The 60,948-nt window shown below is 37.3% G+C and overlaps 2 protein-coding genes across 2 annotated transcripts; one reads left to right on the plus strand and one right to left on the minus strand.

The window, feature by feature from the left end:
• The first annotated feature begins 10,649 nt into the window (after positions 1-10,649).
• Positions 10,650-27,538, plus strand: tbx4 (T-box transcription factor 4). Its single transcript, XM_084419507.1, has 9 exons — positions 10,650-11,052; positions 14,119-14,264; positions 14,502-14,596; positions 19,249-19,368; positions 20,749-20,896; positions 24,881-25,033; positions 25,133-25,221; positions 25,299-25,534; positions 26,075-27,538. The coding sequence occupies exons 2-9, from the start codon at positions 14,121-14,123 to the stop codon at positions 26,710-26,712; spliced, it is 1,623 nt and encodes a 540-aa protein (XP_084275633.1). The 5' UTR covers positions 10,650-11,052; positions 14,119-14,120; the 3' UTR covers positions 26,713-27,538.
• Positions 27,539-28,944: 1,406 nt separating this feature from the next.
• LOC311297023 (uncharacterized protein) lies at positions 28,945-60,673 on the minus strand. Its single transcript, XM_084419087.1, has 4 exons — positions 60,207-60,673; positions 60,036-60,127; positions 59,898-59,955; positions 28,945-29,020 (listed from the first exon to the last, which is right to left on the minus strand). The coding sequence occupies exons 1-4, from the start codon at positions 60,571-60,573 to the stop codon at positions 28,995-28,997; spliced, it is 543 nt and encodes a 180-aa protein (XP_084275213.1). The 5' UTR covers positions 60,574-60,673; the 3' UTR covers positions 28,945-28,994.
• Positions 60,674-60,948: the final 275 nt, after the last annotated feature.

Below are 60,948 nucleotides of genomic sequence, written 5' to 3' on the forward strand. Positions count from 1 at the left end.
TAATTCTCACACACCTCCTTGTTGAAGCTTTCAAGCTTGAGTGAAGCTGTCAGAATCTGTGTAGATCCTGAGGAGGAGGAGTCTCATTCTCACACAAGTTGTGCATTCAGAAAGGCTGATGGTGAGTTTCTCTGGTCTTATGTATTTGTTTTGTTCAATTTCAAAGGCATTCTGTTAACACACAACAACAACAACAACAAAAATCACTTTTTGGTCAATCAGAATATAAATCTGAACCAGTGATCCGTCGCCACCTTCTGGACATATTAATGAAAGGAAGCGATTGGTAATATTATGTCTATATATGTTCTTGGTGAGTGCTTTCTTACAAAGCAATTTATAATAAAGTGTAGGCCTACAGATTTCAGTGGCAATTCACCAGAATACAACACAAATATGTGCACTGCAAGTAAACACATCACAGGTAGGCTAATATTCAAAAAAAGCAGAACGAAAATACTTTTAGTGAAGGAAAGCAGACAGGTGTCAATTATTGTGCATGTGAAAGTGTATTTATATTATAAACCCAATACTGATTCATCATATCTAACTTATATCAAAATGCAATATTTAAACTCTCTTTTTTTGTTTTGTTGCATAAATACATTTTCATGCAAGCAAAGTATAGTTTATCATCCAGTGAAATATAACCGCAAAATGCCCTGTGTATCCAGTGGACTGTCACCCTGTAAATAGAAAATAAAATAAAAAGCTCACTTTTCTGCAGTACATAACACAACCACTAGGTGTCACAATATCCTTCTAACCATTTCCTTCATTTCTGTGCAAATCAAACAAATCTGCCTCAAAATCATTTTCTGATGACAACATTTACCAAGCCTAACCTCAAACTATTTTAAATACTGAGAAAAGCACTCAAAAGTCATGCCTACAATGCATGGTATACAATCTCAGTTTGTGATTGCTTAAAAGAAAGACTCACATTAGTGAGTGAACCAGCTGAGAAGAATTCAAACATCACAATTGATATTTTAGAAGCAATACAACATCAAATCTATCTTCTCAAACTCTTCACCACAACATACAAATCTAAACAAGTGATAAATACAGACTGCACTCAAACGGTTGTGATTACACTGTAAATCTACTTTAATTTTCTGTTGAATCAGCCAGTGTTGCTCCAGGTAACAGAAAGAGAGAAATGAATATCACCTCGAAGTCACCAGAGCGGCTCAGGCAACAGGCGTCTCTAAAATCCCACTACAATAGATGAAGTTAAAGAGGGATTTGTGTGCCTGACCCGTACTCGTCTACTCGCGAGCTCAGATCCTGAGATGAACACAAGAGATTAGTAAAGACTAACAGTTGATCATGATGAACGAAGCGTCAGGCCAAGGAGGGTCTGAGACTAAACTAGTCAGCCCTTCTCAAAACATGCAATTCTCTCACACTTAAGAGGGTATACAGCCTCAAGTTCCTGGCTAATTTATGGCCTGTTTTATTAGCTTGCTATATATTGTGATTCGATGAATAAAAAAATCTTTAATCAATACCGCTATACCACAAACATTAAAAAATTTTTTTTTAATTATGACTTTTTTTGTTGCATTTAAGTGATAATGACTCTGACTTGTGCCAGGTTCATTAGTGCTGAAGCAAATCCGGAGGTCAGTGTTAAGGGTCATCTTAGGGGTCTCTGGGTATTTTAGAATAATATCCTCTGATATGACTGTTTGTAAGCGATATTATGAACCAAAAGGATAAACTATGCCAACATGCCCTGACAGGATTCATCCAGAGAAGCATTCCACTAAAACATAGAGCAGTAACTATATTAGAATGCATTACAATAAATGTTACAATAGAAGGTACCTCAGGTGAATATGAGTAATTATTTAAGATTAATAATCATTATTACTACGAACTTTACTTAATTAAGTTGTCATGTTGGCTAAAACACAACAGGACATACTGGACTAAGAACATTAGCAGTAGATTACAGGCCGTAAAAATACGTCCATGTTATTGTTAATTTTATGAAACAATAATTAATTTGGTTGCACTTTATTTCGATGGTCCACTTTAGACACTTTATAAGTTATAACATATGTTTTTACATTGCTTAAACTCATCAAAATAAGTTAAGCAACTGTCACATTTTTTATACGTTATACAAGATTCAACTCATTTTTTAAGTCAGTTTAATGCAATTTAAGTTGAAATTATTGAAACATCCAAGTTGGTTGTACTTAAAAATTTAAGGCAGCAACATTTTTTTTTTTACAGTGTAAATATAAGTAACTTTTGCAACTACATGTCAACTAATTTTTTTAATAGAGTTATGGTTAGGTGTTAGGGTTCGGGTTTTAGAATAAGTTGACGTAGTTGTATGGTGACAGTCAGTAGAATGTCTCTTGGGGATCATCAAAAGAAAGTGTTAGCAGATAATAAGACTACTAATACTGAGAGTAAGTTGACATGTTGCAAAGTTATATAGTTAGTAGAATGTCTAAAGTTGGACCATCGAAATAAAGTGTTACCGTTAAATCTTCTTTTACATTTTTTTTTCTTTTTTCTTTTAGATTTAAGGATGTCTTGCATAGAAAATGTAAATGAAAACCCCATGACCATGCTAGAGTTTTGGCTTTGCTTATACGTAATTGTGGCCCAAACACCAAGAACCACATTAAAATGTATGTTTCTCTAAAATGACAAGCATAGCAACCTCTTTGTGTCAATGTTGTATTTGGGTACTGAATGCGCAATGTGAGGACCACATTTATTAGCTAAACTTCATCCCGTGCCCTGAGTCACATGGTCAGAGGTCAGAGAGCAGAGCTGATGTCTGCGATTAGCATGAAGCATGACTGCTGCCTACGAGCCAGGTGATGTCTAATAGCCTAAGTGATAAAGACACTAAATGACTAAACAACCCATTCACAATGACAAGCATAATAAACAGCTGAAATGAGCTAACTGCTAACACAACAACTGCTAAAGGCCACACTTTTGATCTCTGGTTTATTGCAACACAAATGCATGCATGTGGGCTATTTATTTATTTGTCGGACATTTACATATTACTCCAGAGTATATAATGAGATTTATAAAATATAGCTACAACTGAACTCATCAAATCTGAACTGTTTGTCATTTTCCATGTGTAGCTAATATAGCAATACATGTAGCATTTCTGCAATACAATAAAAACAGATTAGACAGAACTCTTGTTTGATTTAGAAGGTTGCTGCTGCTTGATTTGTGAAGGTTTTAGTGATAACAGACAATTCAAAAACGTATTTTCAGTGAAACTACAGGAAACTAATGACCCATGATTTTGTTTGTGTCAAGGCTTTACAATGACGCCCTTCCCAATTTTCCATATTCCTAATTTCCACTTTGCAAATCAATACTGCAGCAATACACAAATGTTTGTTGTTTGAAAGCAACGGTGCTTATATGGGCCATGTGCAGGCCTTTCCTTGAGGCTGTATTCAAATACTCAGGCAAAAGATGAATGACTCTGTCTGTAGCTGACAGGTGTTGTAGCATTTGAGAATGACACCTGTGCAAGCCACGTGAGCTTTCTGAGGATTGTGAGTAGAAATAAGTGGGGAATTGAAGGGAGAAGGGAAAGTATAGTTTATAAAATTGATAAATTGTGTGCTAACATGTTAGCATTTTAGGTAGGGCATATTCGTGTCTTAGCGGTAGTTTATGATAAACATTTATACGTTTTATATTCTAATTGCTGAACACATGACATCAGAAAAACTTTTGGCAGAGTTTGAGATAATCAAAACGAGGTTTATGTAAGGTAACGTGAAAAGAATCGTGACAGTCTGAAATCTGTCCCAACGGCTCCAAATTACAGCGCGTTGCAGTTCCATTTTCCACCACAGATTTACAAAGGATAACTGTGGGGCGCTGTGGAGGGCTGCGCTGCCCCGCTTAGTGCATAATACCTACCGAATCCGTACGCTTAATTGTAATGTATATCCTGGTCACTTTAAATAATCTAGAAAATTCGAAAGTTTTGGAAGACTATTTTGGCTGCCCTCACATTCGAGCCGCGGCTGGTGTATTTGTCGACTGTGGCGACAAGTTGAGCTTTGCTTTCCCTAAACCTCAAAGTTGTACTGCTGTTTTCCCCATAACCATCTGTGCTACATCATATTACAAATATAAGATCATCGTACTGTAAGATCTATCCGTGTACAGATAGGCAGTGCCTTTGACCACTGAGTTTGACATGGGTGTTAAGCTAAATAAACCATTTTCGTTTTTTATATAGATTTGTTCTACAGCACCTTTACTCGATGACACATGACAGCCTCGGGTCATTGTTTTGTTCTACACCAAATCCTGTGTATAAACGGTCTGTTGTTGATGATGAAATGCGTCCATGTGACTGTATGACCAGAGTTACAGTATTATATTTTGGTCATTTCCCACCCATTTTTGTCTAAATATGTATACATTTATAAATGATCAGTTTAAAATGATAAGGTTAGCTAGATAACATCTGTCATGTAAATTAATCTTAGCCATTTATTTTAGGCTGAAAAACAGTTCTTGCATCATAACTTTTAATAACTCAAATAAGGTCAAAAAGAAATGTGACCCAGACCATTTTCAAATGTTTTCAATTACATAAAGACCACAACCAACCGAAATATAACGCACCAGACTTGATCCAACTGCAGTGTTTTGAACACTGTTTCTCCAGCTTAATCAGACACAGTCACTTTTCCTAAATTGGACAATAAGTATTTCATTGTGTGTTGAAAAAAAGAAATGTTCAGGACTATATAAATATATTTGTAGGCCATACTTTTGTGTCAAAGTCAAAACCAAACCATTTGTGGTTAGATGGTTTATCCCACTGATCAGTGCTGCATTAGTCCAATGACAAGAGAGAATTTATCTAGTCCTCTGTAACTGAACAACCTGAATAATACTATTTCATGAGTGAATGACGTTTGATGTCATGAATACTAATGAGCTGTATACATAAAATATACACTGAATATAATTATCTTAATTATATAATTATATAATATGTTTGTTGAATCAAGTAAAAATCAGAAATTAAAAGGATATTAAAGGGAAAGTCTAAGGCACACAAAACTACAGTTAAGTACTGTATATATTTATATACCAAAGACCTACAACACTGATTAATTCTGCTAGTGATATATCAATGATAAAAAGACTGATCAGGTGGTTCACATCACTGTGCATACTGTGCAGCTCATGCGAGAATGAATAAATATTTGATATTACCTGGCAAAACCCATTGGCTTACATTAAATAATGATAAGATTAATACTGCCCGGTTAAACAAACACATTCGAACACTAGTGTCCAGTTTCACAGACAAGGCTTAAGCTAGTCCCTTTGAGCTGTTTTAACTGAAAGCGACTTGCACTGACACATCTTAAAATAGATCAGTGCCATTATTTTGTCTCAAGATACAAACCAGTAATGTGTTTTTTTTTTTTTTTTTTTTTTAAGGCATGTTTATAAAAGCTACTTAAATGTCTTAATTTAACTAAAGCCTACTCCTGGCTTAATCTAAACACTATCTGCGAAACCAGGCCTAGATCTTTTAACCATATTTAAATACATAAGCTTGTTAAACCGGTTAGACCCTATATGGCCAGATTCCGCAACCATACCGGCATGATGAATTTGGTCTTCAAGCAAAAGTAACTGGAGGAATATTTTAATGCTACTGATCCCGATCTGAATTCTGACTTGCGATGCAGCCTGAATCATGATGACACCGTGTTCGTTTGTTGGCCAGAGGAGAACTAGCCCTGGCCTAGTCTGGTTTCTCCCAAGGTTTTTTTCTCTGTCACCTGATGGAGTTTGGGTTCCTTGCCACTGTCACCTATATGGCTTGCTTAGTTGGGGACACTTAATATTCAACAATATTATTGATCTGCCTGTACTGACACTGTTGTTTGAGAACTGACAACGAACTGAGCTGGACAATGACATCATTTTTTTGCAGAACTGCTTTATAGATGAAATGAACTAATTCAATAATTGATGATCTTTACAACGGAACTGAATTGTATTGTATAAAGCGCTTTATAAATAAAGGTGACGACGATTGTAATAAAATGGAAACTAGCCAGTTAAATGACTCGATTTAAGAAAAGTTGCTTTACATTAAAACAATTTCTTTCAAAAGTATGCATTCATTTATATCTTCATATTACTTTTTGAAAGGACAAACATAACTTTGCACCTGGGCCAGCTTGTTGTACTGTGAAAATCTTCCCAAGCTTTCACTGCTCCACACACAGGAAGGGTGCTTATGGGAAGAGGGCTAATGGTGGAAGAAAAGACACAGCATGCGCGCTAAACACTCTGACTGCACACAGACATCTGAGCTAATGACTATGGCAGTATGGGGTTATGCTGGTTCCAGGGTGGCGGGTCGGTCCGAGGTTTTACTATGAAGCCATTGTGATGTCACTGCTCTGTACTGACTATCTGCCGCCGGGAGCAGACAATGTCCCAGTGTAGAGCCAACTGCACATAATGCCCTTCTGAGAAATACAGCAAGCTGAGAAGAGATGAGAGCATCCTCACCCGATAATTTCATGCCAAAGACACGATACTGGGCACTGTGTTACCACAGTATAAACCAGTGTGAAAAGACTGGATCTGTGCAGGATACGCAGACATTAGGAGGATTTTGGAAATATTTGAGACCATAATGCACAGTATTGAATGAAGATTATTTCAGGTATGAGAGAAGGGAAAAAGGGATAGAGAAATGTATGACGACTCTGTTGAATCAAAGCCCCTCGCCTCCCCCTCCCTCCCCCCTCCCTCAGCCTCTTTACTCTTTGTTGTTTATTAGCACAGACCCCTCTTGCCCATGACCAATTATACAGGCAAATGTTTTTCTAAGGAAAAAGAGCCTGCACTCCCATACCCATTAATCACTCACGGATGCTTCCATGAGGATTCTCATTCAACTGACAGAAATCCAGCAGTATTACTAAAATATTATGTAAAAATCTTTAGTCAGGCAATTTTATTGTAAGAAACTAAGAATGGGAATGGAGAAGAAAAAAATCTAAGAAAAAAGAAAGATTTTTTTTTTTCATAAAGAACATACTGACTGCAGTAAAACTATTGTATAATGTAAACTAAAATATGATGCAATAAATTATGCCATTTATTATGTACAATATTAACATTATTACCAAAAAAGTAATGTGTAAATATAACTTATTTAACTTAGGCCTAAATATAGCCTAACTATTAAAAATAATACGTGTAATATATTATAAATATTTACAATAATAATTACAATTTAAAAATGTTTATCAGGACTGAGAACAGGCTATAAATAAAAAAGAATCATTATAATAACACTTCTCTTCTCTCCTTCTAAATGACAGCCTCTAAGAAAATAGAAAACCAAGGTATATGTAGGCAATAGGCTATTCATAAATTTGCCCGTTTAAAACTTAGTCATACAAGATGTGCAATTTTACATTGTTTTTTTTTTTTCTTATGGGGAATATGCAACTATTGATTCAAAATTAGATTAAACATGTTAACATCCTCATTTTTAAGACTGTATCTAGCCCAGAGGAAAAACCCAAAACATTGTAGAACTACATCGATATATTCATAGTTTTCTCAAGATTTAAACGTGAATTTTGAATGATCATCACATTTGTATTAATTATTAAATGAGAGGACTATTTTTATAGTATCTGTTTCTATTTTTTCCCATCCGAAATAGATGTTGTTAACGGCCAACATCTACCGTGAGGCAGAGTAAAGGAAAAACTGAAAGTCTGGCGGAGAGGCATCAACTGTAACGTGTAAGTTTTGAGAGCATCGCTCAGTGTCTGTCCAGTCGGTAACACCCTGCCCTCAGTACATAAACTAACCCTACTGCTGTTCCTAATTTCAAGACCACGTGACGGTGGGAGTGAGTGAAGTTTAAATTCCCTTTCAGAGAGGCAGCTCAATTCATCCCCTATAAAAAATCACCCCTTTTATAGCGACATCTTATATAGCACGCTAAGGTATAACTTGCCTACTTGAGGATCCCCAAGAAAGCGCGCATCTTGAGCGAGTCTCATCCTGAGGTTCACACACACAGAAAGTGCGTCAAGATCAGTGAGGTCGAGGTAAGACCAATTATTTTCAATCACGTGTGATAACGGTAATACATGGGGCTTTCAGCAAATAATTCCTGCCTAAAATTATTATTCCTCACGAGAATATTTCGTGCTTCCAGCCTGAAGGGATACGCCGGCTTTATTTAGTTGTGAAATATGACTAACTTTAAGCTATTTATTTGGGCTCTAATCTATGACAACTTGTTGGTAACAATTGAGTAATTAGATTAGCACCTTTACGAAAAAATTCTAGAATTTATTTTTTTATGAGATTACCTAACAATTAATGACGTGAGCATCTAGGCCTTATTTAATGTTTCTGTCAAATAAACGTAACGCCTTTTTAACGGTATAGCCTATATTCGATTTCAATATAAAGGCCTAAGTCTATAGAGTATTGTTTGACGACTTAGAGTCTGATGCATCAAATAAAGCAGATGGGCCTTCACGTGAACATTTTGACATTTAGCTAACGTGAAGTATAGCCTACATTTATTAAGCTACACTTGTTGCGGATACATTGCCTTCACTAAAAGATGACTAAATGTTTGATCAGAGATTGTATTTACAGCAGTATATTATGGAAAGATGATGCTTATTATTTGACAGCAAACAGCGAAGAGACATCCTGGAAAAACGTGAAAATAAATACCGACAATATATTCAATAGAATGTAAATTACATTATAAATGTAGCCTACCTACACTGTAAATATACCTACATTATAGTCTGTTCTATTATGATTATTACTGGTGTTATTATTAAAATTACTGTATATGAATTATTATAGTATGTCTGTTTTGAAGGATAAGCTATAAAAGCTTGAACGAACGTAGCCATAACATATTTTTTTTTATAAGCACCAGGTTACATGATTTAATTAATTAAACAAATATATTTAATCACAAATTGTGTCAAACTTTTTTGACTGAAATTCAGGAGGACAAACCAAACACGTGTGTCCAGACGAAAGAACATATAAAATAGGCCTGTGTGGTCCCGAATCGCTATCACTGTAGCCAATGAGGCTAAAACAAACAAACCTAGCCGATATCATACACCCATGACTGAGGCCTATCTCCTAAAACCGTCGTTCCTTATTCCTGCGTTTATTCTCATTGATAACATGACCTGTTTGGAAAATTACACTGGCGAGAATGACTAACGGGTCCGAGAAGGACATATTCTGGCTGTTGCCATTCATTTGGTCATGTCACCAGTAGATATAAGTCAAGGCTCCCACGGCCCTCGAACTTCTCCAGGTGATTTATTGATCTTTCAGCCTCGTGCTTCGACCCATTTACTCTAAAACCGCAACCATATTTCACTGGAAATGTTTAAACGAAATTCTCAGCAGATTTCAAATTCAAACATGCGAGCCTATAAGCGGAACAAATATGCTAAAAAATGGAACAATGTTAAACTGTGAAATTGATAGAAAGCTCATGACATATAAAGCCAGACAAAATGACATGTTAAAGACATGGCTAACGTTTTTGCCCGAGCATAAATGGGTGATTGTTTAATTAGAAGCAGTTGTGGCTAACTTGAAATCTTGATGATCTTGTTCTTCAAACAATGTTTCATCTCTGTTAACACATTTATCACATCATTGAATAAAGATCGGATGCATGGGCTTGATCAGCCTTCAGGTGGATCTGGTATAATGTGTGATGCGGTGAATCTTTCAGCATAGTGTGTGATGTGATGATATTATTATTTTTTGGAGAAAATGTCTTGGAATTGCTAATACATCAATATATAACCGTAAAATAACTATGAAACAGAAAAAAATATTTATGAATAAAAAATCTTACATAATGAATAAAATGAATTGGTATAAAGCTTCTCTCAGATCATGATGTAAGAATATAAAAATTAATTATATTTAGCCTATGATCTTCAGTCTTCTTCAGCGGTCACTTTGCTGTCTGAGATGTTTTCCTCTCTATTTCTAATTTCCATTAAAGGCAAAAAAAAAAAAAAAAAAAAAAAAAAACACTCAATTGTTGTCTAAAATGCTTGGCGTGATGGCAATGACAGCAGTTCTACACTAAAGCAGACCAATAGACATTAATTATTCACGTAAATTCCAAACGACTTAAAATATGATTTTTAAGTTCTTTTGGGGTGGGAAGTTGAATTTCCATAATTTAAATATCTTTATTATAAAACGCAAGTCTGGATAGGGAACTAGCCCAAAATAAAAAAATTACCGTGCAACATAACAAAAAACCAACAAAAAACTATTTAAAACATTTTTTTTTTAAATCATCACAGAGGACAGGAAACTTAATTTCCCCAATATAGAGAAAATTAAAAATTTTCAAATGTTCTTAATGCATAGGCTATTCTTTTTTTTGTCCCCATCCTTGAGGTAGCTTTTTTGAATAGGCTACTGCATGTTAAACTATTGCTGTGGGGGAGAGAATGAGGAGACGAGTCTACCAGTCATGTTTAACGATGAGTAGACTTGCTTTCCTCGTGAGAGGACCGTTGGTTTGAGTCAACCCTGCGCATCGGGTTGTTTGGGGTTTGGTGTTATTGAGAGCAACGTCAGCGATGAGGCGCGGGGGGAAGGAGGGAATGAGTGAATGAGCCAAGATATTCACCCCAGTGTTTTAACAATTCAAGCTGCCCTGTGGATAGTCGGTGTTTCCTAGAAAACATCACGTAGTGACCATTTGCCTCTGAGACGAGCACTCGCCAGTGTTAGCACTCGGCTCGCGGCGCTATATGAACAGAAGCAGACTCTGTCGGGGAAGAGAGAATTGAGACAGCTCAGTCTGCTCATGAGGATGCTGAACAGATACTAGTGCACTGGACTCAACGCCACACCGGGACCTAGCCTCCTGCTGTAATGTCGCAGTGGACAGATTATTGCGGTTTGGAATGATATGGAGCATTTCAGAACATAATATTTTATGAGGTAACATTACATTTGTTCTCAGTAGGTCATTTCACGCTACTCTGAAATCCGTGTGGCGAACCGAACCTTCTCTTATATGTGCATGGAGGTCGGTAATGCGATTAGACACAGTTGATCTATCCTTCTTTATCAAATTAAGTGATCAACGAGAAGGCGTCAGTCCTTCATAAATAAAACCATGGCTATAGGAATTTTATTTAACAATATCTGAACAGCTTGTGATGTAAACAATCTGAAGTTCCTATAGTATAGGCTACTGTAGCTTTTGTAAACTGTGGAGCCTTTTTACTGTATTATTATGCCGCTTAAAATACCATTTATTTGTACTATACTTGCCTATGTACTGCTTATAAATGTAATTTTGTACAACATTTGATGTAGGATGCTTTTGCATTATAGGCTACTGCGTGTTAATGTGATTTATCTCAAAAGAAAGCACTGCGGCCTGTATGTGTGTGCTCGCTTAATATTTTCAATGAATTGTTGGGAGCACAGATTTGAACATCTGATGATGCAGTTACTTTTGATCTTGTTCGTGTCAATCCCTGATCTATCATTTTGCCCGAATGAATGGAGTAGACCTAAAGGCCTTAAAGAAGCAGCTTAATTCATTCGGATGGCGATAGCATAGTTCTTCGCAAACAATCAAATGACACATTTCTTAATATTTAAAATTGATATGCTAAATAAAATGTATATAGCCTATATTTTTTTGATAATCGGAAATAAATAGAAGCGTGACAAATGCAAAAGAACAAAAATATTCACACATATATCTAGGCTACCAATCACACAGTATTTAGACTACAGACATTTTATTTAAAAACAAATCAAAACAATCATGTTTAAATAATAGGCTATATTTAATTTTAAGCTGGTGAAATGCACTTTTAGGTTTTTTTGGGGGGGTGGGACTTAATCAATTAATTAAATCAAGTCAAGAAAATCTAATTAATCAAATCAAGAAAAACAGGTAGGCCTATTATTACACAGACTGATTTATTCAATAGGGCCTACATAAATAATAATATCTATGATTAATAACAAATGCACCATTAGTTGCACTCTTTTATATCACAACGAAAATGCAAAGCACATCTAAAATATAATTATTACATTGACAGATAGCAAGAATTATACTATTATCTTACACCTTTTAGAAAAGGAAACTACAGTATATATTCAACTGAATCTAAAACTTGTGTTAGAAATGAACCCAATTCTTAATCTTTTATTGTTTTTATTTTTGTTGTTGTTCAGCTGTCAAATCCTATTTAATTCAAATGGTTAAAGGACACCTGAAGGGGGCAAGCACATTTCCAGCATTTTTCATTTTCTCACTGTGTTTGTCAAAAGGACAATATGACAATATTCAAGCAGTCATGGGATAACAGCCCACAAATGCTAAACATAAATGTTCTAATTAGAATATAATGCCTTTTTAAGTCCCAAAACAATTTTGGCTTTAGAAAACCATTTACAGGTGCTTTAAAGAACTCAGAAATCAATGCACAAATCTTAGGAACCAATAATGAAACATCAAAGTGATTTGTAATCGCCAAAGAATCATATAACTAACTTAAGAACCCTACAGCCAAAATGGTTCAAGTGTGTGTTGCAAAGTATCATTGAAGAAATATAGCAGAATGTCACCATACCTAGGAAGGAAAACATGCTGTGTTAGAAGTGAACAGGCCTGTTCTCTAACACGCATTGTTTCCACTCTGGTACAGAATAAAATGGAAGATCAAATCATACTGGGCCGCCATTATAAAGTGCATCAAACCGGTATAAAACACCCCCCTCCCCCTCCCAGGCACGATATTATTCCAGGTTTCCAAAAATGTATTTCAATGAACTGGGTGAATTCTGACCACAAAATCATGGCTAATATAGAATATGGTGCAGTCCATCCTCAAACTATTGTATTATTATTACTTTTTAAAAATTTGATAAGAAGCGATAAGTCAAAATTGGATTGGTGTCGAACATTTTGGACAACACACTGGAAATAGCCAGCGAACCCCCGTGTGCACACAGCAGTATCTGCCAGGAATAGTTTAGCGGATTATATGTCTGGGGTGACAGAGATGTAAACAGATCTCTCGCTCACTGGGCTTAGTTAAACAGTGTAAGTGAAAGGCACATTTTGGACTGGAAAAGTCCAGGGTTGACTTGCTGTAGCCTCACTGTGACTGTCAGACTTTATCTTTATTAGCTTTGGCAAATGCCTGCCCGAGTTTACACGGAATCCCGCTCTTCTCCTTTTATCTGAAGGGCGCACACTCACATTGTTTACATGCGTGAGATTAGGAGCGGGTGGGAGGAGGTGGCTTTCACCATGAGAGCGGTTTGGTGTCCGCCGTGCAGATAGGCAGCATTCTGGAGGCAGTGTGTTGTACTACATTAATGAGACATACCTTTGGTGTGATGTCTGAGCGTGAGCAGAGAAGGGGCGTGAGAGCGGGGCTAAGTTTGTGACCTCTCTTAATGGAATCAGCAGTGTTTAGCACGCTTCCATAAAACCGAGGTGCCCGAATGCTGGAAGTGTAAATATTTAATCTTGCGATACTTCAGAACAAACGGATCTCGACCCTTTTCCTTGAAATGAATTGGCCAGGCCATGTTATGAGGACAGACTTTCCCTCACGAAATGTAAATGTTAATGTACGTTATTTCTCAAATTTTGCAGCCCATGTCTTGTCTCTCTCTGTGTATAATCAATTAGAGCAGGCTATGAGAGAACAAAGAGGAACTATGGCATCTGTGGTATTTTCATTATACATATATCATTAGGTTTTTAGCTTGTGTTAAAAACACGGCATGAGGTTCGTTTTTTTTCGTTGGCTCGTTTTCTAATTTTTTAAGACAATGAAAAATATATCATTTATTTTCTTGGCATCATAATCTCAAAGTATATTTTATGCTTTTCTATTTTTCATTTTATATGATTTCTTTTTCAAAAAAAGTGGAAAACCCCCGGTAAAAATTTGATATAAAATTTTTCCTATTCTGAAAGTTACATTGCGTAGCCATAATTAAACTAATATTTCTGTGATTTTACAGAAATGCTACAGGAGAAGGCCTCAGCTGTGGCTGATGAAGGTATGACCGTGGCCCAGTTGGGTGGGCGTCCTGAGCTTGCCAGTGATTCCTCACATTTGGGCCTGCCTACAACTCCCAGCATTCCCCAGAACAATGAGCCTGACAAGGTAGCCAATCACTTGGATCCTTTTAATGAGTCCTGACTTATAGATCTTCACCTCTGCGATGAGATGTAATGTAACATAACAAAGATTTAATGATTAAACAAGATCAAATGAATTATATTAGTAAATAATAAAATTGTTAATTTCATATTTTTCTCTTTTCATTTGAGCAATATTAATAGCCATTTTCCATGAACAATGACTCATTATCATTTATCTTTTTTGTGCCTGTACTTTCAGAACATTGAAAACATCAAAGTGGTTCTTCACGACAGGGAACTATGGAAGAAGTTCCATGAGGCCGGAACCGAGATGATCATCACCAAAGCAGGCAGGCAAGAAGAGCGTCATTTCCATCCACCCGATTTTAGACTTTAACACACACACACACAGACAGAAAAGTGGTGTTGCAACAGGGAAACGAAAACATAACTAGGCCATCTCGCTTCTAGTAAGAAATGCAAATGTGAAACCTTGTTTTACCAAGAGGCTCAGTCGCATGAAAAGATGAAGTGCTTTTAATAGAATATTTATAAAATATTATGTGACCAAGGGAAAGCAAGGCTGAATTCCTGTGCATACAAATATCTAATTGAAAACACAAACGGCTGCCCCGTGTGTTAGATTTAATGTGCCCTGTGGATTAAGAGCAGGACCCTGGATATTAAGCAGAGAATGAGTCAATGCTCTCTGCCAGTCTTAGCCCGCAGTTTCTCAGCGCTTCTCTGTGGAAAATGCAAAAGGTCACCACCATTTTTCTTTAATGCTGTAACATTGTGAGGGATGGGCTTCCCCCTGTCCAACTGATAAAGTGCTCCGAGAAGCCTTAAACCCTTTGAAGAGCAAAGCACTGTTCAGTCAGACAGCTGTGCACAGAACAGGAGACTGTACTTCCACATAGTTCCAACAACAGATGGGCTCATTTCATTTTACATACTTTAGTGTATAATGGACACCAGGCTCTGTTAAAGATGCTCAATATGTCAATCGAGCCATGCAGTAGGAAGAGCTTTTAACCGTTTCATTTTATTTTGGGGGGATATGACTTGTAGGATATTAGACAGCCATTCACTGAATTGTAAATCTTGAGAAAACTCACCAGGTTTCTTCACGATGGGTCCCATTACACAAAATTGGGGCCAATTTCATGCAATGATTCTCAACGTAGTCTTGTGTTACATAGCAGGCTTCAGCCATGTCTGCACGGTATATGCAGTTTGACAGTATAGGTTTACGCTAAAGAAGAATACATACAATTCATTGGGTCTACTAGTAACAAAAATTGCATGTGACAGCATTTTGCTTCTGTGAATTGCACAAATAAGTCGAAAATCCAAAGAATAATATCATTGAAAAAAATGTATGTCATACCTGAAGACTATAGCAGTTGTTATAATCAAAAAGAGATTTAGTTTAGCATGAACATTGAAAAACAATCCCCCAGTCATGCGACTAGCACTACTTGCACGCAGAGAAAGTGGGTCATACATAGTGTTAAAGAAATATTCTTGCTTCAGTTCAAGTTAAGCATAGTCAACAAAAGCATTTGTGGCATAATGTTGATTACTGTGAAAAGTAATCCCCTCCTTTAAAAAAAAGCCATAATCTAGGTTACAGGGATGCACTTAGTGTAAAAGTAAATGTGGCCTAATTTGTAAACATTAAAATGCTCAGTTCAATAGTTTAGCCACTAAACATAAACACAATGTGTGTTAACAAAACTTTAGTTTAAAAAAGATGCTAACTAACCTTTCCTGTGTAAAGTTATATCCAATTTAAGAACTTAGTTGACGACGTAACGGCTCTAACCCTAAAATTTCTTTAAAAGTGATTTGTAGCTGAAAAAACTGATTTATGCGCATCAATAAAATGACAGACTTCATATTTCTGCTTATAAATCCTTTCATAAATTGGACTTATGTACTTCCAAGGTAAGTGATTCATCGTAACCTAGATTTTTGCAAGTCAAATTTTACAAGCCACTTTTTTTTTTGTGGTAATCAACATTATGCTACAAATGCTGTCGACTGAGCTTGACTTGTATTGAACCCCAAATATTTCTTGGAGGAAAAAATTGAGGTGAAACTGAGCTGAACTCTGCTACAACAACTCATCTTGTTATTGTGCACATCTGTGGCCCTGTACTAAGCACTAAACATGACTATTGAAAGCAGCCGGCTGGTGTTACTTGTACACAGCCCGTCAGAGTAAGCATCAGCGAGGCTGATGAGTGAAGCATGGTGCCCTGTTCGATCACATCTCCCAGGCCCTAAAGGACCCCACTTGCTTTATCATCTAGCTTCTTTTGATCTAGGCGCTCTTCAGATAGCATGAATCACTGAAAGAGCAGGAGCGCATGAACGCTAAAAGAAACAGCTGCCATAATGCACATGCTGACACCGATATGATACACTTTCATACTTGCCATTTCTCACTGTCGTCCTTACACATATACACTGAAGCGCAGGCCCACCCATAAACAGTGCTTTTACTAAGATAACTAAGAAATCTAACCATATCACTTGAAAGAAATTTCACTCCCATAGATATTGTCAGGATATCTAAAACTTAACATGTAATATATACCAAAAAAATTAAATACAGTTGTCATCATTTATTCACGCTCATATCATTCCAAGCCTGTATGACTTTCTTCTGCGGAACACACACACAAAGATATTTGGAAGAAAAAACATTGGAGACCACTGAAAAAAAGGAAGAAAGAAAAAAACCTGCAACATTTTTCATAAAATATCTTCTTTTTTTGCTCCACAGAAGAAAGTCATAATGACATGAGGGTGAATAAATTATTACAGAATTAAAATTTTTGGATGATCTATCCCTTCAAGCAACAAGACGCCGTTTATACAGTAAAGTAAATGGTGCACACAGCTGTTCCCATGCCAAGGACAGCGCTCCAACATGACTACCTACAGCAACAGAATACAGTTACAGAGCCACTGTAAGACCCCTTTAGACATGTGCAATGTGATCTACTGTGGCAGCCATTATGTCAAAGTATTGCATAAATGGAAAGAGCATTACACATCCCTCAGGTGTTTACATGTGAGTCTTGAGTAAATGTGTTTTACTCAAGATTTATTACATCCTCACTGTTAGTACTGTAAATACTGGTTAATTTTTCCTAACTGTATTTTCTTAACATGAATAATTTATTTTAGATATATTTACATTTACATTTTGAAAATGTCTAAAAGTTCAGTTAGCCTACATAAAAGTACGCACAAGAACTCTTGTGATGTTTAATGTAATACTAAGGTAACATTTTACAGAAGGTTTAATTTAATGCAAGAAGTTACATGTTAATAATAATAATGATTATTTTGTTAATTATTAGTTACCTGTGATGCATGATTTATGATTTAGATTTTAAAAATACAATTAGAATAAAAACAAATTTACAATTGCATTGTTAGTTCATGATACCAATGGCACTGACTAATGTTACCTAATTTAACCTTCTTGTTCTTAGTGTCGAAACAATGTCAGAACCAAAAATGAAACAAGATTTTGTCAATTTGTTAAATTACTGACAGAAGAATAGGGAAGGACGACATCATCCGAGCGTAGCCTGGTGGACAGGTTTGTTTAAGATGTTCCTGATGGCTTAAAGCACCTCTTTACCAGTGTCTTGCCCGGTGTGATTTACATTGATTGGATTGCAGGCCTGGGCCAGACATAGAGCTCTTCGTCTGGGTATTAGAGCTAGTGCTTTCAGGGCCACTTTTTACACAGTGCAGGCCTGAGCAGTTGTGCATTTGCAAATGCAATGAAATGATTCAGCTCAGGGCACATTTATTTGCCGTAATAAATGTATGACTGCTGGTGGAACCCCCCAAAAAAAGTAATGCACTGCAGTGGAACTTTTCTGAAGGAGTGGGGTGGTGCAATGAGGCTGTTTAGCTGCCCGCTGTTTAAAAGACCTGCCATTAAAAAAGCACTCAGAGTTTATAAGGGGAATCAATCTTTTTGCAACTTTGGGATTTTACATGCGATGAGGTTACTCAAGGTAGCTCTATTGATTTGTTTTATGACTGCGTCTGCTATATTAGCATATTCGGTCTGTCATCTCAGCTTCTCCTGTATCTGAACAAAATGGAGATCCCACATTTTTTAAGGCGGCTCTTTCAAAACAGAGTCAATCCCTGAAAATATATATCTGCCCCAAAGCAAATCAGTACCAGGTACAGATCATGACTCCTTATATGGGCTTGTCGAGGATAACAGTTAAATTTTATGCTTTAGGTTTTATGAATTTTTTTGAAGCGTAACCTTTTATGGTAGAGCCGTTTGTGTGAGATGTTTTGCAGAGCTGTCTGGGGATGCTTGAGCACGCAGCCTTCTTGGAGATTTAAGTGACCTTTTGTGCCTCTTAAACAACTAATCTGTCCTAAAAACAGGTTAAGCTGTTATCTGATCACTAATCGTGTACTCATCCGCCCAAAACAAACACTTCCCGTGATTCTCTTGCACTTAAGGCCTGTTAAAACCCTCGAAAGAGCCGATAAGACGGTCTCATCCATGCTTACTGTCAGTGCTCAGCTGTTGCATACGCAACCCGGCCCTAAGTCACTCGGGGGAAAAAGCTGTTCCTGTAGTGAGCAATAAAGACGGCATTGAGATACCTGAATGACACAAATGGGATAAGCCTGCGTAGATGCGATTGAAAGAGAATGACCTCTCTGAGCACAAAAGTGCATTAACACCAAGTTTTCAATTTAGATCTAAATGGCATTTAGGGACAAAAGCACAGTAGTAAGTGAATAAAAACAACTTGGTTTCCGTTATAAAAAAATAAAAAGTAAAATAAGATTAATAAAATGAAATAAAGTACTAAACTAATTAATACATTTATTTCTCACCATGTACAACACTCGAAGAGATGAAGTTCTATGAAGCTTTTCTATGTGTTTCAATGGTAAGGCACTATTTGAAACCCTGATGACATCATTTGCACTCTCTTTAGGCGGATGTTCCCCAGCTACAAAGTTAAAGTCACAGGAATGAACCCAAAAACCAAATACATCCTATTAACTGACATCATTCCAGCTGATGACCATCGGTACAAGTTCTGTGACAACAAGTGGTGAGTTTAACGTCCCTCTGTCCATCTTTAACGCAGAAGACGACATTCATTCTGACTCACAACAGCATAATTAGAATGAACACATTCTGGAAAGTTGTTTAAGGATACTCTAAGCCTTTGGAAATTCAGCTGTAACATGCAATAGCAAAAGTGACTGGATCAGAACAGTGACCGTTCGCTTGAGGCATCTGGACAAACACTTATCCAGATTACATTGCAAAGAAACAAAAATGAGTATGTTTTATATTCTGCTGGCTCCTCCAGTCTATGTTTCTTAATTTGTTGGCATGAGTGGACAAATGCCGCAATCCATATCCACAGTACAGATACACACTTTTTGCTGATAAAGTATAATAATGATAGTTATTAATATTATAATTGTATTATTTTTGATAATTTTACTGTCAGTAATGATTGTCAAAAGTTTACTAATACTTTGCGATACTGAATATAATGTTGGTAAATAATTAAATCCCATCACAAAAAGACTGCATTGGCCTTGTTTCCAACACTTTTCTTAAAATGATCATTCATCCAATTAAACACTTTTGCAAAGGCCAACACTGAAGGAAACTCAAATTAATTATTTATAAGCAAACAATATGCAGTCTATATCAGTTTATCCATGCAATGCTAGTTCTGGCTGTGGATTGTCATTAGCACACAGTTAATAACTGTAGGCCACAGCAGGCAGTCTGTCAAAACCAATGGGCTTAAAACAGCTGGGCTATGCATGCTGTCCTCTTTTTGACCCTGTACCTCAGGCAATGCCACTAGATATAGGCACTCTTCACCCATGCAACCATCGGCACCACAAATAAGTCAGATCTGCATGTATCCAGCATGGAAAAAAACTAAACAAAAAAACGACGGCATGCAAATCTCAATGAATGGCATGTTTTGTCACGAGAACGAGCATTTTATGAGCATTTTTCAAAATCTGTGGGATAGACAGGAATTCCACCATTTGCCAGCATTGGTTCTGGAGATCTTCAGCGACACCTTCAAGGCACACAATTAGCAGTGATGTTTTGGTCAAAGCAGCCACCAGTCTTTGGGAAGTATTCCCAAAATGTTTTGGACATTCACCACTTGTGCTCTGATCATTAATGCGCAGATGTTCTGCATAAAGCCTTTCTGTAGCCTGCTGCTATATCCTATTTTCGTGACACTGAAGAACAGTTTTCCTTTTAAAAGCGCTATGGCATGATGTCAGAGGTGCTGGAAAGCTATATAGTACTAAAAGAAACTCTGGGGGACTGAGCCTAATTCACCACACCAAACCAACAACTGTAAGCTATAGGTCTTTTGCAAATGTTGCTAGTGCCTTTTCATGTAAAAAAAATAAAAATAAAATATTGCTCTTGTTCTTCTTCATAGGATGGTGGCAGGAAAAGCAGAGCCTGCCATGCCTGGAAGACTCTACGTCCACCCAGACTCTCCTGCAACAGGCGCCCACTGGATGAGACAGCTGGTCTCCTTTCAAAAGCTGAAGCTCACGAACAACCACCTTGATCCTTTCGGGCATGTGAGTGTCCAAAATCTGAGATTATATATTAAAATCTGCGATTTGCAGTGTGCAAAGAAGAGAGACTTACAAGGTAGACTAGGTGGAACACAATATTTGCTTAAAATCATGATGTAGCGGAAGTGGAAACATCTTTATACAAGGTTATCGGGGGAAAAAAGTAGTGCAGGGGCTTGGTTCAATCCATCAGTGTTTGAATGGATGGAGGCAGAACTGAATGCAAAAGAAAATATACAATACCGTTTAAGTGGACAAAATAATTTAAGAAATATTTCTTTTCACCAGGAGATTTAGTAATGATATTTAATAAAAAATTACGTGATGCAATTTTTTTTAAATAAATGGATGAATTGGTGTAATGGAATGGAAAATGCATCTTATTGATCAATAAGTACTGAATCTCCTGATCAAAACACAGATGAAGAAGATGCAGAAACAAGCGATATCATATGTAATCATGCATATGTAAAAAAAAACCCCGCAATCATCAATATTAAACAGCAAGTAAATAAAAACCGCCTGATGTTACTAAAATGAAATGTCGACCCATTTCAGTTCTATAGGACTGTCCAAGCATTAGGAGAGTTGATGGACTCGATCTACTCCATGTTTTGATCATCTTTCTGAATCCGATCTGGATGTAGTCTGACAAAAACGTGATTTTCTCAGCTTTTTGCTCAAAATGTTGCTCACCCATATTCAAGTGTTGATAAAAAAAAGAATGCACAAAGCTATATTAAAACCTTTTTTTTTTATATATATATATATTGCATGTTCAGATATTCATACAACAAAATATTCATGAAATCTTTGTAAAAATGGTCAAAAACGCTGCCGGTGGTTGACAACTTTGTAAAAAAAAAAAAAAAAAGCTTTTCCGTAACATATTTCCATAAATCTGTCTGTAAGACTTTTTTAAACATTCAAGCAAAGCTGTCAAGCCAACAAGTTTAAAATTAAAAATTTCTTGTGAAAAATTACATTTACACAATTTCAGTTAGTGAATTTCCGTAAAATTAAATTTGACTTGCAAGGTCCGGTTTGGTTCAGAATGAATACACCTCATGTGAGAGCTATGGTCATCTTGAGAGTCTCCTACTTTCTAAAGAGAAGAGAAACAGTGGAGCAGAGGTGAGGAGTCTGACCATGGCAGCGCTGCCCAAAGGAGCCTGTGGACCTAGCTTGTCTGATGCAATAACATCAGAAACTATAGCTCATTAGGTTCATAACCTGTCAGAACGACACAAAGTTGGCCTGTCAGGATTAGTTGAATGCCTTGGAAGTGATAAGGGCGAGTAATGAGCAGGGAAAGAGGTTGCTAAGCTCTACTGACGCCCACAACAGCAGGGACACCACGGCTGGCTGAGAGCCCCAACACAGGCCACCACTGCAGCCATGCTAGTGCACAACACAAGCCACAGTCAAAACATACACTAAATCTTTCCACAAATACCACAGATATTACAATTGTGCTGATAATTATTTTTAATGTTATGACCGAAAACCAATACATGGCAGATATACGGTTTTGGTCACACTTTAGATCAGGGTCCAATTCTCACTATTACGACTTTTGCCTCAATAAACTCCTAATTACTGCTTATTAATAGTTAAACAGCCAATATCCCAGTAATATGCATGCTAATAAGCAACTAGTTAATAGTGAGAATTGGACCCTAAACTTAAGTGTTAACCCTTTTCTTTTATATATATATATATATATATATATATATATATATATATAAAAATATATAAAGGAAGTCATACATATACAGTTTATAAACAGTTCTTAGCTTTCAGCAATATTATTGATTTGACTGCACTGACACTATTGGGTGAGAACTGAACTGAGCTGGATGATGACATCACTGTTTTCTGCAGAGCTGCTTTATACTGTAAATGAATTTCATAATTTACCAATTTAAGTTATTGAACCAAACTAAATCAACACTGAATTCTGTTTTCATTACTGATCATTATTTTCCAGTTTTTCACTGTTAATCTGCTTAGATACAATCTGCATTAAAGCGATATATAAATAAAGTTGACTTGACGACTTGACTTTATTGCTTAATATTTTTGTGAAAACCATGACCGACTACCTTTCAAAAGAATGGACTAAGATATTTTAAAATATAAAAATATGTTTATATTAAATGTAAATGTATATTTATAATGTATATTAAAAAGGCTGTTTCTATTCGTCAATGAATTCTGAAAAAAGTATCAGGTTTCCTTAAGAATATTAAGCAGCAAAATCTGTTTTCAAAATTGATAATATCATTTTCTGATAATAGAAAGATTTCTGATGGATCATGTGCCACTGAAGGCTGTAGTAATGCTGAAAATTCAGCTTTGCCATCACAGGAATACATTATAAATTAATTACACTTTCAAAATATATTGAAATAGAAAACAGTTCTTTTCAGCACATGACCAAATTGAAATAGTTCTGTTTTAGTGTACTCAACTATATAGCTACTTTTAAATTGTGATTTATTGATGTCTTCACTTCACCAAGCTTCGATTACTTTTGCTACACCACTGACCGCACAGACTCCCAACACCCACAGATATTTAAAAGCAACTTGCTGTGGACTGAATGCACAGGAATCTTTTCAGTGCAAGGCAATCTAGCTGTAAGGTCACATGACACAATCCCCAAAAATAGATCTTACATTAAAAGAAAACGGAGATGAAAGGCAGCCTCGGAGTCTGCATTGATCTGACAAAGGTGCTTGATTAATATACTTGGACAGCACACATCTCTATATCTGAATCATCAATGCAGTTTGCATCACATGGTATTACCTCAAGACGCCAGCCAGCCAACCAGGCAAAGGTCACATGTGTCTGCACTCACCAAATGAAGCGCACAAACCATTCATTTGGGCTGAGGCTACCGTCTGTGTCTGTGATGGGGGGGATTGACCTGGGGTTGCCCTCTGTGCACTAGTGCTCCTAACTCCTCTTCTAAAAGTGCAGCAACGAGGAGAGCTGCCTCACTTTGTGTCTGAGTTTCGACATAACAAAGGGAAAGGCCCTGATGCTCATTGGCCCTGACAGATCTGTGTTGGGGATGACCCTAACTAAACGCTTCACTGAACACCAGACACATGGACACACTGAGCAGACTGGTGCTGCTAGAACACTATGATCAAACACACATACACAAAGGGTCCAGTTGGATTACTTGCATATAACACAGAACAAAACCTCTTGACATGTGTATTGATGCTGTCACATTAACATATACTGTACATCAACAGCTTCATTAGTGATCAATCTACAGTTTTATACATTTGGATATTTTCTGAAAATATTGATCAGATCATTCATACAGGTTTTTATATATGCACAGCTTTAGAAATGTAGACAATAATGAATCTATCAATATAATATATTGACTATATAGACTACCATTCTTATTTTCATTGATGACAATAACAAGAAATATTACTTAAGGACCAAATCAGAATATTAGAATGATTTTCTAAAATACATGAAATATTTTTTTGTTTTATTTTTATTTGATCAAATAATGCAGCTGCAGCCTGTGTGAGCATAGAACACTTTTTTTCTAAAACATAAAAAAAAACACTTTGCCTAAATAAAATAAAATTTGTAATGTAATATAAAATTAAATATTATATTACAATTATCAATATTTTAAGATAAATATTTATATCACATATATTTTTATAGCTATATTTTAATATTTTATAGAGCTCAATAAATCAAATTCAACCCATTAATTCAACGTAAGGTTTCGTTAACATTTGTATGTCTCTAAAGTTGTTCACATGTAAAGTGCTGTCAGTCTGTTAATAATGTAAATTTCAAAAGTATGAAATGTGCTAGAACCAAACTTTACATGCAAATACATATGATTACTAATGAGATTATTACATTTTCATATGCAAAATAATGGAAAATGTCTCTTTCTCAATCTATCCTAATGTAGGCTTGCATTTCTGTTCACAGATCATCTTGAACTCAATGCACAAATACCAGCCCAGGTTACACATTGTGAAAGCTGATGAGAACAATGCCTTTGGCTCTAAGAACACAGCCTACTGTACTCATGTCTTCCATGAGACCGCTTTCATCTCCGTTACATCCTATCAGAACCATAAGGTACCATTAGAACCTGCCCATAACACAATAGAGTCTCACAATCACATGCAGTTATTTGTATAGCACACTACAAATTCTAACTTGTTTGTTTCTTCATAGATCACCCAGTTAAAAATTGAGAACAATCCTTTTGCCAAAGGTTTCCGTGGCAGCGACGAGGGAGATTTGCGTGTGTCCAGACTTCAAGGGTAAGATTATCATCTAAAATATGCAGCATAATGTACCAAAGATCTTAGTCTTACTGATCAAGTGCCCATTTTCCTAGGAAAGATTACCCTGTGATTTCTAAGAACATGGTCCGGCAGCGGCTTATCTCATCACATGGCCATCTGTCAGGAAAACTGGGTACAGGTGTGCTAAATAGCCACTCACAGGTGGTTTCTCACTATCAGTATGACAGTGGCGTCCCCCTGCCGAATTCTGATTCCCAGGAAGCTCTCTCTCACTCCTTCCCATCTAGCAGGGAATCCAGCCTTCTTTACCACTGCTTCAAGCACAGAGGTACAGCGCTATGGCAACCACTTTATTTACCAAAGACTTGTTAATCCTGACTTAAAACACGCAATATTGGTAGCATATCGGTTATTGGTCAATAGATATCTGCCTTTTTATTTTATATAATCGATATCAGCTATGCTCATTTCCTGTATTGTTTACATTTAGATTACCTGTGCAGTCATCTAACGTTCACTAAAAGTTTACATTTGAAAGCACTAATTGCACAAATATTAACACTGATGACTGATATAATCAGCAAAATAAAATGAAAAATGTTTGATGCCTAAATTCAATTGTAGCATTTAAAATGATTCAAACCAATAATTTTAAATACTGCAAGTGAATTTAGACATCATAAATTAAAATGTATTTGCTGTATTTTAATGCACAACACAACTCAACACAACATATACAACACCAATAAGATTATCGGCATGGGTGCATTGCTAATCCTATAAATTATTATGACACGGATTAAGTGCAGGTTTCAAAATCTCTTGCATTTCCAAACCTTGTGGATTCAAATATGAAATTTTCTTCTAGATAACACAAGACATTTGGACCTGGGATGCAAACGACCCTATCTTGACACAACAGCCTCTGCGGTTTCTGAGGAGCACTACTTCCGCTCCCCTCCTTCCTACGATCCACCTCTGCTGTCCCATCCATACTGCAGCGAGGCTTTAGGTTCTAGAGAGGCATGCATGTATGGAGGAGTGGAGGGAGAGGCAGGGGGCGCAGTGGGTACCGATGACCTCCCGGCCCCGTCACTGAACTGCAATATGTGGGCGTCAGTGCAGCCGTATCCTCGCTACGGCATGCAAACTGTGGAGTCTGTGCAATACCAGCCCTTCACTGCACACTTCAACAGCGCAGCCTCCGCGGTTCCCCACCACTCATCGTCCATGCAGCGTCCACATCCAGCACCTCCCGACCTAGTCACGTTTACCACACAACGGGTGTTGCAATCGACGGCATCTTCAGCATCCTCCTCCCCCTCCGGCCCCGCCTCCCGTGACAGAGCACATTCCTCGCTGTTTCATAGGAACCCTGGGTCGCCATTACGTTCACAAAGGGATTTCACGGGCTATCCGAACCATAGCCCTACTTCAACACGGGAATCAACCTATCAGTTCCAAACAGGGCTGAGCAGTGTTGGGCCTCACTGGACAGACAGTTAAACAGCCACCGTCTACAACTATATTCCTCTGCAGCTTAGAGAAACAAACTCTCTGTGAACAACAGCTGCAATGAGATTATTTTTTACAGCCATGATGCTAAATTGTAAAGCAAAGCCATAAATCTATTTAGCCTCATAGTATAGGAAGCCCACAATTTGTGGCACTGTATATTTATTTGAATTTGAGATATGATCAGAGTTGTAGTTCATGCGCAGGTGGTGAAGCCAAGCACAAACAGCCTACTTAATGCACTATTGTTGGCATTAAAGGGATAGTTCATCTAAAATTGAAAATGTCGTTCCAAAGCTGTTCTTCCAAAAGAAGATTTTATTTTTATTTTTAAATGGGTTAAAAAAATGGGTTTTTGTTCATATACTGTAGCGAATGTCAATGGGTGTTTAATGCAACATTGGATCCCATTGACTTGAATTATTTTTCAAAATATATATTTTTTGGGAGGAGAGTCATACAATTTTGGAATGACATGAGGGAGAGTAAATAATGACAAGTTTAATTTTGGGGCGAACTGTCCCTTTAAGAGGAACCTTATCAGTGCTCAATTTTTGTATATAGCACAAAATGTGTATGTGCCAACTGCATTTTGCCACACTTGGGAGACTTTTTGTATTGAGTGCAAAAAAGTCAGTGGATTATATTGAGAAGTTTAGTTGTTAGTTAACCTAAACAGACTTAGTTAATGAGGCTGCCTTTTTCCTCTTGAAATGTTAGAGTGTGCAAAACATGTGCAAAGTCCAAAGATTGGTTATTTACTGGGTGTTATTAAGAGATCCTTATTATTTCCTAATATTGCAATAAAGTTTTAAACAAAAAAGGTATTTTTTCAATTTTATATATATATAATGTATCTGGAATTGCTAATGTACTGATGCTATGCAATTGCTACTATTTCTTTGTAATGCAATCACAACAATGAAGCTATTCAATATTAAAACACCTCTTCCATAATCAAATGATAAAAATTATATTTGTAGTAAAAAAATAAATAAATAAAAAATACAGACCAGACCTACAGCTCAAAATAAAGCTCACTGAGAAAATACATCTTAGTGGTCTTAGATTGGCTCCTATACTTTTCCTCAATTTTTGTTGAACTGTATTCTAGAAATAGATTGTAGGGCCGGTTGAACAACATGTGCTAGAAGCGAAGTGTTTGAGTTTGGAGTTTGGCACCAATCATTGTCTGAATTAGTTTGATAAGTGCAATTCGACATCAGAAAAGCTCCTTGCAACCAGATGGAAGCCTAAAAATGATCATTAAGAAAAGAATAGAGAAGAACAGAGTTTGGGCTAGGTTGGAAAATCCTTAAGAGGTCGACAATGTGAAACAGCCTTCGTGGGCAGGCTGCCACAAGTCAAATTAAAAAAGGATGGGGTATCACTGGTAAGCACTGTGGTTCTAATGAAGGAAAACAGGATGTGTTAAGGGAACATAAAGTAGTGATTTTACTCAAACTGTCATTTAAGTTGACAAATCTGACAAAAAGAGACCGTTAATTCATCATGTAACAAATTTTCTCCATAGGAATTTCAGTTGTTTGCACATGTTGAATAAGCTGTACCTTTTTTAGTCTCTTTTTAGAGATTACAGTATGTAACATTGTTTTCAAGACCTCCTGTTTGAACAGACCATAGAAACCAAATAGACCTATATGATGGTTAATTAACATAACTAACAACATGTTAATAATGATCTACAGACAACAGTCAAATTTCAACTCACCTGTTTGTTAGATGGTAAAATTCCAGGTGTGGTTTTTGTGAACTGTGGGTTGATTTTTGGTTGTGTTAAGTTTTTTATTTTTTATTTTTTTTTAGAACAGATTAATTACAAAATAATGTTAATTTTAATATATCAGTTATCAGCCATAACAATATTAACAATAAAATGAAAAGATAGCTGACTTTTGTTTAAGTCAAACCTACACTGAATGTACACCATATAGGCTATAATGTTTTCACATATAAAAACTTAAGGACTTCTTTAAAGTCACATTGGATAAGAGTGTCTGCTAAACAATGTTTTCATCTATGATTCATTGATAAACAGAAGTGCTAGATGATGTGATTTTCTTACTTTATTTAACTACAACCAATTAAAATTGAGTTGATTTGCATAAAGCAGTTTTTTTAGAACATAAGGGAAAACAGTCATGAAAAATATTACTTTCTTGTGCTAAAAATAAAAGGGATATTAAAAGACAAATGGGAAATGCAGTTGATTCCTCTGAATGGGTCCCAGGGTATTGATTGTAGAGAAGAACTCAACTGCTGATGAAACCAAGCAGATCTAAGGCAAAGGAGGAAATGAGAACATGATTCTGGGTCTTTGAAATGCTCCAAAAACATTTTGATTTACATGAGTGATACACAGTCCAAGAATGAATCCCATAAAATGCCAATAGTATACAATGGGACACATGAGCATGAAGTAAATTATATTATACATAACTTCAATGGTGTGCGGTTCTGTTTTTGACTGGGTTCAAGTACAGGAAGTGTCATTTGGTATTTTAATATGCTTTTAAAAACTGAAAAACTCTCCCTAACCAAATCCCATCTGATAAATCTAGGATCACTTAAAAAGAGCCCTCATTGTCATCTGATCAAAACTTAGCTGGCCTTTTTTTTTTTAAACCAATCTTTGGTAGCACATAAAAAGACAAACTGGACCTATAAGATTCATGCGATTTAACTTTCCACATATAAAGCTGTCTATCTCCATTAAAATAGAGCCAGGTTTAAGCCTCACAGAGAATACTCCAGCTTGTAGTATCTATCTAAGTTGGAACTGAGGGGCATCTGGAACTCATTGGAGGAGATCTCCCTTGCCCTCCACTTGCAGCTTCCCACTGTCGTCCCTAAATCCCGTCTGAGAGCCGCCTTGGCAAGGCAACTCTCTGACCCAGCAGCTTAAGTCACTCCTCCTTGTAAAACGTTGGAATCGGCTCTTCGAAGGAGCACTCAGAAGCACACTTTAAATACTTTGAGAAGATTTAATATCAAGTCCATTATGGCCTTTCTGGAGCCCAGTAAATAGTCAATTAGTGGATAATTCTGATTCGATCCACATGCGGCCAGATCCGCTGGGGCGACCGGACAGCTTTGCATTCAGTGGGCCCCGCCAACACTCTCGGGATGAAAAAAAGGGGGCGACTGAAATGGGAGGGGCACCACATGGAGCCCTTTTTGTGCATAACCTGCCCATTGCAGCAGGCATTAATGCTGTCAAGTCTAATGCGAAGTTGCTTTTTGCACTTTCAGTGACTTTGGAATAAAAACGAAATCATAATCCCTCAAGCTGGAGTTGTTTGTGGTCTTCCTGCATTGGAATGGAGGGGGGTTGACTGATCTTACACAAGAGGGTGGGCTTCAGGAGGAGGGCCAAATTGGGAGATTCAGCGGTCCAACTCAAGGCGGCATCCATTGATCAAAAGGTACATCTGGTCGACTCCAATAAAACATAAACCCAACTGTAGAAAATTGGGGTCCGACATTACTGAGTGGCTTTGGATAAAAGGACCAATAAAATTAATAATTGTATTATATACATACTGCGGATTAGAGTTTTCTAAAGAAATGGTGGATGGATTAATCTTTTATCCATCGGATTAAATGGAGAACGGTAAGCCTGATATATATTTTGCCGTGATGGCAGAAGAACACAGACAACAAACAAGCTCAAATTTGGGGCTAATTCTTGTAAAAGGCTGTTTAACCAATTATAACAGTGTTTCGCAAAGTGGAAAATATTGATCTGTATCCAAATATATACTTCACTGAAATACAAACATAAAAAAAAAAAAGAACACCATAAAAAAAAAAAAAAACAGAATATGATGAAAACAGGATCATAAAAACCGTTGGGGTTGGATTTGAGGACTGCACATGCATAGACTTCACATTACCTCATTGTTGCATCACATTTGTCTAATGGTATAGCATGTGAGCCTGTGCATGTGTAGTAAAGGAAAGAGCGAGTTCTGGATGGCAAATTAGTGTTTGAAAGCGTGATATGCTTTCGTGCACTTCAATTCTCCACCTCTTCATTCTCAACAGAATTTTTGTTGGGTCTCTAGACAACCAATCAGCTGTTAATACGCCAAGGGCTGCCCCTTTCACAAGCCCCCAATCTTAACACAGCATCCTAGAGTGTGTGCACAAGAAAAAGAGGGAATGAAGGAAGTGTTACACAGAATAAACCAACCAGCGAGAGGGTTTGCAGCAGCGTACACATGACCTATCAAGCGACCAATCAATGATTAAAGTAACCGAGTCCGCTTACCTCTGTATTTTATCTGCAGTAAAGCAAATGTACAGGTCAAAGGAAAGAGATCAAATTTTGCAGTCATATGACAATAATTAGGCAGTGTTTTTCTGGAGGACAAGGTGTTGCATTTGGTCTTGAGGGGACCTCCTCGAGTACATGGCATTTTAGTGACGAGATTGAGTTTACAACAGAGGATTCCTTCCTTACACAAGTCTTTGACTCCCACATCAGCACTCCTTTAAAGGCATTAGTCATTTAAGGAAGTGGAAAACCAATTTGTTTAAGCTTGAGGCACTGTTTATGCTTACATCACTTGTACCAGTTCTGTTACTACAGCACATATTCAGTTTATTTGACCAAAATAACAAATGAATGAAGTCAAGACTTGACAGAAAAGACTCAACAGGGGCTATAGTCTAGAGTGGATAGTCCTTTGCTTTTAAGAATCGGGACAGGTCTATTCAAATAGACAAGGTATTGTGTATAAGGAGGGGAGAATGGCTGCCAGTTTTCAACCATCTAGAGTGCCAATCCCCTCTACTGGCTGAACACTGTTACTGCAGAACCATGGAGGTGTTAGAAAAATTAGGTTGATCATAATGTAATACCTGTTTCTGTGGCTAACATTCTTTAAAAGTTATTGGCTGTCCATAATAAACAAAACAATGAACAAGATTTTCAGTGCAAATGTAATGGTGAGTTTAAATGGATACTTCACCCAAAATGGAACATTCCATCATCATTTACTCACCCTCATGTCATTCAATACCAAAAAAGAAAAAATGTGTCATTCAATTAAAAGTCAGTGGGATCCAATGTTGTCCCACTGACTTCCATTGTCTTGGTTTGGAACAACATGACGGTGAGTAAATAATGACAGAACCGGAGGACTGTGTCTTCCAGAATCATCTTTGTCACTTTAATGTAGTTCCCAGGAGAGTCTGGCAATCCCGCACTGTGAGGGAAGATTTGGGATTAGCCCGGAAAAAGCAACAGCAAAGCCTCAGGCTAATTAATTTGTCCTCTTTAATACCCAATTGAGATGATCTGCCTCCCGAGACCTCACCTCCGGTTGATGCCTGCGCACAGATCAAGTGTTTAGTTTGACAAAAAACAAATACAGCTAACGGAATATCAGGCCACCAGTGACTGACAGAGCAGGCAGAGGGGATAAGACCATCGAAAAGTGATTACCTGGCTAAAGGAGGAGGAGGAGCACAATACAACCTTGTTTGTCATTTTACACACTTTGCCAAGCAAAGCCTGTGATGCTAATTAGCCAGATACACCGGGCAAATAAAAATAAAACTAAAGCAGATTGGATTTGTGAGTCATCTGCCACGTCAACCTGTGGGCTTACTGGAAAACTCACAGGTTCAGGATATCACCATACTCAATCAGTTTTATCACCAAATCTAACTCATTAAAGGAACAAGGACTATGTTCTGGAATCTAAGTAGATGTAAAGTGCAAATAAAAATGATTCAGATAAACCATTATGGAAGAAAAAGCAATGTTCTTGTATTACATACACTAAACTAGCTATTTTTTATTTTTATAACTCTTTTAGCACAAAATTGTATTCTAACATTCTTTCAAAAACAACATAGAGTAGATGTCTCAGTGCACAAAATTGATTAAGAGTGAGTTGAGCACAAACATTTTTTGCCAAAAATTTGCCAAAGGACAAATGGACTTTCCAGGGGCCACTAGCCAAAACCGATGCCAACTTGCGGCGCTGTAAGTGCCCTAAGCCCGAGATGGAAGGCAAACTAAAGGATTAAGGTCCTCAGTTAAGGCTCAAAGACTCTTTACAGGTGATTTGAAGCTCATCCTTGCTGGCTTACGTAAATCTGTTCTGAGCTGATATGGCAACTTAGTCAGAACAGGTGTTTACTGCTTCAGGCTGACAAGATGAACTAAAAAGTGGGTCTATGGAGTGGCTATACAGGAAAATGACATGCTCTAAAGGTCACAGGAAACATTCTTTTCTCTATCTCATAAAAACGAATGGAAGTGAAGCTAATAAAGTAAAGTTAAAGCAGTAATAATATTTCCCCAATATGAACTTATTTCTCAAAGCCAGTGGTTTTTGAGCATTCATAGACATTGATGTTCAACATCAAACCTGAATCTCAGCTGGGGGTTTTCTGCTTGTGGAGGTGACCTTTCGTGCCCTCAATTTAGTTTAGACTCCCTTACAGAGGTAAAGATTACAAATACAGGTAACATTCAGAGGATAAGGGAAGCACACTATATTACAGCTGCATCAATGTTTCTACCTTTGACGAGCAGCCAAGCAAAACAGATAAAGTGGCAATTCAAAGAGACGCCTACATTCAGACTCGGAATGAAGGGTGATGCACCTTTTACCTGTCATGCTTGGACACCACTGAAACACTGGAGGAATGGTGGGTATGCGAAGAACGCATGAAAGGTCACAAGATTAGTGTCAGGTCGTGCTGTCGTTGTCATGATCAGTGCCAGTGCACACATTATCTTTCTAATGCCCCTATATGGCTCAATAGGCCTCAACTTCAGTACTGTGGGTGGTTGTATATTAAAGGGCTACGCAAACAAAGCTGAAGAGGGTAAGACCACTCTAAATAAGTTTGAAAAGGCCTAAGAGACCAGAAAAATGTTGTTTCTGTCATAGACATGTTTATATCAAGTGCTATTCAGTTAATTATTTATTTCTTAAATTGCTTAACTGCAGCAGTTGCCCACATGTCTCCTAAAATCCCGCACTTCAATGAGCATAATTATAGTTTAAAGGAAAAATCCAAGTTCTCGCTGACTTAAAGAAAAACATTGACACACAAGAAGAACTTAACGTGCTGGGTAGATATAATTTGTTATGAAGCGAATTATGATAATTTACTGTCTAAAACAACATGGTTGGTTATAAGTGGTCTCAAATACTTCCTGATGGAAGCTTTTCCCCAATTCATGAAGAACTCTATTTCCAGGCAGCTGCTTAGTATAATATAGTGAAATTTATATAACATAATATATATAAAAATATATTTTTTTAAATCACAGACAGGAAAATCTAACTTTTTTTTCTTGCTTAAAGGTATAGCGGAGGATTTTCCCGAATTTTAGAAAAGAACTGCCCTCTCCACTTTTTGAAAAAATGCACATGCGCAACACTCTACCTGCTCCCGAGAGGGAACGCCTATTAAACGTGTGCACGAGAGAGCATGCACGAGCCTAGTGCGTGACTTGTGCCAGGGCTAGCATCGCTAATCATAGCTTACATTAACTTTTACTAGCAGTGATTTTAAATGGATTTCTCCAAATAGCATGCCAAACTTTACCCGTCGAGTAGAAACTTCGCGACTGAGGCATCAGTGGGAAGCCCAACCTGTGCTTTTAGCGCACACCAGCGTGTGAAATATTCTCCCAAAAACACACTGGTCTTGTTTCTTTCTTCAGAGGCCTTTCTCTTCTTGTCATACAATTCGTAGACACTTTTTCTCTTGCGACCCTCAGACATTTTGAAAAAACCCGGTGAGAACGGGCGAGCTTCAATGAATGGCTGAAACCGTAGCTCACCACACACATACACCCGAAAGTGCGCATGCGCAGAAAGCGAAAACTACCTAGGGAGCACGTACGACGGCCTTACGTAAACATATCACCAGAATGATTGACAACTAGGAGGACCAATAGTCTTGATGATCCACCCGGAAAAAGAAGTACTTTAAGTAGTTTCTCAAGTAGTTACTCAAAATACAGTACCTCTGAAGACTCTTAAGAAGTGTAAAACATCAGATGGCTGCATGAAAAGGCAAATATGCTGCAGGCAGTGAAATCAGCACTGAGAATAGGGTTGCCAACCGTTCCGTATAATACGGAATCGTCCCGTATTTGACACATAAAAGTCTTGTTCCGTATTGAACTGATACGGAACGCACTTTGTTCCGTATTTTTGAGAATCAATTCAGTGCAAATCCATGACAGACACATAGCTTCTAATATACACTCACCTAAAGGATTATTAGGAACACCTGTTCAATTTCTCATTAATGCAATTATCTAATCAACCAATCACATGGTAGTTGCTTCAATGCATTTAGGGGTGTGGTCCTGGTCAAGAAAGGTGATTTAAGCAATTTTGAGCGTGGCATGGTTGTTGGTGCCAGACGGGCCGGTCTAAGTATTTCACAATCTGCTCAGTTTCTGGGATTTTCACGCACAACCATTTCTAGGGTTTACAAAGAATGGTGTGAAAAGGGAAAAACATCCAGTATGCGGCAGTCCTGTGGGTGAAAATGCCTTGTTGATGCTAGAGGTCAGAGGAGAATGGGCTGACTGATTCAAGCTGATAGAAGAGCAACTTTGACTGAAATAACCACTTGTTACAACCGAGGTATGCAGAAAAGCATTTGTGAAGCCACAACACGCACAACCTTGAGGCGGATGGGCTACAACAGCAGAAGACCCCACCGGGTACCACTCATCTCCACTACAAATAGGAAAAAGAGGCTACAATTTGCACAAGCTCACCAAAATTGGACAGTTGAAGACTTGAAAAATGTTGCCTGGTCTGATGAGTCTCGATTTCTGTTGAGACATTCAGATGGTAGAGTCAGAATTTGGCGTAAACAGAATGAGAACATGGATCCATCATGCCTTGTTACCACTGTGCAGGCTGGTGGTGGTGGTGTAATGGTGTGGGGGATGTTTTCTTGGCACACTTTAGGCCCCTTAGTGCCAATTGGGCATCGTTTAAATGCCACGGCCTACCTGAGCATTGTTTCTGACCATGTCCATCCCTTTATGACCACCATGTACCCATCCTCTGATGGCTACTTCCAGCAGGATAATGCACCATGTCACAAAGCTCGAATCATTTCAAATTGGTTTCTTGAACATGACAATGAGTTCACTGTACTAAAATGGCCCCCACAGTCACCAGATCTCAACCCAATAGAGCATCTTTGGGATGTGGTGGAACGGGAGCTTCGTGCCCTGGATGTGCATCCCACAAATCTCCATCAACTGCAAGATGCTATCCTATCAACATGGGCCAACATTTCTAAAGAATGCTTTCAGCACCTAGTTGAATCAATGCCATGTAGAATTAAGGCAGTTCTGAAGGCGAAAGGGGGTCAAACACAGTATTAGTATGGTGTTCCTAATAATCCTTTAGGTGAGTGTATGTCAGACTATGGACGAAGGCTATAGGCTATAAGAAAAAAAACGACGGTGCGGTAGATACAAATTTCTCTCCGTTTGTCTATGATCAGCGTATCGTTTTTAACATCTTGGAACATCATCAGAGAATGCCCTTTTAATTGGTCGTTTCAGTCATTGTGAGTCACGTATCGTAGCAACGATGACGACAAGTGACAACAGCGGGAAATGTAAAAATGCCTACCTCCGAGCAGCCGGCGAAAAAGAAAAGAGCACAAAAATATACTTATACGGGTGTTGTATTGCTTGAATGCAGTATCTGAGTGCAATATTTTATATTTTCTTTATTAGCTGTTTTTTTATGTATTATTGTTTTGCACTGGAAAGAAAGTTAACTATAATGGAAGTATAATTATATAAAGATATTTGCACTACACTTCCTTAAAATGTTGTCTAATTAAATTAAAAATATTATTTTTTGCACTGGAAAGAACATTCTAGAAGTCTAATTCTATTGAATAAGTTCGCACAAGGCTACAGAAAACTGTTGTGTTTATTTTTCTTCAAATGCAGTCTAAGCCGATGAGTTTTGAATGTTATATGTTGTATTTGTTTAAGTTAAAAATAAAACGTATTATAAACTAAACAAATCCATGGTTCATTGTTGGCAAAATGATCATGATAGCCTTTATATTTCACATCTATGTGGTTCAGTCTTGTATATTGATTAGGCCTACTTTGCTATTCTATAAATATATAGGCCTAATAAGTTGTATTATAATATGCTATAATGTATGAAATATATGTATCTACAGTGAGGAAAATAAGTATTTGAACACCCTGCTATTTTGCAAGTTCTCCCACTTAGAAATCATGGAGGGGTCTGAAATTGTCATCGTAGGTGCATGTCCACTGTGAGAGACAATCAAAAAAAAAAAAAAAATCCAGAAATCACAATGTATGATTTTTTTTAACTATTTATTTGTATGATACAGCTGCAAATAAGTATTTGAACACCTGAGAAAATCAATGTTAATATTTGGTACAGTAGCCTTTGTTTGCAATTACAGAGGTCAAACATTTCCTGTAGTTTTTCACCAGGTTTGCACACACTGCAGGAGGGATTTTGGCCCACTCCTCCACACAGATCTTCTCTAGATCAGTCAGGTTTCTGGGCTGTCGCTGAGAAACACGGAGTTTGAGCTCCCTCCAAAGATTCTCTATTGGGTTTAGGTCTGGAGACTGGCTAGGCCACGCCAGAACCTTGATATGCTTCTTACAGAGCCACTCCTTGGTTATCCTGGCTGTGTGCTTCGGGTCATTGTCATGTTGGAAGACCCAGCCTCGACCCATCTTCAATGCTCTAACTGAGGGAAGGAGGTTGTTCCCCAAAATCTCGCAATACATGGCCCCGGTCATCCTCTCCTTAATACAGTGCAGTCGCCCTGTCCCATGTGCAGAAAAACACCCCCAAAGCATGATGCTACCACCCCCATGCTTCACAGTAGGGATGGTGTTCTTGGGATGGTACTCATCATTCTTCTTCCTCCAAACACGTTTAGTGGAATTATGATCAAAAAGTTCTATTTTGGTCTCATCTGACCACATGACTTTCTCCCATGACTCCTCTGGATCATCCAAATGGTCATTGGCAAACTTAAGACGGGCCTTGACATGTGCTGGTTTAAGCAGGGGAACCTTCCGTGCCATGCATGATTTCAAACCATGACGTCTTAGTGTATTACCAACAGTAACCTTGGAAACGGTGGTCCCAGCTCTTTTCAGGTCATTGACCAGCTCCTCCCGTGTAGTTCTGGGCTGATTTCTCACCTTTCTTAGGATCATTGAGACCCCACGAGGTGAGATCTTGCATGGAGCCCCAGTCCGAGGGAGATTGACAGTCATGTTTAGCTTCTTCAATTTTCTAATGATTGCTCCAACAGTGGACCTTTTTTCACCAAGCTGCTTGGCAATTTCCCCGTAGCCCTTTCCAGCCTTGTGGAGGTGTACAATTTTGTCTCTAGTGTCTTTGGACAGCTCTTTGGTTTTGGCCATGTTAGTAGTTGGATTCTTACTGATTGTATGGGGTGGACAGGTGTCTTTATGCAGCTAACGACCTCAAACAGGTGCATCTAATTTAGGATAATAAATGGAGTGGAGGTGGACATTTTAAAGGCAGACTAACAGGTCTTTGAGGGTCAGAATTCTAGCTGATAGACAGGTGTTCAAATACTTATTTGCAGCTATATCATACAAATAAATAGTTAAAAAAATCATATATTGTGATTTCTGGATTTTTTTTTTTAGATTATGTCTCTCACAGTGGACATGCACCTACGATGACAATTTCAGACCCCTCCATGATTTCCAAGTGGGAGAACTTGCAAAATAGCAGGGAGTTCAAATACTTATTTTCCTCACTGTAAATGTATCAATTAGTTTCCACAATATTCACCAGAAGTCATCATTTCAGGGGTTATTTTTCAAAATTTTCTTCCGTGGCGGTATGTTACCGGACAACCCCCCTCCCGTTCCTTATTTCCATTTCAGAAAGTTGGCAACCCTAACTGAGAATGAGATGCCAGTTTACAGACTGTTCTCTGATGGCACAGATAACTGTCTGCCACCCAAGACAGCAAAGCTGATTACTTTGTAACAAACACAAAAAGACCGTCTGGATTCTGTTTCTGCAGCTGGTAGCTTCTCTTAGATGTTCTGGATGTTCAAAGCCATGTTAAAAACAAAAATCTTTTATTTTTTTAAAAGACAAAAATCAAAAAGATATTTGTACTGGGGCAGTAGGATCAGGTAACTAGCTAAAACAACAAAAACAATCATATTTTGGCTAATCAATAATTCGATTTCTAAGTCAGCACGTCATTCTAAATTAAAATGTGGAGGGAATGTTGGACTGATATACAAGTTATGTATAAATTATTCAGTTTATTTAAAAATCAAGCTGTTCTATATTTAAAATTAAAATATTTAAAACATGAATAAAAAATATAAAAAAAGATTATAAAATATAAAAATAAAACAAATTATATATTTAAATAAAGTATTTGAAATAAAACTCAAATAAATATTATATATAAATATGCACATATGGTAAGGTATGGTACCACCTCAACTCAACTAAGAGTGATAAAACAATAAGCTCTTCATAGATGGTTGATGTGTCATCAAATTTGACGTGTTGTACCAACATGCTTCCATATCTCATAGAAATCTGACCTTTTGACAGGCTGTACAAAGCATGAAAACACATTCCTCCCTATAGAATGTTACTTTAGTAGCGAAATCAACCATGACACTTACTGCTGAAAGTGAAACTGAACTTCAATGTGTCAATGCATTAGACACATCATCAAGCTAAATAAACGGCATTATGTCATTCCCTTGCATAAACTAATGACAAAGAAATCCAATTACACAACCTCGTCACCATTAATTAACAAAGAATCTTAGGACAAAGGAAATGAGACCCACTCAGGTCAAGCAAAAAACACTACAGAGTGAGAGTGACAGCAAGTAAAAAGGAATGCATAAAGCATAATGACTCTCCTTGTTTTAGTTTTTTTTCCACATGGTCTTTTGTATTCAACTTTTCTTGTAAATTCCTGCTGGTTTGAACACAGCAGTTTGATATGTCTTAACTTCTTGCAGACATGCTGACTAAGTTTTTCCTCTTGAATTAGACACTGTTTCCATTTTACTAACTCAACTAACATGGAAAATATTGTTACATGCTGTGTCCTCATCAAGGTCATATACAGTCGATTGTCAAAGAGGTCATATTCATATTGACCTTTGTTTATGGTTCATGTCTATCTTATTTTCCAGACAAATTTCAACAATGCAAGGCATGTCTGGTCAGGTACAGCGTGGTTTGGAATCTGACAAAGATGGATATCGAGAACGACTGAGAATGTTACCCTTAAAATATCAAAACTTGATATTAGACCGGAATGGGGGTGCAGTCGGGTGTCAAATATATTTAAACAAATTATCTTTAGTGCATTACAACATAATCAATTCACAATCACTGGTTACAAAATTTCAAAGCATGGCACAATGGCCCACACTACAGTCCATATATTGCTTAGTTAGTTTATTCCTTATCTCTTTAAACAGCATTATGAATGCACAGTGGGTGGTTGACACATTTTGCTTATTTGCATGGGCACGGCTGTGCCGTCTAAAAAAAGGAGAAATTGGCATCCATAAACCATCAGGTGAATTAACCAGTTAACATTGCTGGGTTCCAAAACAAGAATCAAGGTAGGCTCACTAAAAAGTAGAGGTCATTGAAGGAAAGTCGTATACAGCAGTTTAATAATCATCAAACCACCATGAACAACATCCCCATGACAGACAAATGAACATTGCTGCTACGAAAGGACATCTGAGCTTAATTATCAAGTAAAACATAATAGCTCGAAACACTAAACACTCACGCCGGTTTCACACTGCACGCGTTAGCCGAGTCTGTTAGCCGAGTCTATTTTCGCTGCGCTGCTCAAGCTGAATTAAAGGGACAATGCATTGATCATGGCCAAAATACACAGCAGTTTTACCCAAAAAGCGCATTGATGATATCTATTGGTTTTTAAACAGTCAATCAAATGACCTTAGGCAATTTAAAAAGAAAACAAATGTCCAAAAACAAACTTTTTGCCCGAACTACAAAAACAAACAAACAAACAAACAAACAAACAAACAAACAAACAAACAAACAATAAATAAATAAATAAATAAATATGAGGAAAATAAATATTTGAACACCCTGCTATTTTGCAAGTTCTCCCACTTGGAAATCATGGAGGGGTCTGAAATTGTCATCGTAGGTGCATGTCCACTGTGAGAGACATAATCAAAAAAAAAAAATCCAGAAATCACAATATATGATTTTTAAACTATTTATTTGTATGATACAGCTGCAAATAAGTATTTGAACACCTGTCTATCAGCTAGAATTCTGACCCTCAAAGACCTGTTAGTCTGCCTTTAAAATGTCCACCTCCACTCCATTTATTATCCTAAATTAGATGCACCTGTTTGAGGTCGTTAGCTGCATAAAGACACCTGTCCACCCCATACAATCAGTAAGAATCCAACTACTAACATGGCCAAGACCAAAGAGCTGTCCAAAGACACTAGAGACAAAATTGTACACTTCCACAAGGCTGGAAAGGGCTACGGGGAAATTGCCAAGCAGCTTGGTGAAAAAAGGTCCACTGTTGGAGCAATCATTAGAAAATGGAAGAAGCTAAACATGACTGGTCAATCTCCCTCGGACTGGGGCTCCATGCAAGATCTCTCAATGATCCTAAGAAATGTGAGAAATCAGCCCAGAACTACATGGGAGGAGCTGGTCAATGACCTGAAAAGAGCTGGGACCACCGTTTCCAAGGTTACTGTTGGTAATACACTAAGACGTCATGGTTTGAAATCATGCATGGCACGGAAGGTTCCCCTGCTTAAACCAGCACATGTCAAGGCCCGTCTTAAGTTTGCCAATGACCATTTGGATGATCCAGAGGAGTCATGGGAGAAAGTCATGTGGTCAGATGAGACCAAAATAGAACTTTTTGGTCATAATTCCACTAAATGTGTTTGGAGGAAGAAGAATGATGAGTACCATCCCAAGAACACCATCCCTACTGTGAAGCATGGGGGTGGTAGCATCATGCTTTGGGGGTGTTTTTCTGCACATGGGACAGGGTGACTGCACTGTATTAAGGAGAGGATGACCGGGGCCATGTATTGCGAGATTTTGGGGAACAACCTCCTTCCCTCAGTTAGAGCATTGAAGATGGGTCGAGGCTGGGTCTTCCAACATGACAATGACCCGAAGCACACAGCCAGGATAACCAAGGAGTGGCTCTGTAAGAAGCATATCAAGGTTCTGGCGTGGCCTAGCCAGTCTCCAGACCTAAACCCAATAGAGAATCTTTGGAGGGAGCTCAAACTCTGTGTTTCTCAGCGACAGCCCAGAAACCAGCGACAGCCCAGAAACCTGACTGATCTAGAGAAGATCTGTGTGGAGGAGTGGGCCAAAATCCCTCCTGCGGTGTGTGCAAACCTGGTGAAAACCTACAGGAAACGTTTGACCTCTGTAATGGCAAACAAAGGCTACTGTACCAAATATTAACATTGATTTTCTCAGGTGTTCAAATACTTATTTGCAGCTGTATCATACAAATAAATAGTTAATAAATCATACATTGTGATTTCTGGATTTTATTTTTTAGATTATGTCTCTCACAGTGGACATGCACCTACGATGACAATTTCAGACCCCTCCATGATTTCTAAGTGGGAGAACTTGCAAAATAGCAGGGTGTTCAAATACTTATTTTCCTCACTATATATATATATATATATATATATATAGGCATAAGAACAGATGTCATGCTGACATCATGCTGACAGTTATAAACAAAAGCACGGTGTCCCAGAGTGCACCTGAAAAGACAACAACAATGGACGACACTCCAACAGCATAAAGCATAAAGTTATTTATCCACATAATGTGCTTTATAAAGACTTGCAGGCAAAGGAAAAAGCATGGGATGAAGTTGCAGTGGCTCTTGGTGCCGATGGCAAGTCATTTAAAAGTGTTTTTGACAACCTTTCCCTGGCCCACAAGCGAACAACTCAACTCAACATAGAAAGGTAAATAGAATAAACAGATTAATATAGCACACATAGAGCATATACATCTATGATGTGCATGATTTTGTTGAATTTGTAACTTTTTTTTCTTGAGAATTTGCTCATTTACAATACGTCTCTATTAACAATGTTTATGATGGGTAATGTTTGTAAATTAGATGTGTATCAGATATTTCAACAATCTAAATTATTTCGTAAAGTTTCTCTTTTGCAGAACGCTTTTCATGGAGATGAGTGCTAATATGTAATAAAAATGAAAATAAAATATAATAATAAATATAATTCAGGTATCAATTACCTATCAATATTTATTTATTAAAAATATATATATACAAAATCAGTCAAAGTAGCCTACTTAGTTGACCACAACCTCAAAAACCTGTACACAAACCGCGGTTCAGCTGCGCGTGACAAACGCTGCCAGTGTGACGTCAGCCTCCCGCTGACCATACACACGGCTTCTGTGCTGCCTCCGCTCTGCTAACGCGTGCAGTGTGAAACCGGCGTCATTCTTATATTTAAAGCTGCAGTGCAAAGGTGTGAAAACAACAACAAAAACGCTTCATTGTTCTTTTAGGTCATGTTCTCTAGGTCAGATTCGTTTATAAATTATCTAAAGGGCATGAACGAATCGGGTAAGTTGATCTATCCCCCAACTGACGCAACAGCTTGTCTCTTTCAATTCTTCATTCTCATCCGGATTGAACCAGCAAACATCCTTGTGTCACAAGAGTGAACTAGCACAAAGTGCAGGCTTAGTTGACATCCTGTCAGTGTCCTAAACATGCATGACAAACAATCTGTTCGTGCACAAAGATGATTGAAAAAGCATGTTGTGAACTCAAAGCACACACAAATCTATAAATAATAAATCCATCAGTGGTCAGTTTCAGCTTGTTGAAGCTTTTACCTTGAGAACAAATGCATGGAGGACAGTTATTACCAAAATACGAGGACAGGGATATGAACCAGAAATATTCCTGTAAAAACAATCATTTATAAATGAAAGCATCATGTAAGCTGCTGAAAATGGATGAATGACACTAAGATGATATAAACACTCATAGTCCCTCTTCGTGAGAAAAAAGTATTAATAGTATTGTTAGTGACAGGCGGCAGTCTCTGCGATTAATCACTTATTCATATTTATCTTGTGCTTAATATCAAGAAGGAAATATTGACACAAAATTAACTGTTTATTAATGGTGTTATTCTAAATCAATCAATCAAATGTTGACCTGTAAAACACTCTTTTGGTGAAGCCTAAAAAGAATCTGACTAGATAGGCTTGGTGAAGCCTGTAGGAACATACACTTCTAGCCTCTCCCAAAACTCACAGCTACGCTCATGTCTCCCTGCTCCCCACCCTTGTTTGCTCTTTGGATTACTCTCATAGCTTCTGCCCCTATTGGTCTTTGTGCTGTGTGTTTGTTTATGCGCTGTGAGCACAAGAGTGAGAGAGCACACAACTCTTTTGTTCAAGTGACAGCATGTGTGAGAAGGAGAATCCTTGGGCTTTCTCTGTTCTTTAGCAGTAACACCCTCACTGCCATTAGCAATATGATTGCTAATATAAAACATCACTCTAAACTTTGCGTTTTAAAGTGGCTCAACAGTTAGTCAGGTAAATATTGACTGCCAGCAATAAAATTTTTGCTCATGAGCAAGATTAAGTGGAGCTATGAAGCTACAGGCATAGCAGAGGAGGAGACATCCATGACATGGAGTTGCGTGACTCAAAAACTTTTTTATTCCTTTGTCATCAGAAAAACAATAACTGTTTGCTGTTGAAAATCAAAGACGAGCAAACATGCCTTACCGTGTGAACACTGCTCCTGATCTCACCTCTACTGTCACTAATAAACATACTGGGATGTTGAGGTTCGATTTTATTCCTCCAAAACAATGTAAAAATGATTGTAATTTTCAAAGAAAAAAGATAGCAAAAGTGTTACAGTAAAAAGCTAATAACTGATTTACTAAATAAAGCTAAACCTTTACCATACAGTGAAAAATGTTATTGTCAGTGTTTTAACATTGTATGTAATTTTAATGTAATTACAATATAATATTTAATACTTTACAGATAGTAACTGTTAAATGTATGTTTTTCTGTAAAAGTAAAATAATTGTTTTTAATTGCAAGTCACCTTAACATTTATGGTGAAAAAAGGACATTCCCTAATCACCCTAATCATAATGTCTTAAATCAATTATGTATACTTGTACATAAATTAAAATATAAGTTTAATACACTGTAAAAAAGTAGTTACATTTAAAAAGGAAAAAAGACAATTAACATACAAAATCATATATTTTTAATATATATTATAGTATATTGTTAATGATTTAAGAAAACTAAGAAAATTATTAGTTTTAATATCATATATTTTTGTGTGTGTTTGTATTTAAACTTGTATTTTCTGCAATAGTAATCAGGATTAAAATACCAGGAGATGAATTTGGGCCTAAGAAGTTGTGCTGGTCTAGACATGGGCACTGAAGGATCTCTTTGTGCTGTCAAGATGATGTTAGCTAACACTTATAAAACAAAAAGTCAAGCCCCCCTGGGAAACCATGTTGCTTTAGACACTCAATTAGCTTTGGGGGGTCAGCAATGTGTGCTCATAATCTTCCTTTACACACTTTAAAACTCCAAAATCCTCCCAAGTACGCCAGGCCACAATAGCTTGCTTTGGTACACAAAACATTTTTGGTGAAAACTGCTAGGACAGACAAATGATTTGCCTGGTACAAAAGAGAGATATTTGCTTGTGTTTGCATTGCTGATTGGTGGAGGCTTCCAGAAGTTTGAACAGCCGGTACTCTATCAGATGAGACTCACAAGCAGATGTCCTTGCACCATTTGTGAAGAAAACAGGCAAGCTTAAATATCATCCACTTAGAGATAAGTAAATCTTCGCACGGCTCTCCCAAATTGTAAAGAGGAAAGTTCATCTATTTGAATAAATATAAAGAGGTGTGCAGAAGTGTTAGTGAACAGCACCCCCTGTCTGCAATCAAATGAGATGTAAAATAATGGGGTGGGAAGACATTTACTGATGGGGAAAAGAATGACGGGTTGAAGTGAGCACGTCGGTGACACCTTGGCGTGCCCAAAGAGGAGGGTAATTAGAGATGGTGCAACGATCCAATCGGCAAACTCAGGGATGCACCGGCCCTACTCCCTCCTCCACTGCACAATTGGACACATGACTGGAGATGCACAACGGGGGAGCTGAGGCCTCACGGGCAAAAAGTGGGTCACGAATGAAAGCCAATTAACAGACAATGATGGCACATTCAAATAAAGCACCCTAAAAATGGGGAATGGTTATATCTGGGTCATATGACTGGACGAAGATAGTGATGTAGCTCTATAAGCATCCGTCCAAACACGACAGGGTTAACAGCTTCAACCATATCTGTGTTAACCTTACGTACCTCCCAGTGCACTGGGAGTGTGTACTACATTCACACAGCTAGTGGAGACACCTCTAAAGCTCCCTTTGTCTCTGTCAATAATCCTGTTTGCCTTCTCATTATCCCAAGCTTTAACGCCTCCGACTCATTCCTGATTCTGCAAACGGCTTTCACAAATACATACAGCTCAGCAGTGCTGCAGGACATGGCAATTATCAACATGTTCTCTTTTCTAATAGCAGTCCCTTGTCTCTCCTGGCCTGAGCTAATAGCATAAACACATAGCAGGAGAGGATTGCGAGGTCTTCATCACATGATGACAGAATTGTTGTCGCACAACCCTTCTCTGGGCTTTAGGAGAGCCAAGTTCTTCAGCCAGCCCAAGCATGTGCCAGTCCAAGCCTCTGAGGCTGTAGGCCTACACAGCAAAGATGTCCTGCTGGTCATAACATACCAGCAGCACAGAGCCAGTGAGCTGCTATGAGGAGTTCAAAGGTTCAGGGGTATATGGTTGACATCACATCTTAAATTGATGACCATGTTTGAGATGATTGAGCAGAAAAGGAGACAATGGCAGTTGTGCAGAACCTTATTTGCACATATTTGTGTCAAACAGAGACAGTTGTGCATCTTTGTTGTGACATGGTTAAAACCCTGCTTCAGTTAAAGATGTCTTCAACTGTCTAAGTGACTATGAAAGGAAGGGTAAGGATATTGTAAATCTGTTCACATTAGCCAGACTATGCTGGCAAAACAGCAATGCTGTGGAGCATACTGCCATCTACTGGCCTTCAGTGAATTAATGATTGAATGTCCTAATAGATAAACAGGTAATTAAAAAAAACCTCTCCATATGAAATCTACATAATACATATAAATATAGATTTAAAATATTTAAAAAGTACAGTTTTAAAAGTAAATATATATATAAAAAAATGTGTAAACATATCCACACACACATAAAGTTGCTTTTTTTATTATTAATGGAAAAATTATATATGTATATATATAAAATGTTATAAAAGTATTATAAATGCAGCCTTGGTGAGCAGAAAAGACTTTCAAAAATATATACATTCACACACACACACACACACACACACACACACACACACACACACACACACGTCAAATGTGACGGTAAGATTTTTTTTTACAAATAAATTTACATTTTTATTCAGCAAGGATGCATTAAGTTGATCAAAAGTCACAGTAAATACATTTCTAGTTTTACAAAAGATTTCTATTTCAAATTTAGTTCTTTTGGACTTTCTATTCATTAAAAAAAAAAACGGTTTCCAACATTGCTAATAACAAGAAATGCTTCTTGAGCAACAAATCAGAATATTAGAATGATGCTGAATTTAGCTTTGCCATCACTGGAGTAAATTACATTTGAAAAAGATATTAAAATATAAAACGGTTATTATGAATTGCATTAATATTTAACAATTGTTCTGTTTTTACTATATTCTTGATTATTGTAAATAGATTCAGCCGTGGTTATCATAAAATAAGTGATGTATTATAAGTGATTTATAGAATAAATGTATATACTAGTGCTGTCAACGTTAACGCGTTAACGCATGCGATTAATTTTTGTCTGGTTTAACGTGTTAAAATATTTAACGCAATTAACGCAGCATCCGTCTTTTCTGCCATCCGTTGGCTAGCTTTACATTATATGATCACGCTCTTATTCATTTAAATGCTTTTAAACATTTAAAGCGCGGCAAGACAAAAGAGAAAGCGCTGTCTGTGAATGTCTTTATGTGACACACACACACACACAATGCATAGACAGGGCACCAGAATCCAGTTCTCTTGCGCGCTTGAACTAACAATAACAATCCCAAAATGTCAGTTTTGTCGATTATCCTCATAAGAGCAGTCTTAAATGATTTATATAAAGTCTAAAATGAACGAAGAGTTGCGAGAGAAGGAGGCGCGCGTGTGAGATCCATAGACAGTACGGTATATAAACGGTGAGATCCGCGTGTCTGTCTGCTCTTAAAGGGACAGCAGCCAATAAAGCTTCCTGTCAGTAAAGTTAAAGAACAAAGGGAACAGAGAAAATGACTCACTGCTGTTGACTAAATAACTTTTGTAGCTTTAATAAGGATTAACTATTTAATTTATAGTTTATGCAGTGCAGACTGCATATAACTTTGATAACTTTATTACAGTATATTTCCTAACTGTTAAGACAGGAAGGGCACGAATAAATATGACATTTATTATGGGTTTATGTTAGCATTGTTTTAAGTTCACTTAAATTAAAAAGTGTTATATTTTTGAAGCCTAATAAATGTGAAAAAGAAAAAAAAATCAGTAGCTGTATTAATATCAGTAATACTGGCCTTCATTCATAAAAAGATGCCATTAAAAAATTATTTAAAATATACTGTCTTTATGTTGTTTCTACATTAATTTGATTAACTGTGAAATTATTACATTATAAAATACATTAAAACCGTACAAAAACATTTCTTTTTTTATTGCGATTAATTGCGATTAATCACAGAAAAAATGTGTGATTAATCTAGTTAAAGTTTTTAATCGATTGACAGCACTAGTATATACATTTATGCAAATTGTAGGTGAAAATCTGACTATAGTTGAAAAGTCTTTTAAACACGCTTATTAAAAATTGACAAACAGACACTGAGTGGTTTGGTTTTCAGCAAACAAAAAAGAAGAGGGAGATGCCGAGCATGAGAGCACCTCAATCTCTATAAACATAATTGATAAAGCTTATCACTGCACTTTCCTGTGCTCTCAAAAACAATGCTTTGTTGGGTGTGATTGCAAAGTCAAAGAGAAAGCAAACACAGGTTCTGGTGAGAATAGGCGGCCACAATACATCAGAGCAGCTCTTTAATGTAACACCTGCTGTCCAGGTCTGCAAGTCATTGTGCCCCTAACAAGGCACTCAGGGGCATAAAAGTACAGTGCTCCCTGGTCGCTTTTGTGGCCAGCTATGACTGTGTTTGCTTTCGAGGTGTTCTCCTGGTGCGACAGCGATGCTCTCATTGTCAGAAAGCCCATGGGCTTTGTGCGCTGACACGCAGAGGAAGGGAGGGGAGCTGCAGATGCGTGAGTGTGTCTGGACCTCGGCCAGTGGAGCTTCTCAACAGCGAGAGGCACCTGTGCCGACACCTCCCCTTGTTATTTTACATAAGTAATCCCTCGCTTGCTAAAGCACACAAACTTCTGAGCACGGATCCTTTCACCGCATTAGTGTCTTTCATCCTTTTGGAAAATGACAACATTGACTTGTTTTCAGTTTCTAAGGTATCACCTCTTTTGTTGTTGCAAAGATTCTAGCTTGGGGCTGTTCTGACACCATCTTGTTTTTTTGGGTGTGATTCCTGGTATAAGCCGGAAGATATTGAATTAAAAGTGATGGTATTTTATCTTTTTGACTTTGGAGGTCACACCTGTTTCTGGTCAACTTCGATTTTACTGAGAGGAATTATAACTTGCTATCAACTTCTATAACACTTCGTAATAAGGTTACATTAGTTACATTACAGGTGACATTAGTTAATGCATTAAGCATCATGAACTAACGATAAACACTACTTATAAAGCTTTGATTCATTTTGTGAATTTTAATCTACACCAGTGTTTCCCCTACCATTATATAAGGGGGGCGCCCCGCCCTCCTAACGGCTCCCCCCGCCCCCCTTGGAGGTCAAGTAAATTTGATTTGATTTTCTTTATAGCGACAGATTACAATTTGTTATTTTATAAAAAAAAAAAAACCTAAATGGCCCTTAAGTAATATGTTATTTATCTTATTTCCACGATGGCATGTCTTTTCTGTCTGTGTTTACAATTATCCCAATGAGTGCGCACACTCACACACAAACAAACACTTGCGTCACATACAGTTGAGCACTAGCGGACAGAGAGCGCGCGGCTGGAAATGTGTCGCTGAACTGAAGATGGCAACACTCGCTCTGCTGCGAGTAGCAGCCGGAGTAGCTCTCCTGCTCCAAGTCTAACGCCCGTTTCACATATATTTCGTTTGCGGTGAGTATTTTTTTTCCGTACCCATGTTAACAGAGCTTTCACACTGCACGAGGATGCAGTCCGTCGATGATCGATCTGTTCCAGTTGCGGTGCGTATACAGCAGTGCAGAGATCGTTTCTGCACCGAGTCTATTTCTGCTGTGCTGCAAACGCTGAATTAAAGTGACAGCGAATGTTTCGTGGTCAAAATGAACACCGATTGACCTGAAAATGTAGTAATTTCACCATAAGTGCGATTAATTAAATAAAATGTAGTAATCTCACCATAAATTTATTTAATTAATTACTACTTTTTTCACTTTAAGACTGAGTTAAAGCAAGGAAAACTACAATTTACCTCAACAAGGCGACATAATGAACAACACTCGTCTTATTCGTGGAGGTGGAAAAACAAGTTCTTTGTGACATGCAAGATTTATTGTATTAAAATTTAAATACAAAAGATTTTAATATAAGTACATGGTTAAATATTTTACCACTTGCTTGAGCAACTTAATATATAATTATATAGAAGTAATGTATTGAATAATACATTGTTTAAATTGTGTTTACGTGAACGCGCGTTCACAGCAGTGGTGCGTCTGACAGGATTATTCTCTCCAATAAATGCATCATAGAAATAAAAACTTCTCATAAAAAAAGCCCATTTAAAATTTATATATATATTGGTTAGTATTTATAAATCTTTTTTTAGTTGTTAGTTAAAAAATAAAACTAGTTAAGCTCTGGTCCATTAATATTAACAAATACTTCTATAAATTTAACAAAGGTTATTTGCAAAAGTCAATTTTAAAAAGATTTAAATACGTTTATTTATTTTTTTAAAGAGATATCTTATGTTAACATTTTTTAACTTTTACAAACCATTACCCTCCCAGACAACCAATTTATGTGACAGATAGATAGATAGATAGATAGATAGATAGATAGATAGATAGATAGATAGAGATAGATAGATAGCGTCTGTGTCCCCCCCCCCCCCCCCCCCCAAACCTGTAAACCTAGGGGAAACACTGTACACAATACATTTTTAATATTTAATTTTGTATAAATTAACATTAAACTAATAATTATTACAGTGGAAAACAAGCAATGGCTTATATGCCAATAAATGCTTAAAAAATAGTTTGTTATACTAAAGTTAACAAATTGAACTTTTGAATTATTAACTGAACCAAAGCATGCGGTATTGATCATTTAAAACAAAACACTTATTCATTTAGTATTAGCTAGATTAATAAATGCTTTAAAAGGATTGTTACCTGCACGTTATCTAATGAATTAACCAATGCTAACAAATTGAACTTACTGTAAAATGTTACCAGCTATTCAGGCAAAGATAATGGGAAAATTAATTGCAGCAGAAAGACTAAATAAGTCACAAGACATGGCTCAATGAAGTTGTACAGATAAAAGTCAACTAACTACTCAGCAAAAAAGCACTTCGAATTCTTGCTGAAAGCCATTCTTTACACAGCCGCGCTTCCGATGACAATTCATTAGTTCTTCACAACTCATTCTATCTTTGTTGTACTGAATCCTTTGAAAACCTTAAGACATTTAGCACTGTTGGCTTGTGTCCACATGCTAAACTCCCATCTCTGAAAGGCCTTAAACCAGTTTCATTATTTGAAAATGAACACTACCGATCTTGGGTCGTGCCGAGCTGGATTAAAGGCAACAGGAATAAAAGTGCTCAAAAGAGGCTAAATAAACAGTTGCCTTTCTCATGATGCTTATGCACCATGTAATGATGAGTCAGGGCAAGTGTTGAGTGTTGTGAAAGTGTGCATGCATAATTCACCCACCCCTGTCTCTTACACAGTCTGTCTGTCAACACACGGAGTGCCTCTGCTGTTCGGCTGCCACTTTTAAAGGCCTCTGAAGTCGCCTCTAGACAGAGGCACGAAGGGGAAGGGTGCGCCTTAGTATGTGTGTCTGTGTATAAATCCTGCATCGGAGCTGTCTCTGCCTGCACATTAGGGCAGATGTCTGTCAGCAGAGTTCATTTGCTTAAACAAACCGCCGTGGCACTCCACATGTGGCCCCCATTCATTAGCGTGGCACTTGAAACCCTGCGTGTTTTGACACACTGTGTCTCAGAGCTTCCAATATTTACACAACCACAGACCACCTACATTCTAGCGAGGCACACAAATGCGCTAACAGGCGCGCATACGCACTTCTAAAGCATTCAATTTTCACTTCGGTTTCCTTCACTCATTTGCAAGCTCTGAGAGGGGAGGAGCCGGGCATTCTCTCACAGCCAGGAGATTCTTTTTTTTTTAATTTTTTTTTTTCACACAAACCTTTACAAACAGATGTAGCATCCATCATTCTGGGGTCTGGCAGCTGGATTTAACAGACGATTGATTGGTTTCTCTGATGAAATCACTATCGACTTGTTAAGAACATGCTTACTGTTTACTTAGTTATGGTGCTCTGGCACACTGCATATGTCAAAATAAAAACCCTGTGGAAAAGTCATGTAAATTAATTAAACCTATTACTTATGCCTTATATGCGGACAACATAGGGAGTCCATGTCTTGTGACTCTGGCAATTCAATTAATATTTTTACATAACACTTTACATTACTTAATGCAAATGTTAGGTATGATGACCTAACATTTTTTAAAGCATTTATTAGTCTAGTTTAAGGTTAATTTATAAATGAATTAGTGTTCTTTGTTAATAATACATTGTTAATAAACCCCTTGAAATGTTAAAAATATATTCATGTATTCAAATGAACATTATGATGTAAAAAATACTGTTCATTGTTATATCACATTAATTATTGCATTAACTAATGCTGACGCATATAACCTATTTGTACAGTGCTAACATTATTATAAAGTAGTAATTATTAGTACTGAAAATGACCTGCATTCCATCCAACCCCACATAAAATAAAATAAAAATAAATAATGCAATAATAATGAATATAGTAGTATAACAATCAAGATATTTCTTATAGATATTTGTAAATCGCCCCTCCAACAACTGTTTTTTTGTCTCTAAAGACAGAAAGAAAAAGCCTTGACTTGGAAAAACCTGAATAAATGAGGTAACCTTATTTTAAAAGTACGATTTCTAGATGTGGAAAAGTAATGTAAATTTATTAAACTTACTTATGCCTCATAGTTTCCTAACTTAAGACTGAAATGTATTAAAGATTCCACTGGCATCCAAATGTATTGGTAAGTCTGTATCAGATTAGTCAAAATATTTAACAAAAAAGATAGGGGCAATATGTAGATATGGGTGTTCAAATAAGGTAGAAGCCTGTGAAAGTCACATACGCGTAAAGCTATTTGGCAGTTAAACTAGAAATTCTCTGAAAGGTCGTGTTTTGTTGTGTGTTTGTCTTACTGTACTCCAGAATCATACAGAACAGTACACTGAAAAAAGCCAGCATTGCCCTACAAACAAGACAAATAATAAAGGACCGGTATTTTAAAAAAAAAGTCCAAACAAAAATAAACATGTACACACACAGTGGAGTATGAGGGAAAGAACAAGGGCCTAAATTCAATTCAATTTATGACCTGCATCGATATCACACAAAAAAGCTTGTCTGCAGCATTTAGACGACAGCAAATCACTAACAGCATGGAACATCTACCAACAAGGCAGTGAGTCACTGATTTACCTTTAAACTCAGCAAGGAAATCACATATTGCCCCTTAACATTCTTTGGTGAGGTAGGAGACAGACCTTCAAGAGCATGGTTATTTAGCACCCTGGGCAGGAAGGAGTGCTCTCTCCTCCAATAGGAGCCAATGCTGGGTCAGCATGGCATGAAGAACGCCAAGGCTCATAGCTCAGGTAATCCCCGCTATGATCAGAACCGAGGAGACAGTTCTCCCAGAGTAGTGAACTTCACAAGCTTTCCACCTAGCCTACAGCGAAATCAAAAACACATGGTGGAATCAGACAACTTTATAGGCACCTACATCACAAATCAAGGGGAATGTGAGGTAATATATGAGCAGTCTAGCAATACCACAGCAGAACAGGACAATGAGAGGCTGTTATCCATTGTCTGGCTGATTTGCTGTTGTATGTGGCTCTTTACCAGACAGTGCTTTTACCTGAATCATGCAGAAAGAATTAAAATAAGTCTCTGTTAAATCTAAGCAACGGCTATTGGGAATCAGTTAGTTCCAAAAGGGTTTAAAACACAGTGACTAGAGAAGGAAAAGTACATATAAAGTCTAGAAACATGCTACATTTGTAGAGCTGATTTACAGAACTCTCTTAGGCCCCGTTTACACCTGGCATTAAGATGCGTTTTGGTCGATTGGATCAGGAGACGAGGGAGACACATACCCGTTTACACCTGATCTTTTAATCTGTCTCTTTTGTCCACTTTCAACAACTTCTGTCCTGATTTCTTTGAGGGGAGGGTCTATGTATGGGTTTTTTCAGATATTTCGATCTAATAGACAAAATAACTTGCGCATTTTACATATGAACGTGCCCGGAGATGACGGAAAACATATGAGAGCAGCAGCTTTCGTTTCTGTTTGATAGCCACAAGAACTCGAACATGGTGAGTGCGTGACTCAGGGTCTTCAACCGACAAAGTTTAAATTCCGCCTGGCTAGTGCGCTTCCCATAATGTTTACACAAGAAGTCAGTAGACGAAGAGTAGGCGGTCAATTGTGGCTGTTTGAATGCCTTTGACCAGATGAGCATTTGCACTACGAAAGCAATCCTTTTGAATGCGTTTTCGACTACCTCTGGAAGTGGTCGAAAGTGGACAAGCTCAAAACATTTTAGATCCTAAAATTTACACCTGTATTTAGCATCGTCCACTTGTGATCCGATCGACCAAAATGCATCTTAATACCAGTTGTAAACAGGGCATTACTGACACACTGGAGTCCAGATACACCCTCTCCCCCACCCCCAGAAGAAGGCTGCCTGGTTCAATATAAGGTCCATTTCTATTAAAAAAGTCAATTTTATTGATTCACTGATGTGTTTCAACAGCAATGTTTAACTGTATTAATTAAACAACTCATGATTGCTCTCTCATAATTAAGAAATCAATTTCCTACCAAATGGAAATGACAATAGGGAGTTACCAAATTAGTCCCAAGTCTTTGAATGATTAAACTAATGGCCACTCCAGCACTAAAAAAAAACGACATGAAAGAGCCATTCATTAGTCGACAAACCTTCAGATACACTAGGAAATAATAAGCCTTAGAAATATGCACTGGAAATATGATTTGCCACAAAAAAGAAATAATAATAAAAAAATAAAATAAAATAATAATAATAATAATAATATTATACACAACAGTGCAAAATGTATCTGTCAAGTTGGCAACAAAAGAATAGAAACTAATACTTTTGATATTTAGACTATAACACATCAGGTTAAACTGAGTCACCTAACTGACAAGTGGCCTCTATGATTTAACAGATTACAAAAAAAAAAAAAAAAAACCTTTTAAAAGGCTTTAAGTAAACAACAGAGGATGAACCATAACAAAGAATGTCTATACTCAGATCAGTCTACTTATCAAACTGTTAATTCAGATTAAGCGTTTAATTCTGAATAAACCTCTGAAAGAAATCCGGGTTTATTGTTCAATGGGCTCCAAAACTATAACCCAAGCCAAGATTTGACAGCTGTGTCTGCAGACAGATTGAGGGGGAGATGTTTAGGATCTAAGATGATCAGAACCGGCCAACAGTGCCTTCAGAGCTTCAGACTTGAAGATTAAAGGTTGGAAACAACACATGTAATGAAAAATCTGAATGAAACGATTTTATAACTTGCGCCCATTCTTAAAACAAACATTTATAGTAATTTTAACTGTTATAGTTTTAAAGACCAAAGATGTGAGGCGTGTTAGACTTGTTGTTCATGTGTTCCTTAATTCCTTTGTCTGCTCATGAGCCAATTATTGTCAGAGATTATAGGTCTAAACCTCTAACAGAGCCTCTACAGCCCATAAGGGTTTTTATTCTGAATCTGGGCTGTAAAAACTGGCATCCAAGCCAGCACAAGATGGTAACATGACAGACAGATTAACCAAAATGAGGATTAGCTATCCATTACATTATAGATTGCTCCTCACCTACCTAGTCGCATCGCCAAAAAACCCCAAAACGGATTAATCAAGACTGGTGCAGACTGTTGCCGCAGCAACAAACATTCAGTGACTAGGCAACCGCCTGTCCACAAGCCACTGCTAGTTAAAGCACCCAAACCCAAAACACAAGCAGTTATAACATCACCCCACCCTCCGTCCCTAACAATGCTATCACAGCTTCCTTTGCTGTGCAATGCGATGCCTTGGGTACACGCTGCCTCAAATACAGCACAAAACCTTTGAATTCATGTCCAGTTCATTGTGTTTACCTTTATATATCCAAGAGTACTGCTCATATTAAAGAACAAAACAAGGTGAGAGTCATAGATGGATGATCGTGGGGGAAAAAACAAATCTTGTACAGATAATCTTTGTCAGTGTGAATTCTGTAATTCACGGAGGCACTGTGACATACAAAAACATCCGCATAAATTAAAATATATTAAGTTAAAGTTTAAAACAAAATCCTAAAGCCACACCAAAATATTAAAAACAGATTTTTTAAATATACAACATTACAAAAGCTTAGTCATTTTGCAAATAAACGAAGCAATGTTTTCTTTTGTTTCATCCAAAAAGCAGTGAAGTGAAAAGCTCTGCTCTGAATGATCACATTTTATACTCTGTGAAGCGTGATCATTTCCTCTCATGAGACAAAATGATCCAGTTTAATTACAAATATAACATTAACCTCCGTAATGGGGTCAAGGTCTGTCAACCTTCCTCCTCCACATTAAAAAACACCAAACTACGCCATGTGCGCCAAGGCTGTGAATAATGGCCAATTATTTAATGTGCCCTCAACGTCCTCGGCCATTATGAACTAAAGTTTGAACGGCGTTGAGAGGTAATGGCTGAGGCTAACACCTTTGGGAACTGTCAAGCTCTGCTCTAAGGCAAAGACAAAAGGCCAAGAAGAAGAAAAAAATATGGGCCAGCGGTATCAGAACAGCAGTGATTACATTGCCAGCAGCAGATGAAACCTCCATTATACACCATCGCGAGATGTGATTTACATGGTGGAATGGTGGCTGTGAGAATTATGGGATGTCACCTCTGGGGAGTGTGTCGGCCCCATGCTACAGTGTATATGGCCCAGATGGAGGTCAGGCCAGAAGGGTGGAAGATTTGTGAAGTTGAGCAGGGGACAGGAGGGTGACGAGAGCCGACTGCAGCATAAGTTTAAAGCAGGTGGTGGGCTGTGATGAAAATGGCTCAAGGACATATTCTACACGTGCAGCAACTTTTACTTACATTAAACAATCAAAACTAGCTGTCTCAACTGTGTTTTTAAAGTGTAATGGAAGTTGCATCAACAGCACAAGGTGACACTTAAATTTATTTCAAGTTAAAATATACTTACCTAAAATATACTTAAAATAGGGCTTATACAGTATATTGTGCCATAATGGATATTGTCTGAAATTAGATTTTTTTTTTTTTTAAATTATCTTCATCATTATCAGCTATTTTTACATTTAGATTTCCTTTGCTTTCACCTAATGCTCACTTAAAAACACAAATAATTGAATAACACTGTTAAATGTTAATTTTAAGCAAATCTCAAGGTGAATATTCATTTTTATACTGTACATTAAAGTTAGCATTTAAAGTGCTTGTTTTTATTGTTTAATTTCTAATTGTAGACAAAATAGTATACAATTTATACGTAATTGTCTATAAACAAAAATATTTTTTTGCCTCTTATGCTTATCAAGGCTGCATTTTTCCCCAAAACACATTAAAAAATAAATAAAATAATACTAATAATAATGATATATTATATGTATACATATACATACACACACACACACACACACACGTATATATATATACACATACATACACATATTTTATATATATACATCTTCAATTAATAATAAAAAAAACTGTGTGTGGATGTTTAAATTTTTATTTAAATATTATATATATATATATATGTGTGTGTGTGTGTGTGTGTGTGTATGTATATACTTTTATAAATAGAATAGAATTAGTATAGAATTTAATAAAACTGTTTAATATATTTTACAATGTAATTTATTTCTGTGATGGCAAAGCTGAATTTTCAGCATCATTACTCCAGTCTTTCCTTCAAAAATCATTCTAATAAACTGATTTGGTGCAAAAAAATTTGTTTTATCATCAATGCTGAAAAAGGTTGTGCTGCTTAATATTCCACAAACATCTGAATTATTGAAAAATTAAAAATAAAGGTGTTTTGACACTTAAATATTGTCCTGAGTTAATGGGTGATCCGAGTCCAGACACACCATACACATTAAAAATGAATGACTACTAACTGCAGACTTTGTGGATCAATAAACTTATGTTCATGTGTACGGGTGCAGCCTATAATAGCCTATTAACAACAACACCAATAAGCCCTTCTTGTATGGTTTTGATCAATATTTCACAGATTATTAATTGATTTACTCAATTATTGGACAAGATCTCTAATAGAAAAACCCAGTGAAGTTATAATGAAATTTTAAGTTCCTTTCCATGGCTTCCTTTTTGTGTCTAAGTACCTGTCTGGTTCTGGTTTAATTAAGGCTCAAGGACTTCCAATCAATAAGGATTTTTTCCCAGTTTGAAGAATTCCATCCATATGGCGTCATACAAGAGCACGGTGGACATTTATGCATGTACAGGGTTCACAAAAACATGAAAAACAGAGAAAAGGACTGTGCATTCGTCTTTGAGCTTTCACCTGAAATAACCACACAAATAAGTGCTAGCCTGTTGTTCTATATTGACTGTGTGTCAGCAAATCAGTTACAAGTTAATCTTTCAGAGAGCATGTTTGGTCAGATTTCTTTTCTTAGTGACACTGAGGATCTTATCACTAAGAATATAAATAGATCATAAAAGGAAAACCAAAATGATCTATTATTCTATTGTACAAAACTTAATTACGAGAGGCATGGAAATATTAAATAATTCGGTATTTTTGCCAGAAAAGTAAGAGAAAATTATTTGACAATTTGTCAGGTAAATAGGACTGCACTGATCTACTCAAGACAAAAAGGATAGTAGTTCTTTACACAAGTAGCAGCAAAGACCACACCCCAATGGGACACTAAAGGTGTGTCACACTTGGATGTGGTTATCTCAGAATATTTTTTTTTTTACTGGTTTGAAGCCAGTAAGACTTCTTTCTTTTGCTTTTGAAAGAAATGAACATTTTATTCAGCAAGAATGCATTGTGACGAGAACGATTTTTACATTGCTACAAAAAAAATATCAATTTCAAATAAAAGCTGTACTTTGGAACTTTTCTTGACAATTTTTTTTTTTAAAATGCATCACTATTTCAACAAAAATATTAAGCAGCACAATTGTTTTCAACATTGATGATAATACAAAATGTTTCTTGAGTACCAAATTCCCAAAGAATCATGTGACACTGAAGACTGCAGTAATGATGCTGAAATCAGCTTTGCCACCACTGGAGTGTTATGTTTTGGCAATAGTCATCATACCATAATTTCCCGTACCTTGGTCAAAGGACTCCAGTTCAAGATCATTCACAAAGACAGATGTACTGGATAACCACTGGAAGAGAAAGGCTCCATGTCACAGAAGGAAAATTCAACCACTGAGCATCCACTGCACAATTCCAATATTTGGCTAACCTCTTGTGTTTGAGAATGTCTGTTCTCATGTGCCATGTTTGGCTTCTTTGGCTGTCTGTTCTTCCTTAAATATGATCTCTGAACTTTGATGCCTGTTCATAGAAACAATGCTAAATATTAAGAAATTAATTAGTACATAGAATTTAAAGACATATAGGCAGATTTTCCTACCTGTTTGGGTCTCGAAGTTGTCATTCTGCACCTCTACAGATGTAGGCGGCAAAGGTTTGACTGTTATACAAGTGCCAGCTTTACTAGTTCTTCTCTCCCTCTCTAACCTCTCTGCAGATGAGACCTCTGATGCCCCATGATGCCCCAAGGGTCTCTGGGTTGGGTGTCTGACTGAATCTCTTTGTTTGGCTCCGTGTAGTGGCACTGCAATGGCATTTGTTCTGGCATGGGTCAATTGGTTGTGGAGGACTACACTTTGTACACCGCTACCATTTTCTTGTCCAAAACCCTCAGCTTCTCTTAATATCTGCTGGCTACCTGTATGTGTGTGCTTTGTCTCCTTTCTATTCAGGATATGGCCTCTCATTTTCTGGATTAGCTCTGGTTGGAGTGAGGTTGGAGGCCTTGAACTAGTTTTGTGTGGATTTCGAGCTTGCCACTTCACTGAAACTCTCTCCCTGATCCTTGCGTCTGAACTTTGACCTGCTGAATTCAAGCACATGCACCTTCAGAATGAGCATTGAGAAAATCATAATGCCTGAACACAATAATGCTTAAAACAGTGGAAAAAGCTTTCTTGTAGAGCATTGCTCTGATTAAAATAAACATTCAACTGATTGTGGACAGAGAAGGGCTGATTTAGGCTAATTCAATTAAAGTTATTAGTTTAATAAAGGGCTAGCTGGGGCAGGGTCCAACTGTTTCGCAGTCTTGCGTGGCTGCAGACAGCTTATTAGGACGT

The sequence above is a fragment of the Rutilus rutilus genome, assembly GCF_951802725.1.
Source record: "Rutilus rutilus genome assembly, chromosome: 9".
Taxonomy (NCBI): Eukaryota; Metazoa; Chordata; class Actinopteri; order Cypriniformes; family Leuciscidae; genus Rutilus; species Rutilus rutilus.

Coding starts and splice junctions, on each gene's coding strand:
- tbx4 (XM_084419507.1), top strand. CDS start 14,121: ATGCTACAGGAGAAGGCCTCAGCTGTGGCTGATGAAGGTATGACCGTG. Junction 14,597..19,248: donor ATCATCACCAAAGCAGGCAG/GCAAGAAGAGCG, acceptor CACTCTCTTTAG/GCGGATGTTCCCCAGCTACA. Junction 19,369..20,748: donor AAGTTCTGTGACAACAAGTG/GTGAGTTTAACG, acceptor TCTTCTTCATAG/GATGGTGGCAGGAAAAGCAG.
- LOC311297023 (XM_084419087.1), bottom strand. CDS start 60,573: ATGAGAGGCCATATCCTGAATAGAAAGGAGACAAAGCACACACATACA. Junction 59,956..60,035: donor GACATTCTCAAACACAAGAG/GTTAGCCAAATA, acceptor TTTCTCTTCCAG/TGGTTATCCAGTACATCTGT. Junction 29,021..59,897: donor ACTGGAGTCCTTTGACCAAG/GTACGGGAAATT, acceptor CCTTTGCCTTAG/ATCTGCTTGGTTTCATCAGC.